The sequence below is a fragment of the Diabrotica virgifera genome, chromosome 1, assembly GCF_917563875.1.
Source record: "Diabrotica virgifera virgifera chromosome 1, PGI_DIABVI_V3a".
In the NCBI taxonomy this organism is placed as follows: Eukaryota; Metazoa; Arthropoda; class Insecta; order Coleoptera; family Chrysomelidae; genus Diabrotica; species Diabrotica virgifera.
In genome coordinates, this window is record NC_065443.1 from 17008132 (window position 1) to 17080220 (window position 72089).

The following is a 72089-nucleotide window of genomic DNA, read 5'->3' on the forward strand; positions in this document are numbered from 1 at the left end:
GGATGACCTACCACATCTGTTGGGAAAAAAAGGCTTTTGCGAAACCTTTGTAGGCCCAGAACCTTTATGTGACGTCACTAAAGATGCATAGGCGGATAAGGAAGAATACTGATAAAAAACTCTCAAACAATTTGAAGAACACTATAAACGAGAGATCAAAACAGGCATTGAAATGGTAACTGGATATTGCCGTTTAAGAAACCAATTATACAAACTAGGTAAGGTGAATGAACCATGGTGCAGAAAGTGTGAAATGGAAGAAGAGACTGCTATACACATCCTATGCCATGGCAATTTTCTAAGTGAGGCAGGAATCCACTGGTCAACTGAGATTTGAATCCGAAGAGATCCTAAAACTACCAATAAGTAAACTTTTGGCCTTCGTTGAGGCCACAGAACTCAGAGTTTAAGGAAAAAACAAGGTATTGCCCAAGTAAAACATATTGTGGAATAGCTTTAAGCCGGTGAAATATGATATTCTTCAAATAAAGATATTCAGGTCAAACGTTTAAGAAGCGGCCCTTTGAACACATCTGTGTTTTTACGCCCAGACCTCCCATCGATTAACAAGTTTCGTGCAAAACGATAGTAGTTTTAGTTCGGTAGCAGTGTAATGATTCGAGTGTTTTTGCTGTAATTATTTTGAATATTGGTTTAGTATTTCGTTTGGAGAGTGTAAAGTGTTGATTATTGTAATTTAATTAATGTGAATAGTGTTGTCGGGCCCGTAGGATATAATGTAAATATCGCGTACGATAACGCTGATATTGTAGAAATTGCCATTGCTAGTGTGAATGTAATTACTAAAAAAAAAGTGCCCGTAAAGAAGATTCGAATGCATTTAAATTCTGAAACACAGCAAATATGTTTGAATGTATACAAAAATCTACGTACGAAATTCGGCTTCGATGAAACACTATTGGCACAAGCCACCTCTGGTTTAACAGAAATTCCACTTTCTACTGTATATAAAATAGTTAAGAATGAACCCTATCATCCCAAGAAACGATGTGACTACAAATTTTCAAGACCTTTAAATCCTTCACTTGTAAAACTATTGAAAACCACAATATAGGACTGCTACAAAAGCAATAAAATGCCTACAATAGAAATAATAAGAAAGAAATTGGAGACAACCGGTCGAAATATGAACTGCTGTGAGAAAACTCTTCAAAATTGGATAAAAAAAATGGGCTTTGAGTTCAAAAAAATAAATAAACGTCAAGCGATTATAGAAATCCAAAGAATAGTCAACAGTAATATGTACCTAGAAGAAATTACTAAATATAGGTAAGAAAATAGGAGAATATATTATTTAGATGAAACTTGGTATGATACCCACGATACAGTAAAGAAAGGATGGACAGATGGTTCAAGCATGTGCATACCAGAAATGCCTGCAAATAAAGGCTCGCGGCTATATTGTACATTGCGGAGGAAGTGAGGGATGGGTTCCGAATGCTTTAAAATTATGTGGGAAGAAAATGGAAGATTGTAACGTTGACTACAACAAGAATATGGAAGCTGACATTTTTGAAGATTGGTTTGAAAACTCGCTGATCCCAAACTTGGAGAAAAACAGCGTAATAGTGCTTGACAACGCTTCCTATCATTCCCGACAGCTCACTAAAATACCAAATACATCTTAAAAGAAAGATGACCTGCAAAATTTTTTAATGGAAAATGATTTGTATTTCGAAGATTTTTACACAAAAAAACAACTTATTGAAGTTCTACACACGAAGCAATTTAGAAAATTATACGCTCTAGAGAGTATTGCCGAAAAGCATGGACACACTATATTGAGACTTCCCCCCTACTTTTGTGTTTTCAATCCTATTGAGTTAATTTGGGGACTATTAAAACCAAGTATAAGGCGTTCAAATACATTTTCTAAATTTGACAAAAAGGTAATTGAGATAATTAAAAAAGAAGTAGCCAATATTACCAAAGTAGACTCTCAGAAAAGAATCGCCAAAGTGATCAAAGTGGAAGAATATTATAAGAAGATTGGGCACTTCCACATTAATGGTGGAAATAAATTTATTATTGAATTGGGCGATGATAGTGACGAAGAAAATACGGAAGAAGGAGAAAATGAGTTAAGTGTATCAGTATTTTAATTGTTGTGTTGTGCAATTCATTTTCCAAGCATAAGTGTATGTACTAATGAAAAGACTCGGTTAAAAAAATATTTTTAGATTTTGTATTTTTAATAAATAAAAAAAGAGCGGGGACATGCTTGCATTTTGTGCTGAATTTTAAAAGTTTTGAACTGTATACCTAAAGTAATTTTAGATCTAACTGTGATTTTATAAAGTTCTTTTAGTATAAGTAATTCTAACAATAACAAGATTAATTATAAAAGTTATTCTACATCAGTTATTAATGCAAGCATGCGGTAAGAGGGAGGTCCCTGTGAGGTTAAATGTTATTAAAAAATTGATAAAATTAATTTTAACACATACAATATTATGTCCTGCTTTAACGGTATTTACCTAAGTATAAATAAATATTTTTAACTACATATTTAATTACCAGAAAACACCAGCTGCCGGCCTAATATTAAAGAAGAACAACCCAAAGCTACAAATCTTACCTATTACACTATATAGATTGCTTGAACAATATATTATGTAGTACGTGCCTTACAACCACAGAAGAGACAAACGAGACTTGCCTTATTTTAGAGGAAGAAGAATTAATAAAGTATGGGATTGACTATAGCCTTTTACAATTTACACAGTACACACCAAATCCAAAATATTGGCCTGTTTTCGCAGTTATGGGTATAGTTTTATATTTTTAAAATTTGTCAATTTGTGAAGCGAGCATTTCGGAAAATGACTTCATTTTGACATATAATGTAATAGCTATTAGTCCTGTCGCCAGGGGGGGTACAACGGCCTCCTTAATTCAGATGGACTTACCTAAGTTTTTTTTATGTATTTTGACCCGTAGAATACGAATTTTTTGGGTAACAGTTGATCCGGATGTCGATAAGGTTGTTATAAACAAAGAACTTGAGGAATTACATAGCAGCGATTTTTCGCAAAACAAAATATTTTTCTGTATTTTTTGGGTGATTCTCAGCAAAAAATGGTCTTACAAGTTTTTTCGTAGGACGCGTAGTTTTCGAGATAAACGCGGTTAAACTTTCAAAAAATCGAAAAAGTGCAATTTTTGAACCGGAATAACTTTTGATTAAAAAATAAAATAGCAATTCTGATTACTGCATTTGAAAGTTCAAGTCAAATTCTATCGGTTTTGATTGTTTGCATTGCTAAAAAATAAGTTTTTATTTGTTAAATAAAGGTATAAACACATAGCGTTTCCCGGGCCCAATGCATGCGTTTTAATGGACGTAATGTACGTAGACATTCTGTATGCGCGCCTACTCGTTCGATTTCAAATTAGAAATGCATTGAAAATATCATTCAATTACTATGTGTTGATAGCTTTGTTTAACAATAAAAAAATTAATTTCTAGCAATGAAAATAATCAAAACCGATAGAATTTTACTTGAACTTTCAAATGCGGTAAGCAGAATTGCTATTTTATTTTTCAATCAAAAGTTATTCGGGTTCAAAAATTGCAATTTTTCGATTTTTTGAAAGTTCAACCCGTTTATGCCGAAAACTATGCATCGTACCAAAAAACTTGTAAAATAATTTTTTGCTTAGAATGACCCAAAGAATACAAAAACATGTTTTGTTTTGCGAAAAATCGCTGTTATGTGATTCCTCAAGTTCTTTGTTTATAACAATCTTATCGACATCCGGATCGACTGTTACCCAAAAAATTCGTGTTTTACGGGTCAAAATACATAAAGAAAACTTGGGTAAGTCCATCTGAATTAAGGAGGCCGTTGTACCCCCCCTGGCGACAGGACTATATGCGACGACGACGGTGGGTTTCGTTTAAGGGGAACAGAACAAAATGTAAAATTTTGACGCATGCCAAAATTTTCAATGTGTTTTAAATGTATTCATTTTTTTCGAATCTTGAGAAAACTAATGAATATTTTTGAAAAATTTAAACGCAGAATGAAATTTTACATTATTACCGAGTTTTACAGTATTACCATAAATCTTCTATAATGTATATTTTAATAAGTTACAGGGGTGAAAATAAAAGAGAAAATTTAGTGTGATTTTTAATTGCAAATATTTCATTCAAAAGAAACTTTTTTCTTATTTTAAAGGACTTTCGGCCTTCGGTAATAAAGTAAATTTTTCAAAAATACTTATTAGTTTTCTCAGGATTCGAAAAAAAAAATGGATACATTTAAAATTTTGACATGCGTCAAAATTTTGCACTCCCATTGAATGTTCCCATTAATTGAATGCCAACCTTTTTAAAAACATAGTTATTATATAGCGCATTACTGAAAACACAAAGGATAAAGTTTTTCTTGAAATTCCTCCTCCTGTATGCCTTCTCTATTGAGGTTGGAGATCAATATGACAAATTTCTCTCTGTTCTGGGCCTGGGCTTGATGAATTAAGTCATTCCCTGTTGTGTCGGTCCAATCTCTGATGTTTCGGAGCCAGGATTTTTTCTTTCTTCCTATACCCCTTTTACCTTCGATTTTGCCTTCTAATATTACCTGGTGGAGCTGCTCAAATTCCCTATGGCGCATTTTGTGTCCTAGATATGACGTTTTTCTAATTTTGACTGTATTGACCAGATAAGGACGTGTATTCATTATTTTCAGTACTTCTTCATTTGTAGTTCTGCTGCCAGCTTATTATGTTCATCACACTATGATGCAGTGCCGCTTTAACCTAACTTCTGGCCCTGGGCGCTGGAGGTGTAGGGCCCCCCTTCATTGCTATTCGCTGTCAGTTTTTTAACAAGAAAACACATGCATTAACTATAAAGGTTTATTGTAAAATCCATAAAATATTTTTTTAACAAGCCAGAAGAATAGCAAACGTAAAAAATAATCCAAAAATTACATTTAAAAACATAAAAAAAACAGAAAGTTCCACAAAACAACACATGACAAACAAAAACCATATTGTAAAAAATACATAAAGACAAAAATTAGATCACTTTTTTTCTTGACTTGCATTCGCAAACTGCCATATAATATTATCACAATTCAGTTTCTCCAGTTCTTCAATCTCTATATAAGTACAATAGTGATAATGCGGCTAGGTTTTCTTGGCCCAAATTTGACCTTAAATATGTTTTTATTCTTTTTAAAGCCGAAAAAGACTGCTCGCCTGACGCATTAGAAATTGGTATCGTCAAATAAATTTGCAGTAAAGTTAAAATATTGGGAAAAGTTGTTTTTACATCCTGGAAGAATCAAATTTTTCATAAATTGTATGATGTTTATACAAATTTTGGCATAACGTTACAAAATGGGTAATTTCATTATGCAATTTTGGTTTCATCAAGATCGTCTTTATGTTTCTTGCATAAAGTATTAATTGACGTCTTGACTTTTCTTTACCTCTAGATTAAAAAAACATCTAAAAGCTGATGTTACATCCTTGTAGCATTCAATTCGCGATTCTGAAAACAGCGACTAATTTTCTAGACTCTAGATTTTCTGCGACAGCGATTTTTTTGTCGCTGTGACTACAAATCGCAAGTGGAGTGCTAGCCTTAGAGGCCACTGTATAATGCCAAATTGCAATTTTTGTAATCGCTTTTGAATGTTTGAAAGAGTGTGTACCTATTGTTTGGGTATTGGCATTTTCGAGAATAATTTATTCTTTATCTAAAAATTAGATTTATGTATATCTATTTTTGTCTTTCGTTTAACTATTTTAAAGGACTTATTTTGTTCCCATTTTAAAAGAACTTATTTTAAAGCCGAAAAGTGAGATAAATTATTATTTAAACCCCACAATTCAAAATGAAATTATTAGAAACTAAAAAACTCCGTTTGTGCGATTATTTTAGATACAATAATTCGAGACATGGCCATTGATTAATAGCCTACACAGTTTTTACCCATTACCTGGGTAGTTTTTAATCAATGACATGGCGAAATCTGACAGCATTCTGTAGTTTTTGGAAAATGGCCCCGCACAAACACTGACACGGTTCCCCTGTGGGGCTAGGCTACGGCACTGTGTATAGGCGTGGAGAGATGTAACAATAGAACAAAGGCGTTTGCAGTGTATTGGCGTATCTGCGTATGAGATTTTTTTCGGAGAATATGTAAATTATTTAGCGATTTTATTTTTTTATAATTAAAAGGAACGGGCCCCTCAGGGGCCCGGGCCCCTGGGCGCCCGCCCCAAGCGCCCAGTGGATAAACCGGCACTGCTATGATGAACATAATATATGTTCAATAATATTTTTAGTTGATATTCTATTTAATAATAAACATTTCTAAATGAGAATAAGTTATGGATTTCCTTTTTACTTAAAAGAATCTCTACATTTCATGATTTCAGTATTTATATAATAATATAAGAATCAACGCATCAAAACCTTCCCTATACAAAACCAACGACTTGACAACACAGCACCACAATCATTTGTTGTAGTAACGTGGGTATGCGTAAAATCCCTTTGCGCAACGTAGTAAACATCGAGCGGGCTTTGAAAATGAAGGGCTGCATATGCCTTCTGAACGATCATCAGTATTTCTAATGAAACTAGTGGGGTTAGTGGCCAATTTTTCCACTATAGTGAGTGCACGTGCCGTTTTCGTAACCAGTGACAGTGACTAAATTTTTTGGATGTTTACCCCTTCGGAGTTCGCCGAGCATTCAGAGGGTGAGTCGCTTTTTTGCACTGTTTTTCTATGTTAGCGCCTGTGTTTCAACCAAAACACAGAGTTTTTAACATTCTATCCTATATTAGCTCTTCAGAAATTTATTTTACTGTACATGAAAGCTTTGATTCATTCAAACTTGCGAATTTACAAAGGATTCATCTGAATCTTTGTAGGACCAGTTGACACATGACATTTGAAACTAGTTGCAGCATCCTGATAGGGGTTGAGGTTATCTAATACGTAAAATATGGGTTGTTTATCTTTAACAAGATCTATTTTAATGGACCGCCTTGGTTGGTCTGGTTTTTTTAATTTATAGACGGAATTGGACGTCTGTGCACCTGTCGAAATCAGTGAGGCATAGATTTCGAGGTAACTCGTTTTTAGAAGGGTTAAAAAGGTTGTGTGTGTGTATGTTTTGATGATCATAAATACATAATTAATAAGGGAAGTAGATTATAGTTCTACATAAATTAATAATCATAACAATAAATCTGGGGTATTTAAAAAAATAAAGCCTCATGATGCGTTTATTATACCGAGTTTTGGATATTTTTTTATTTAAAGTTTATTATTACTTTCTGTATAAAATATAATTTCAAGAGATTAAGGTGGTAAATAAGTGAGCAGGAGGATAAATCAATGTTCAAAATTCTTATTGTTATGTTAAAGCGTTGATTGAAATATTAATATGGGTCAATACATCTTGGGCCCCAATACATCAATCAACGGTTAAAGTTAAAAACATAAACAATGAATAACCGAAAAATATAAACAGTATAGTACCTATCAAGATATTTTAGAAAACCTTCATATGAAGCTTATTACAAAGTCATTTGTATTTGAATGGTGTGGTTAAGTATTCAGGCAGAAATTAATAAATTTTAATCTATTGCACTTTTAATTATTATACCTGCTATTCAGTATGTTCACTTCTCGAAATTTAACGATACTACTCAAATACAAATGACTTTTTAATAGGATTAAGAAAAGGTTTTCTAAAATATCTTGATAGGTAGGTACCTACTACACAGAATTGTTAGGTAGGTAAGGTAGGTACCTTATTACAAAACTTTAACAAAATTTTACATAGAAAATAAAACTATACAGTGATGAGCGCGTTAATAACCGGCAAAATAACGCAAAAGATGGACACCATATTAAGTTGTGAGATAGAAAGAGATTAAACTCGTAGAGGTGGAAAATTTAGCGATAGAAACCTAGATTACCAACATTATATTGATTGTTTCCCATCTTTAGACGTATCAAAGGAGTATGTCAACTAAAACTGTCACAGTGATAGTTGCCAAACTCGTCCGATACGTCTAAAGGTAATACCAATCAATATAATATAAATTTATAGGTTTCCATCGCTAAATTTCCCACCTCTACTAGTTTCATCTCTTTTTATCTCACCACTTAACATGGTTTCCGTCTTTTACGTTATTTTGCCGGTTATTAGCGCACTCATCGACTCATCAATGTAAATGGTGTGTATTCACAGTAGCAAAGTTGATGGCAATCTCCTGTATAACAGAAAATTTTGGCAAGAGGTAACAATCACACGAAGAAACTATTTTGCCTTTTCGTTGTCGAAGTTGTCGTATTCTATTATTATACATATATTAATATATATTGATTTCCCCTCATTAGATCTAGATGCCCCAAAAAAGACATATTTTGTTGTTTAAGAGTCTTTAACAATTCGCTATCTTTGTTGACCCTCCTTTGTATTTCCTCATTAGGTTTTCCTTACTGTCCAAGTAGTACCGGTGCTAATAGGCTACCAGGTGCCCGCCTGCAAAACTAACATAGGTACCCTTCAGTTTTTTAAAATTCGTATTTTATGTAACACCAGCAGAAAAAAAGCTCATTATGGCGCCTCCTAAACAACGGCTCCCTCTTGCAGTGCATCCCTTGCAGGCCCATTATCGCCGGCCCTGTGTCCAAGGTATCTTCAACACCTGTCTATAAATCTACATTTCCAATATTCAATTCTGTTCATGATTGACATTTTTAGTGTCCAGACGTCTGCACCATACAAAAGTACAGGCCAAATATAATACTTAACCATATTATTTGCCTTAGTTCTAAACTGAGATGATTATTGCAAAGAAACGTCTTCATTTTCATAAAAGTACTTAATTTTAGTCATTTCTATTTTGCTATTTTGCGTTTAATTACTTTAAGTACTTCTCCTTGATTATGGCTGCCCCTCAAGTGCCTTTTTAAATAACTGGTCCGAGTAAACATTGAACAATGTTGGGGGCAAAACGCAACCTTGTCTGACTCCTCGTATGGGGATTTCGTCGGTGTAGTTATCCCCAATTTTTACGATAGCAGTTTGATTTCAGTACATATTTTTAATGAACAAATATCTTTGTCATCTATTTCTATAATTTTTAGCATTTACAATAATTTTACTTGCTATACTTTATCGAATGCCTTTTCGAAGTTCACGAAGCATCCAAATACATCTTTTCTTTGATCATGGAATTTTTGTAATAGAATATTTTAGCGCAAAAAGTGCCTCCCTAGTTCCCATAGCTTTTCTAAAACCAAATTGAATATCTTCAAGACCTATTATTAGTCCAGGGCGGATCTGTTTTGAGATGGACGTTGAGAGGTGACTCAAATTTTTTTGCATAAATTGCTTGAAAATAGCTCAAATAATAATATTTAAGTTATCCTCCCACTCAAAATGGTCCGGAACATTGTTTAAATAATCAAAATGTCAAAATATGAAAGGAAAAATTCGATTTTTTTATTGGTTTTTTTATTATAACTTTAAAAGTATTCATTTCTGAGAAAAGTTGTACTGATATAAAAGTTGCGTAATTAAATTTCCTACAATATAGAATTGGTTGAAAATTTAAAAAATAGTCACCCTTGTTGCAAAATAGCAATAATTGCGAAAAAAAAACATACAAAAACAAGTATTCGCATTTTATGTTTTTCAACCATTTGTGCTACACTTAGGACCTTCATATTTTACCCAGAAAAACTTAATGATATAGTAAAACAGCACTGTAAATTTCATTAAGATCGGTTTAATAGATTTTGCAAAATAAATTTTGCAATCCAGCTTTCGCAAAAAAAATTCATTTTTTTTAAATGTTGCAGGACTGAAAATAAAGCAGATAGCAAGTTGATTTTTTTTTACTTATAGAAGTGTACTATACCTTTCCTTTGCAATTTGCAAAATTAAAATCGATTAATTACCACGGCGTCAGGAAATTTTTTAAATAAACATTAATTTTTGGAGCTAGGCGCAGGACAGCGGTGTAGAATTCACACAAGTTGATTTCCACCAAAATTTCTTCCAATCTTTATCTAATATATTATTTTCTTGCTCTATATTTTGTTGTATTTTAATATTTTAATTCCACAAAAATCAAACTAATTTTATTATTGTTTGTGAAATATTGATTAAACAATTGCATATGTTTAAAAATAATAAACTTTTATTCTCTAAGTTAAAATATATCAACAAAGAAAGTTTTTGCTAAAAAAGTGTTATTTCAAAGGATAGAGTATGTGTTTTTATTTTGCAATAAACAAATTTATTTATTTATATCGAAATATAATAAAAATTAAAATGTATCAATCATTATCAAAGGTCATTGGAATGCCCAATCAGAGCAAACTATCCGCTGTCCTGCGCGTAGCACCAATAATTAATGTTTATTTAAAAAAATTCCTGACGCCGTGGTAGTTAATCGATTTTAGTTTTGCAAATTGCAAATGAAAGGTACAGTACACTTCTATAAGCAAAAAAAATTTCAACTTTGCTGTCTGCTTTATTTTCAGTCCCGTAACATTTTGAAAAAATGAATTTTTTTTGCGAAAGCTGGATTGCAAAATTTAATTTGCAAAATCTATTTAACCAATCTTAATTAAATTTACAGTATTGTTTTACTGTATCATAAAGTTTCTGTCAATGAAATATGAAGGTCCTAAGTTTAGTATAAATGGTTGAAAAACGTAAAATGCGAATACTTGTTTTTGTATGGTTTTTTCGCAATTATTGCTATTTTGCAACAAGGGTGACTATTTTTTAAATTTTTAACAAATTCTATATTATTGGAAATTTAATTACGCAACTTTCATGTCAGTACAAGTTTTCTCGAAAATGAATACTTTTAAAGTTATAATCAAAAAACGAAGAAAAAAATCGAAATTTTCCTTCATTTTTTGACATTTTGATTATTTAAACAATGTTCCGGACCTTTTTGAGAGGGAGGATAACCCAAATATTATTATTTGAGTTATTTTCAAGCAATTTCTGTAAAAAAATTTGAGTCACCTCTAAACGTCCAAATGTACTAATATTTTTACAGATGCGCCCTGGTTTATTATATACTAAAACCAGAATGATCATATTTGAAATCTGATTATACATGTGAAACACCTTGTATAACGGCATTAAACTTCATTTAGATGGCTTTGATTATGCTTAAATAATAGTTTAAACAATCCCAAGAATAATGTAAGAGTTTTATATAAATTTTTATTGTTTACATAATATAAGTCTTTTCTTCGAATTTAGGTCAGATATAAAAACTAGTCTTTTGAATATAGAAAATTATATTACTGTTTTAGGCTTCATTTTCTTTATCAATATTACCTTAAGTTTGATTAGGTATATTATATATCTTTGTTTCATCTTTCCCAGTGTTAGGGCTTACAATATCGAGCCAAAATCTCAATACCGGTATTTGGTATTTAAAATTTCAAATACCGGGATCTCGGTATTAAAACCGGTATTATGAATAAAAAATATACACTCTATATTTATACTATCCTCAGTTGTTATATCGACTTGTTAATAAATAATATATGAAACCTATAAAGTTTTGTTTTGAAATGAGTAGATGTTTATAACATTACATAGAGAGTAGGAATAGATAGATACAAAAATGTGCAAAAAGAAAAACTATATATTTGATTCTAGGAAAAATTTTGCATATAATAGGATAGTACCTTTACTTATGAAATCTGCTATTTGTAAATTAATTTAACTTTAAAATATATTAATACAAAGATTAACTCACTATGACAAATATTTAATATGGATTACTCTGAATTTAGACCGCTATATATTTTCAATTATTATTAATAATTCAGAAAATAAGTGAGCCTAATTTATATACCACAATACACAAAAAAAAATGAAAAATAGAACTGAAAATGTAAAAACAATAATTCTGATTAATAAATCTTACGGCTTATTTATAAAATAAAGTAGTCTAATTTTAAATATTTTTAAGAATTTTTATATAACTCATTTCATGTATTTGTATATAAGAGATTTAATAATTTAAATGCAAAGCTGATATACCCCATTCCACGAATATACGTCTGTTTTGGATTATCGCGACGAATATTTTACTGTGCAAAATATGAAGAACGAAAGTAAATTGCAAATTATATTGTTGTTTATTGGAGTAACTATTAGAGCAAAATACTTTCATACTTCTTAGGTTGCACACTAAAATATTCGTTGTCGCGATAATCCAAAACAGACGTATATTCGTGGAATACACCATATATAACCCTTCGCCTTAAATTAACGACATTCACGCTTCTAGAAAGCGTTATACTTGACTTGTATGTGTAATAAACGTGTTTATTGGTTATTTATCTTCAAAAGTAATTACTTGTAATAGCAAAAAATATCTTAGAAGAAAGTTTATTGTGCATCAATTCACTTTTTATAAATTAAGCTAATACCAAAATACCGGTATTTTTATTATAAAAACCGGTATCGAATACCGGACAAAAATCGTCCGAGATCCCGGTATTCGGGATCCCGGAATTCCGGTATTGTAAGCCCTACCCAGTGTCAAGTTGATCGTATATATTCATATACACTTCTGCTTTAGCTTTTGTTACTTCCGCTTCCTGTTTTTAAGATCTGTGTCCGACCTATTTTCTTGACATTGTTTTAAGGTGTTCTCTCTTCTTCTTTATTTTTTCTTGAACGTCATTTGACCACAATCAGGTCTCTTTCAACTCAAACTTCTTTCCTGACGGTTTTCCCCTAGGGAAGTATTTCAATAACAGTATGCCTAATAATACTGGCAATATTCCTCCAAACTGTATAATGGGGACTTCTTTTTATGCTCCAGCCATTTTTTTTCTACTATTTTTGCCATGAATAAACATTCTTTCTCACCTTTTACCATCCACCGCTTGTTTTTTTTTGTCGTCCTCTTCGATATCTTCGATAGATTCGTTTTATACTTCTTTTTCTCTTCTTCTTCTTCTTCTTATATTAGGCCTCTTGGCCTGTTCTTAACCGATTTTGAGCTTGTATTCGTAGCTGTGATGTTGACTGCCAGCTATCTCGCCACCTTTTAAAGGGCCTTCCTATTGGTCTCTTGCCTATTGGCTTAGAATCCCTGGCTATACGGGCTATTCTCTCGCTGTCCATTCTCGTCACATGCTGATTCCACTCTCGTCGTCTCTGTCTTCCCCACCGTACTATATCTTGTATGTTACAGAGATCTCTTATTGTGTCGTTCGGTATTCTGTCTCTCAGTGTTTTTCCAGTTATTGACCTCAACGTTCTCATTTCTGATGTTCTATACTTCAATGAGAGAAAAGAAGGTATCAACATTTATAATTTTTCTCTACTATGAAAAGTTCTGGATTAAAACTGGTATAAACTATGCTATCATATATTTCCAAATTAAGTATAATTCCCTTTAATATTTCCTACATTTATTTATAGTGATATTACATTATTAGCAATATTTCAAGTGTTCCTTGAAATTTATTTACATCATTAGGGCGTATGATTAATTATTTATATGGGAAATAAGCCATATTTTATATTAAAATGAAAAAAATAATTTTATTAACGTTTCGACGCCCAAATCGGGTGCCGTTGTCAAAATACAAAATATTACTAAAATAAACAAAAGTGTTGTTGCTAAGCAAAAAAATTCTTCTAATAATTTATTTAATCTCACTCATTTATATTGGCAATTCAGACATATATTATACATTTTAAATATATACAAGGAAATAGCTTCAGAACAACATTAGGGCGTATGTAATTACATTATATGACAGTAATGTACTTGCATTCATTTCATGGGAATCAGTATACTACATTACATATTATGTTTTTAGTTTCCCACAAACATAAAGAAATTCCATATAATTCTATCGAACGTGTCAATGGGCAAATCTCAGGGTTTTATTTCTTAATCCTGTTGTACTCACTACTTACCTGCCATTCCTTTAAATCATTTAAATGGTTCAGGTAGGTATAACAGAATAAATCATGTCTTTTCGATCAGGTAGATCTATTGTTATTGTACATTATGATTCTAATAGCAAATAGTAGGAGGGTTTTTACATCTGCAACAGGTAACATTTTTAAGATTTTAAGTGCCCTCTACTCTCTTTCTGCATCAACAACCAAGTGGAAGAACATAAAATGTGCAGGTAAAGACGGAATACCAAACAAATTACTGAAATATTGTGGAGCAGCAATGACAGAACAATTAACAGCATAAATTAACAAAATTATTAAACACAAAAAAATACCGGAAGAATGCGACTAACAATCTACAGAAGCATCAAATTGTTAAATATGTACTACCCTATTTACAACTAAAATTTTACAAGAACCAATGAATCAGATCATAAGTTTAGCAGACGAAGAACAGGATTTTCGTACTGGAAGATTGTGTACAGATACAATATTCGTCATAAAGCAAATTACTGAGAAGGACTTCAAGAAAGCATTTGACAGAGTGAGACTCAAAGATGTAATCCATCTTCTTTATAATAGAGGAGTCCCTCTAGATATCATAAAAACTATTGAAAACATCTACAAAACAACAAAATGGAAGTCAGAATAGATGGACAACTTACAGAACCTATAGACATAGGCAGCGGAATAAGACAGGGAGACTCATTTACCTCTTGGCTCTTCGGTTTAATCATAGATGAAATCATCAAAAGCGTAAACGAAGGAAGAGGATACAGAATAGGAAACAAACAAGTAAAAATACTCTCAGAAGATAGTCTGCAAAGATTAGTCCACGGATTTAACATACAAGATAAAATAATTCAATACTTATGACAAATTCATCTTAAAAAACTAAAACAAGAAAGATAGTAAATTACCAATCAGATGTAAAATAGAAATTGATGGCATTCGTATTGAATAAGTAATGGAAATAAAATACCGTGGAATTACATTGTCCAGCTCTGGAGACCTCGACAAAAAACTGAGAAATTAAGTACAAAAAGCAAATAGACTGGCATATGTCTTAATAACACTATATGGTAAAACCGACATACTCGTATTAACACTGAGATGAAGTCAAGAGTTTATAAAGTTAGTGCATAACCAATAATGACATCATCATCATCATGGCATCCACACTCCTAGTGGAGTGATTGCCGCCCTCTTTGGGCTCTTCCGATTCGTTTGTCGCGGTGAATCAATCCGCATTAACATTTTGGTTGTGTGAATTAGCATCTTCTACGATTTTTCTCCATTCGTTCCTGTTTTTGGCTTATGGTTACCCATTCTCTGACTCCCATCTTCTTAAGGTCCTCGACTATCTGGTTCTCCCATCTAGTTTTGGGTCTTCCTCGTGGTCTGCCTGATACAGGTCTCCATTTGGAAATTTTCTTGATGACGGCTTCTGGATTTCTCCTTTCTATATGTCCCATCCATCTGAGTCTTTGTGCCTTGATAAATCTGACGATGTCTTCTCCTTTCAGAAGTCCTCTTACTTCGTGGCTCATGAGTTTTCTAAATTGATTATTACCTAAGTTTAGTGGGCCTGCTATTCTCCGAATTATTTTCCTCTCTAGGATCCTAAATATTTCTTCCTCTTTCTGGGTCAGACACATTACTTCAGCACCATAATATGAGATTACTGGTCTAATTGCTGCTTTGTAAATTTTCAGTTTAGTATTCTGAGTAAGCTTCTTATCTTTGAGGAAGTTATTGTATTTCCAGTAGGCTTTGTTTCCTGCCTAGATTCTTTCACTGATTACGATGCTTCTATCATTAGTTCCATTAACTGAGACTCCAAGATATTTAAAGTGTTCTACCTTTTCAAACTCATATTCACCAATATTTAAACTTGTCCCATTAACTGGATTTTTTCTTGAGCATATTAGGTATTTTGTTTTGTTTTGATTTATTTCTAAACCCCTTTTGGATGCTTCCTTTAAACTGTTCAGGTTTCTGCTAATTAATGCTATGTCGTCAGCATACGCCACAAGTTGCGACGTTGATGTTATAATTGTACCTTTTATTTCTGTAGCTCTTATTGTTGCTTCTATATGATATATGAATAACCAATAATGACATATGAATCAGAAACAAGACCCGATATAGCCACAACACAAGGACGACTGGAAACGGCAGAGATGAGAGTACTGAGAAGAATTACAGAAAACACGCTGAGAGATCGAAAGAGGAGTAAAAACATTAAAAGAAAATGTAACGTACAGTATATAAACGAATGGACACTAAATAGAAAAAAACGAATGGAATAACCACATAAGCAGAATGGAGTAGACACGGTGTGGTCAAAATACCAAGAGATAAAGCATCAATCGTTGAGAAGAAGTATCGGCCGACTGCGCAAGTCGGCAAGTCCTGCCAATGGCAGGAGTGACACTCTTCCATAGAGGTATCAATCCGCCAATGAACAAGCAGAATTCCTTATAAAGCGGAAGAACGAGAAGAAGAACAAATATATATATCAGCTTTTTTAATGTCTTTTTGATAAGAATATATTTATAAAAATATTGCTCGAGACAACAAAACTTTTTAGCACAAATATTACCATTTAAAATTATTGTATAATTGTTCATACTAAAGCGGTATTCAAATATTTCTTGATGAATGAGCCAGATTTACTTCTATTCTTAGAGGAGGTAATAATGTTCATTCTCGAGTGGTCTATTTTTAATCTGGTAATTATATATTTGTGTTAAGCTTCTAAAGAGGGTTAATCTCAAGAGGGATAATTTTGGAAATCTCCTTATTAAAAATTTACAGTGCTTTTAGTTCAATTACAACATCAGAGTTAATGTAAACATATTTTTATTGATAATTTCAGCCGCATCAACCGCTAATAGGTCTGGATCCCGCGTATGAAAAAAAAGTTGATTAATAGCAAGCTGAAAATTTGTTAATAGCTTAAGGGTGTCTAGTCGGATAAACTTTGATATATGGGAACACTGGAACAGGGGCAGTTTTAATTGTGGAACAGGTTAAAAATTTGGAACGGTCACACCACAAAAACGGCACATTTATTTTGTCCGACAAAACAGACTTAAACTCTCCGAACAGAAATTAAACTCTCATGCAAAAATCAGGCTGCTATTTATCACCTGTCATAATTTCTGTCATTTGACATATTCTACATGTTCCACTCATTAAAACGCCCATTTGGTGATAAATAGCAGTCTGATTTTTGCATGAGAGTTTAATCTCTGTTCGGAGAGTTTAAATCTGTTCTGTCGGACAAAATACATGTGCCGTTTTCGTGATCAGACCGTTCCAAATTTTTAACCTGTTCCACAATTAAAACTTCCCCTGTTCCAGTGTTCCCATATATCCATGTTTGTCCGACTAGACACCCTTAAGCTATTAACAAATTTTCAGCTTGCTATTAATCAACTTTTTTTTCATACGCGGGATCCAGACCTATAATGTTTTTAGGATATCAGAAAGATAGTTATTGGATTGTTTTTTGGGTAAATTTTAAACAGCATGAAGTGTTTTACATTGAGAATTATTGTATAACACCTTGGTTCCTTCCGTGGAATAATAAATTCGACTTAATGGGAATGGAATTTAGAGTCTTCCTGGCGCAAGATAGAATGGAATGATCACATTATCTTCTTCTTCTTCTTGATGTGCCTATCCGTGACGAGTGTTGGCGATCATCACGGCAATCTTCATGTTATCGGCAGTAGCGCCGAAAAGCTGCACAGATGTTGTGTAGACCAGGTTCTGACGTTGTTTAACCAGGATGTTCTTCTTGTTCCTGGACCTTGCTTTCCAAATATATCTCCTTTTCATTCATTTTGCATTGTGTGTCGGAAGTATTCTTAGTTCCGAAATTTGATGGTGGTCAATACCTCTCGGTTCTTCTTCTTTCTTTTAAGGACATCCTCATTTGTGACCCGGTCAGTCTACGGGATTTTAAGAATTCTCCGATATAGCCACATCCCAAATGCTTTCAATTTTCTGCATATTTTATATCCTCGTTCAAGGTCCACGATTCAACACCATAAAAAAGGACAGACAAGATGTAGTATCGCAGCATTCTTACTTTTATGCCAATTGAGAGTGTGGCGACACGCTTCAATTACTATTTTGCTAATTTTAATTATTAATTTTTAATAACTTTTTCAAAATGAAATACGTCCCATTTAAAATTCACATTCTTTTGGCTCATAATATCTATACGAAACCAGATATTAATGGCCAGTTCAGTTTATGTATGGGAAACAAAAATTCCACATTTAATAAATTACCTTATCAGACCTTATGTCAATAAATCACTTTTTAAATGCATTTGAAGACGGTTCTTAAAACCACATAATGACAGACTGATGTTTGTAGTTCAGTAGAGTCACAGCAGGCACCCTGTGCGGTCACACCCTCGCTAAAATAACAAACCCTCTTTCGAGACATTTTCACGTTCTTTTTACCGATTAAAATAAATATATTATTGACAGACAGTTTGTTGTTTTTACATTTGTTTTAACTTCATTTAATTGTTTCCGTGGACAATAAGGACCACACACGCAACTCAACCACACCATGGAACAGAGAGCTTGAAGGTGAATCTAGCTTTTCTAATGCGCGCTCTTATCTCTTGGTTATTGGTCCATTCCTTATTTATTATAATGCCGAGGTATTTGTAGTGCGTCACTCTCTCTACAGGGGTTGGTTGATGTAGAGTTGCCTTCTGTTTATATACTGAAGCAGAATGCCAACAGAATAGTCATAGGAAGACAATAAGTATGGAACTTACTGGAGGCATATTGAAAAACAGACGGAGTAATGTCAAAATGAAAAGAAGAACAAGTAAATACAACTCCATGTAGGTGGTGGACTTCATAATTTCCTGAGATATAAATCATACCGTTTGGAGTGACGATTGGATGGACTATTAAAAAATTAGACGGATATGCCAAAAGATGTGCTAGCATCAAAGGAAAGATGGTGATCATATTAAATGATATACTTATCAAAAAAGCCTGGCTAATTATGAAGGGTAAAATCGAAGAAAAAAGGGGTCCTGGTAGACGACAAAATTTGTCGCCAAGATATATAATATCCTGGCGACAGGTTAATTATCAGCCAGGATATTTAATATCCTGGCTGAAAACATTCGAGACTGGACTGAGGTTAAAGGCACATATATACGTTTTTAAGAAAAGTAGAAGATAGTGACGAATTTGTAATAGTTATAGTCAACCTTCTTTAGTGGAGCCGGCACTAGACGAAGAAGAATTTCTAAAATTGAAGATATGGAAAAAATACCAATAAGAAAATATAAAACTATCTCTAAAATAAACTATTTTAAATGGGAAATAAGCCACAATTTTACCAAAAAAATGAATTTAATAACGTTTCGACGCCCAAGTCGAGTGTCGTTGTCAAAATACAAAATAATACTAAATAAACAAAAATGTTGTTGCTTAGTAAAAAATTCTTCTAATAATTTATTAATTAATTTAACAACAAACACATTGAGATCTATTATATCTAAAACTAAACCTAACAATGAACAAGAAAGAACAAAGAATTGTATTTATAAAATACCTTGTGAATGCGAACAATTTTATTTAGGTGAAACATCAAGACCATTAGACGTTAGAATAAGTGAACATCAGTCTTATATTAAAAATAGAGAATTTGCTAGATCTCAAATATGTCAACACGCATGGGATAATGGACGTAGAGTTCAGCGGAGAGATTCAAGTATAGTCCTGAAAGAAACAGATAGTAAAAAGAGAAAAAGCAAAGAAACAGCTCTAATTATGCTAAATGAAAACAATTGTGTCGCAAATTCCTCGGTAGAATGCAGTAGGATGTGGTTACCCATACTAAAAGAGGAAGTCAATAGAAAGAAAATACCACGATTAGTAAGCATTAACATATATCGAGTTAGTACATATTTCATATTTTAGTATTATTTATATAATATCTATGTATTATTCATATTATTTATAATTTAAAATAGCATATATACAGTAAAGTCAGAATTTGGTATTAGTTTTGAGAGTAACTAAATGTAAGCCCAAATACTTCCGATATCGGGATAGTATCACGAGGTTTTTTCCTGGTTTTCGTGACGGATATTCTTGAGTTGGAGTTGATTTCATGTAATCGAATGAACTATCTTTTAATAAAGTCGTCCCAGGAACGCAACTCATCAATATTGGCAATATCATTTTAAAGTCTTCTACTTTAAAATGTACATATGCCTGAATTGCGGATATAAATGAGTCAGATTAAATAAATTATTAGAAGAATTTTTTACTAAGCAACAACATTTTTGTTTTTTAGTATTATTTTGTATTTTGACAACGACACCCGACTTGGGCGTCGAACGAAACGTTAAGAAATTCATTTTTTGGGTAAAATTGTGGCTTATTTCCCATTTAAAATAGTTCATTAAAAAAATGCCACAAGGAAATAGCTTCAGAACAGCACTTTCTCTAAAGTTATGGATATGCTTGGTAGATGGTCGTATACTTATTATTTATAAAAAAATACTACATTTCTATGAAATAATAATCAGCCACGGTGATGAATGGATCCTGCTTTGGAACACACAGCGTACTTGTTTGTTTATTCATTAAGATTTAACCTTATTTTTTAATCAGGGTAATTAATTAAATAGCTTTCAATTTTAAAATAAATTTCAAAATAATATTACAAGCGCAATTGAATATATTATCAGAAAATATTATTATCAATGTTGACACACAGGTTAGTAAATATCACAGAATGTTTTCCAAAGACAGATATTGAGGAAGTTTCTTATTATCAATATTATGCGTGAATATTTTTTTTTATTTAGAAAGTACAGCCGCATCCACCTTGATGGTGATTAGCGGCGGCTACAGAATACAATGTTAAATTCTATAAAATATTCCTGTGGATTTTAGAAATTTTGTAATATTGTCCGTTGAACAATTAGTGCCCAATAAATTACTTATACAGTCAGGTATGTTAAACATGGCGCGATAATTGGCAAAACGGGGGCATACAATTAACAAGTGATTAACAGTAATTTGTACATTACATATTTCACATACAGGTGGATCGCTTTTAGACAGTAAATATGAATGAGTAAGTCTCGTGTGTCCAATTCTCAATCGAGTTATCACCAGCTGTTCTCTTCTGTTACGAGTTGATGGTTCCCAGGCTGTAATGTCATTTTTAATTAGTATCAGTGAAGTTTGAGACGATTGCCCTTCGTTTTTCCACTTGCACAAAACACGATTCTTAAAGTAAGCTCTTATATCATTCGTGGTATTTCGACACTCATCTTTTTCTATACCGGCACATACGGCAATTTCACTGGCGCACTGGTCAGCTTTTTCGTTGCCTGCAATGCCAATGTGGGATGGTATCCATATAAATCTGATTCGTCTAGCGTTTTCTTGAGCCTGCATCAGTTCCAATTTAATGTGTTTCTCAATAGGACCTTTGGGATAGATCTGTTTAAGGATTTGAAGAGCGCTTAGTGAGTCACTTAAGATAACTGAATTAGAAATGTCATTAGAATTGATATGCATGATAGCTTTGAGCACTGCGTAGAGCTCAGCGGAGAAAATCGAGAAGTAGGATGGGAGACGAAATTGATAAGTATTGCTTGGGGTAACGAAGGCAGCACCTACTCCTCTTTCACACTTTGATGCGCCTGTAAAGATTTTGTAACAATACACATAATTCTCTTTGAGAACTAAATCTAGATGGCGCTGGATCTCTGCATGTCTATTAATATGTTTGTCGAATTGGGTTAGCGCAGTATTTATATTGGGAATATTAATTAACCAAGGTGAGGGGTTTTTAAAATTGATTGGAAGAATATCTCGGAAGAAAATACATATTCACTTTTAACTGCAGTGCCTTAAATTTTTTAAGGCACTAGTGCTTTAAAGTAGCATTTTTAACGCTCCTATGGAGTGCTAAAAATTGCATTTTTAACACGGTTGTAAAAAAAATATTTAAACTAAATTGTATCTGAGAAGCTCCCTTTATTTGTAGTATGCAATACCACGTACAGCACTGGTATTGTCCCTTCTTAATCTAAAGTCAACCACATGTTTCAGAATCCCATTTTGCCTCATGCAAAAAACAGTTGGCAAATTCCAGTGTGACACTGTTGACGTGCGTTTTTATAAAAATTCTCAGGGATTCCTCTTCTGCAAACCGAACTTATTTGTTTTGCTTTTCCTTTTTAATAAAACATTTCAGTGGATGTCAGGAAACATTTATTATTTGGTTACAAGTGGCGCGGGAGAGAGGGGTATGATATATTTAAAGAAGCTTTGAGTTTAACGCTTTTTTATATTCCAGAGTGTACAGAGAAAATTAAAAAAAAGAACTGAAAAAGAAATGAAATACCTACACTCTACACCAAAACATTTTGATGGCCTTAAAATTATTAAATCTTGTTCAAATCGGATCACGTAAGTAATAACTACTTTATGTATGTATTATGCATATAGGTATTTATTTTAACTATAATAATAGAGACACTTAAATGTAGGTAAGAGGGAGACAGTGCCGCAAAGGGAATGAAGTACAAATAAATAGGAAGACTGCAAAAGTATATCTAAATCATACACCTTCTTCTTGTACTTCCTTCTCCTATCGGAGGTTGGCTATCATCACAGCTATCCGTACCTTATTGGCGGCTGCTCTGAAAAGTTCTACTGAGCTGCAACTATACCACTCTCTTAAGTTTCTCAGCCAGGAAATTCTTCTTCTACCTTTTACCCTTTATTTTACCTTGCATTATGAGCCTTAATATTTCATATTTCCCACCTCTGGTAATGTGGCCTAAATATTCTAGCTTTCTTGTTTTGATGTTCTTTATCACCTCGCAATCCTTTTGCAGCCTTCTTAACACTTCTGCATTTGTAATTCGTTGGATCCATGGTATTTTCAAAATCCTTCTATAGCACCACATCTCAAAGGCTTCCAACTTCTTTATATTTACTACTTTTAGTGTCCAGCTTTCCACTCCATACAAAAAAGTCGAGAACACGTAGCATCTTAAGGCTCTTATCCTCAGCTCCAGAGGAAGGTCTCGATTAATAAACATCTTTTTCATTTTTATAAATGCTTGTCTTGCAATTTCAACGGGTGTCCTGATTTCTCTACCCTGGTCATTGTTTTCATTTACCCAGGTTCCCAGATATTTGTAGTTATTCACTCTTTCTACTTGTTTTCCCTCGATATCCAACCTTCCTACTGTATGTTGCTTAGAAATAATCATGAACTTGGTTTTCTTAACGTTCATTTGTAGTCCATAGTCCATACTGACTTGATGTAATCTATTTACTAATAGTTGCAGTGCATCTAGACTGTCTGCAAAAATAGCGGTGTCGTCTGCGAATCTTATGTTGTTCAAGATTTTTCCGTTTATTGATACCTATACCCTGTTCTTCCTCTGATATTGCTTCCTTAAAAATAGCTTCGCTGTACAGATTGAATAACAATGGAGACAACACGCAACCCTGCCTAACACCTCTCTTGATTTTTATGGCCTCTGTTTCGACATTTTCGATTTTAACCGTTGCTTTTTGATTCCAGTACAGATTGACAATAACCCGTATATCTCGACTGTCCACACTCTTCTCTTTTAAAAGTTTTATGAGTTTCTGATGTCGTACTCTATCAAAAGCCTTTTGATAATCTATAAAGCATAGTCGTCTTTGCGCGAGAACGTTAAAAGCGAACAGCCTCTCTCGTTCCTAGTCCTCCTCTGAAACCAAACTGGGTGTCATCTATATCTTCCTCTATTTTTTTGTCTAGTCTTCCATGTATTATTTTGAGGAATATCTTAAAGAAATTGTTTATTGTGGTTACATGTATATTTAAATGTTAAAGAAATCATACATATTATGACGTAAATAATACAGGCACATTTCTACTAGACAGAAACTCTTTAAATAGGCTCCAACAATATTAGTATACTCCACGATTGATTGATTGATGTACATTTTCCCATAAAGTTGTGTTTATGCTAACAAGTAGGTCGAACAGTGCATTCAACATGTTTTTATTATCATCTTACTAGAACTATAAACACTAGCTACCACACAAAAAAAAAGCTGTTAAATTTTTATGCATCAAATCGCAAATAGACGCCATGTTTGTTTTGATTACGCCTATTGTTAGGAAAAAGTCGTTGTATACTTTGGAAGTATTTGATATATAGTTATAAATTTGGGGAAATCTGAAATTAAAATGTCAATGTGTCAGAGTTGGGTCGGATACTGAAAAAAAGTATCCGGATACCGGATACGGATACTCAAAATGTATCCGGATACTTTTTAAAAAAGTACGAATACTTTCATCTAAAAATGTATTCGGATACAAGTATCCGGATATTTTTTTCGGATACCTCCTAGGATACTTTGAAGGATACTTTTTTTAAGAAGGACATAAATTATTAGTATTAGAACTATGTGATGTGCATGTATTTTTAATGTAATATATAATAATAAAAATACATTAAATGATGGAGAAAGAAATCAGAAAGTACTAAAAAAATTGTTTATTGCTTATGAATAATAAAACTAGAACATAAACTTATAAGGAAACATTAAATTAAAATAAAAACGTACTAATACAGAAAGTATTCCAATTGCTGACCAAGTCAGAAGTGAAGTGTCTTTGAATTTGCCTTTGTAAGTACCAATACCTCAAAGTGTTCATCGCTTAAAGCTTTTCTTTTAGGCATATCAATCATAGTTGCAAAAGAGAAAAGTCTTTCAACTGGTGCTGAGGAAGGTAAGCATGTGTTGTACTTTATTGACACCCTTTTTAAGATTGGGTATTCATTTAAGATGTTCAAATTGGTTCTTTTGTCCTCCAAATATCTTAGCAACTCCAACTGTACTTTTGAAGTTTTATTGTTGATGCTGGAACCCTGTTCATTCTGTGTATAATTAATAGTACAGCTGTTGTCCACTTGCTGGTCTCGAAAATTGATAAAATCAAAAAAGTCATCCAAATTTTGATCTCCACTTTCATCTGATTCATTGCAACTTTCCAATTTCATTTTTGTTTTGGCGACAGTTATAATGCATTTTTTTATATCTTCTATAGTTTTTTTGGGATTTCTTACGACATTGTACCACTTAAGCTTAAATTTAGGAAGAAAAACTGCAGCTATAATTGGATCTTCCCATTCCAAATTTAAAATGTTTGCAAAACGAGTAGATATTTAAGCTTTTAATGCACATTTTTGCTAGATGTTCTCCTCCATATTTTAATTTCGTTTGGGCAAGAAGTTTCTCATATTTATTAATTAATGCAATTAAACTGGGTCTAATTATACAGGGTACAAAAAGGGGTTCTTGAAAAGAGAGATATAGAAAATATAAAAAATAAATGTAATTAATTAAACAAGGTACTTATGAAGATTTATAACTGATTAGGTAAAAACAAAGCTCCATTAGCTATATAATGCAGTGTTGTGCCTACGTTAGGTGCATTATCGGCCGGCGATAAATATTTAAAAGTATCCGAATATCAAAAAAAGTATCCGGATGCCGGATGGATACTTTAAAATTTGATCACGGTACGGATACCGGATACAAAATTTAAAAAGTATCCGGATACAGCTTTCGGATACATAAAAAGTATCCGGATATTGTATCCGGATACACAAGTATCCGGATACTACCCAGCTCTGCAATGTGTATTAATTGTAGGGAAACTAACGTTTTCGTTAATGTTTATTCACTTCTTCAGGGTTGATGTTAGTTGTATTACCAATACGCTGAATTGTACAGAGCCGATAAAAAAATCTTTACATTGCTAAATAAATCACTAGATTCGAAGAAAAATTGCATGCGTTCTGTCTGAGCCTGTTTAGCGTTTGAGGGAAGAGGTGATGACGTACTTGCGTCGGCAGGTGCCTGTAGTTTACTGACAGCTTATTTTCTATAGTTGATTCTGTGCATTTGTACTGTACACACAGTTGGGTTTATACAAGTAGTCAATGTGAAACTTGGGGGACGAAATGGGACGAAAGGAACTCGCAAATGAACAGAAAGTTCGTGCTTCAACGTTATTTGAGAAAGAGGACTCTGTAAAAATGTTCCAGAAAGAAAACCTGGTTTTGGAGCTCTTAAAAAACATCATCTATATCTGACACCATCATCAGGCGTGTAGTAATGTTGAACCCTTCCATAACTGCCACAGAAACCAAAATTAAATATCCTTATTAAGGTATTCTTCTTCTTCCTCTTTATAAGCAATTCTGCTTGTTTATTGGCAGATCGATACCTCTATGGAAGGTTGTCACTTCATCTTTTGCGCGGTCGGCCGATACTTCTTTTACCGATTGGTTATATATATATATATATATATATATATATATATATATATATATATATATATATATATATATATATATATATATATATATATATATATCATCATCATCATTCTCTTTGCCTTATCCCTATGCGGGGTCGGCTTCCCTAATTGCATTTCTCCACACAATTCTGTCTTGGGTCATATCAATGTTAATCCCCTTTACCAACATGTCCTGCCTTATCGCCTCCCCCCAGGTCTTCTTTGGTCTTCCTCTCCTACTCCTTCCAGGAATCTGCACTTCAGCTATTCTTCGTATTGGGTGATTAACGTCTCGACGTTGAACATGACCGAACCATCTTAACCTATGCTCTCTCATTTTGGCATCAATTGGTGCCACACCTAGACTTCCCCTAATATACTCATTTCTAATTTTATCCTTCTTTGTCACTCCACTCATCCATCTAAGCATTCTCATTTCCGCCACATGCATTCGTTGTTCCTCTTTCTTTTTCACTGCCCAACATTCAGTTCCGTACATCATAGCCGGTCTTATGGCTGTTTTATAGAATTTTCCCTTCAGCTTCATTGGAATTTTTCTGTCACACAACACACCACTCGCTTCTTTCCACTTCATCCATCCAGCCCTAATTCTACTGCATGCATCTCCATCTATTTCTCCATTACTCTGTAATACCGATCCTAGGTACTTAAAACTATTGCTTTTCACAATCATTTCACCATCCAAAGATACCATTTTATTTGTAGTAGCTCCATCTTTAAATGAACATTCCAAATACTCTGTTTTTGTCCTACTAAGTTTTAAACCTTTTTCCTCCAGAGCTTGTCTCCACTGTTCCAGTTTTTGTTCTAAGTCTCTTTCACTATTTCCTACTAACACGACATCATCAGCATACATTAAGCACCATGGAATGTTACCCTGTAGTTTCGCTGTTATCTGGTCCAAAACTAATGAGAATAAATACGGACTAAGCACAGAGCCTTGGTGCAATCCTACTTTCACATGAAATTTATCAGTCTCTCCCACACCTGTCCTAACACTAGTCGTTACTCCCTCATACATATCCCTCACAATCTTTACATATTCACCAGGGACTCCTTTCTTATTGAGTGCCCACCACAGAATCTCTCGAGGAACTCTATCATATGCTTTCTCAAGATCAATGAATACCATATGAGCGTTTGTTTCTTTACTCCTGTATTTTTCCATCAACTGCCTTATAATGAAAATTGCATCTGTTGTTGATCTACCCTGCATAAAGCCACATTGATTCTCGGATATTTCGGTCTCTTCACGTATCCGTCTGTCAATTACTCTTTCCCATATTTTCATGGTGTGGCTAAGCAGTTTTATAGCCCTGTAGTTTGTACATTGTTGTATATCTCCCTTGTTTTTGTAAACAGGTACCAGTATACTGCTTCTCCATTCGTCTGGCATTTGTCCGACTTCCATAATTCTATTAAATAGACCTGCTAGCCACCTTGTTCCTGTCTCTCCCAATGCTCTCCATACTTCCCCAGGAGTATCATCTGGTCCTACCGCTTTTCCTTTCTTTATTTTTTGAAGCGCTTGAGCCACTTCCTCATTGGTTATTTTGGTGACCATTGCTGCTACTGTCTCCGTTGACTCTACAGGCTGTCTGTCAAATTCTTCATTTAATAAGCTGTCAAAGTACTTTCTCCATCTCTTTTTGACTTCCCTTTCGTGAACTAGTATTTTATTATTTTCATCACGGATACATCTAATCTGGTTAAAATCTTTTGCTTTCCTTGCTCTCTGTTTGGCTATTTTATATATCTTCGTTTCGCCTTCCCTGGTATCAAGTTGATCATATAGGTTTGAATACGCTTCTGCTTTGGCTTTTGCTACTGCTACTTTCGCTTCCTTTTTCGCCACCATATAGTTTTGAAGATCTGTGTCGGATCTGGTTTCTTGCCATTTTTTATATAATTTTCTCTTCTCTTTTATTTTTCCTTGTACTTCGTTTGACCACCACCAAGTCTCTTTATCCTCAAACTTTTTTCCTGACGTTTTCCCAAGTATTTCAATAGCAGTCTCTCTAATACTACTGGCCATTTTTCTCCAAATTGTATTAGGGCTTCCTTTCATGTTCCAACATATTTTTTCTACTATTCTTCTCCTGAATAGACCTTCTTTCTCATCTTTCAGCAGCCACCATTTGATTTTTTGTGGTCCTCTCCGATATTTTTGTTTAGTTTCGCTTTTTACTTCGATGTCCAGAACAAGCAGCTTATGTTGTTGGCTTACTGTCTCACTCACTATTACCTTGCAGTCCTTGCATTCACGTATGTGTTCTTTCCGTATCATGAAGTAGTCTATTTGGGATTGATGTTGTCCACTTTTGTAGGTAATAAGTTGAGTTTCTCTCTTTTTAAAGAATGTGTTAACAATCGCCATATCCAATGCTGTTGCTAATTCAAGCATGTCATCTCCAGCTTCATTTCTAGTTCCAAAGCCTAATCCCCCATGAATTGTTTCATATCCTGTCTTGGTTTGGCCCACATGTGCATTGAAATCACCTCCTATTATAACTTTCTCCTCTGCTGGAATATCACTCAGTACGTCTCCTAATTGATCATAGAAAGCTCTTCTTTCATTCTCACCCAGACCTGTTTGGGGAGCATACACACAAACAACATTCAATACCTCTTTATCAATTACAAATTTCACTGACATCATTCTATCACTCGTTCTTACAACTTCTACTACGTTATCTTTCATTTCACTATCAGCAATTATACCAACTCCATTTCTAGTGTTACTACTCCCTACATACCACAATTTGTATCCTTCACCTAGTTCTTTCGCCCTTTGTCCTTTCCACCTAGTTTCTTGAATACAAGCAATTTGAACTCTTCTTCGTTTGAGCGCATCCACTAACTCCAGACTCTTACCTGTAAGACTACCAAGATTCCAAGACCCTATCCTGATTTTTCTAACCTGCAATGGTGTTCCCCCTGAGATAGTCCTCACCCGGAGATCCGAACGGAGGCTCATTTTACTTCCGGAACATTTTACCTCAGGAGATGCCATCATTTCAGTATAAGTTTTTACTGCGTTTGGAGAAGGTCTTTTCATTATTATGGCCTGAAAAGATTTTTGGATATTTGATGCCTGAATGCCTTTTCTATCAGCACCATACCCTGCCCTGCACGTTTAGCCAATACACCACCAATGCAACCAAAGTGCAGTATTACCCCACACCCGCCTGCATTTTTCTGTATAGGCCAGGATCCCTACTGTAAGGACTGCCCTATAAGCCAATGTATTGTTGCCCGTATCCCGCCGCTAGGAGGCACGTACTTTGGTAATTTCGGGATACGAAAGAGGAACGAGAAGAAGAGGACGACCTAGAAGATCTTGGAAAAATGAAGTCGACGAAGCCATGTCTAAGAAATGATTGGAAGACGGAGACTGGGAAGATCGAAAAAAATGGAAATATATATATATATATATATATATATATATATATATATATATATATATATATATATATATATATATATATATATATATATAAAGGGTTGTCTACAGCTAATGCCGTTTCCCTTCCGTCAGCCAGGACTTCCATTTTTTTCGATCTTCCCAGTCTCCGTCTTCCAATCATTTCTTAGACATGGCTTCGTCGACTTCATTTTTCCAAGATCTTCTAGGTCGTCCTCTTCTTCTCGTTCCTCTTGGGCTCCATTCTGCAACCTTGTTTATCCAAGTGTTTTCTGCTCTGCGTACGTGGCCGTACCATTTCAGTCTTCTCTCGTCTATATATTGCAGGGCATCATTTTCCACTTGCATTCTTCTCCTTATCTCCTCATTTGTTATTCTGTCTCTTCTGGTGAGACAACAGCATCTTCTCCAGTATTCCATTTCGGTTGCCAGAATGCTTTTTTGGGTTTTTTTGTTTATGACCCAAATTTCTGCGGCATATGTCATGATGCTTCTTACTATTGTCTGGTATATCATTCTTTTTGTTTTTCCCTTGATGTTTTTATTCCAGATTACATTATGGAGTTGTCTGATGCAAGATCTTGTTTGTCCCAATCTACTTTTTATTTCTGCTTCTGTTGTTCCGCTTTTCGACATTATAAAGCCCAAATATTTAAAATTCTTCGTTCCTTTTATTTCAACTTGTTCTTCTACTTCTAAGTTTTTTACGTCTTCTTCCGATATTACTAAGTATTCCGTTTTCTTCATATTTATTTCCAGGCCCACCTTTTTGTATTCCTCTTTTAGTTTTCTTACCATGTAACTGATATCCTCTTCATCTTGAGCCATCACCACCTGATCGTCTGCAAAACACAATGTGTAGAGATAATCGTCCCTTATCGGTATTCCCATACCCCTACACTTTGTCTTCCAAGTTGTTAGTGCGTGTTCTAAAAATGGTGATTTATCTCTTGCTATTTTGACCACACGTGTCTCCCCCATTCTACTTATGTGGTTGTTCCATTCTCTTTTTTTATTTAGTGTCCATTCGTTTATACACTGTACGTTACATTGCCTTCTAATGTCTTCACTCCTCTTTCGATCTCTCAGCGTTATAAGGTATTAATTTGTAAAATTAAAATAATAATTATCCTGATTTATGCGTTTTATTCACTTTGTAAAGATTTTTTTTGCCAGCACTGTAGAGTTAAGGACTTCAGTAACGAAATAAGAGAAAAAGGATATGTAAGAAAGCATATCTCTTTTTTGTTGGCAAAGGAAAACCCACCACAACACGGTACTTGGAAATATAGACCAGGTCATTTAGCACAAAATAAATCGATTTTTAAATAGGTACCTACAGCACTTAGAGACTTGCAAATTTACTTTGCATTTATTTTCCAGTCTATGCATTTAGTGAAGTGTATTGTTAATTCCAAAATTTCACCCTTAATTCTGATCACCATCAATCCAACAAGACAAGAAAACTTAACTTAAGACTAAGTTTTCAATCTAATAGCACATAAAATAACAGCAAAAATATTACTCTACATCCCACCAGATTGAAAACAATGGGAACCTTCTCTGGTTATACCTCCGAGGCTTCTAAAATTTGCAATCCATAACGATTGCTGAGACTAAAGAAGATGAGGGAATTTTACAATTTATAATTCACGCCCCATCTGCTCAGCGCGGCAAAGTTCCAACGAGAATGGTTCTCTTCGTACTCCAATCAGAGTAAACATGTAAATCAAAAATGAATAACCATTTTCAATTTCATTGCAACACGAAACTACAGCCGCATCATATTCTAGTTCAATCAGAAAGTGCAGCAAGCACCTCTACCGGTTTCGAAACTTATTAGTCTCTCATCAGGAGGCACATATGCTGCCCTCTCTGACTCAACCAGGACAAACCCCCGCGTGCAGTCACGGACTGCAACGAACGGAATGGCAGAGATGCCCTAGCGGCAATTGCTAGCTAAAGACTAAGTTTTCAATCTAATAGTGCATAAAATAACACCAAAAATATTACTCTACATCCCACCAGATTGAAAACAATGGGAACCTTCTCTGGTTAAACCTCCGAGGCGTCTGATTGAACTAGAATATGATGCGGCTGTGGTTTCGTGTTGCAACGAAATTGAAAATGGTTATTCATTTTTGAAAACTTAACTTCTTCTTCTTCATGTACCATGTCCTTTAAGAACGTTGGTTACCATCATAGCTATCTTAATTTTATTCACTGTTACCCTAAAAAGCATGCTTGTATCAACACCATACCAATCTCGCAAGTTCTTTAACCATGAGGTTCTTCTTCGTCCTGGACTGCGTTTGCCTGCTATTTTTCCTTGCATAATATTTTGCAGCAACCTATATTTGGGACCTCTCATTACGTGTCCGAAATACGCCAGCTTTATCTGCTTGATGTTTTTTATAATCTCAGTAGTCTTGCTGAGACGTTCTAGTAATGTTATTAATTTCTAGTTTCGAATCTTCTCCACCAAGGAAACTTTTAAAATTCTTCTATAGCACCAAATTTCGAAAGCCTCAAGGAGATTTAACTCGATTTTATTCACAGTCCAGGACTCGACACCATAAAGTAAGACATCAGCGAAGTAGGCGGATCCTCAATGCCAATTTTATGTCTCTTTTATATAACACCTTGGACATCCTTCTAAAAGCGGCTCTGACCTGCTCTATCTTCGATCTAATTTCGGAAAACTTAACAGAATATGCAACAATTTCACAAGTTTTTGTGAAAAGAAACCTGTCTTTGTCTTCTTCTTCATGTGCCTTATCAGAATTATTCGACGTTGGCGATCACCATTGCGAAGGCTTCTCGATCTTCTGCAACATGAAAAAATTGCCTTGAATTTGATATATGAGCCCATTCACGAATGTTTGTTAACCAATAAAGTTGTTTTCTACCTACACTTCTATGGCTCTCTATTTTGCCTTTAAGGGTCAGTTGTAGTAGTCTACATCGATTTTTATATCGATTTCCTGATTTTGTAGGTTAGTATATTATAATAAAAACCACGCTACAGGTTTTATGTAAAAATAAAAACGAAAAAAATGTTTGTTAACCGAGACCTTCCTCTGGAGCTGAGAATACGAGCCTTAAGATACTGCATGTTCTCGACTTTGTTGTATGAAATGAAAAGCTGGACACTAAAAGTAGATAATGTGAAGAAGTTGGAAGCAATGAGATGTGGTGCTATAGAAGGATTTTGAAAATACCATGGATCCAACGAATTACAAATGCAGAAATGTTAAGAAGGCTACAAGAGGATTGCGAGGTGATACAAAACATTAAAACAAGAAATATTTAGGCCACATTACCAGATATGCGAAATATGAGATATTAAGGCTTATAATGCAAGGTAAAATTAAGGGTTATAAAAAGAAGAGAAGATTTCATGTCAAATGTTTAATAAAATTTATATTTTATGTATCGATTGACTTATCATAATATTATATCATTGTGTGATCATATTGGATGAATATAATAAGCGTTGTTCTGGTAAATGGTCCATTATTTTTAAAATATGTCCAAATTTGTTATTTTTCTTTTTATTGAAGTAAAATTTTTCTCTAGCTGTTTATGCTTTCAGTGAGATTTCCACTAAGCTTTCTAAACTTGACACTGAAAAATACGAGCTTAAAATATTACAAAGTAAGCAATCCTTTAAGTTGCTTTTTGTTCTCCATTAAAGTGACGGCTCTCAGTTTCAGTCTACCCTACAAAAACATTGAATCCTTTCTTTCTCAAAGGAAAATACGTTGTTAGGAACAAACTGGGTCTTTATTAAACCTGTGTAGGGTGATCAGCCCACTTGATTACTTTCCGCAATCTCATTAACACTGAAAATCTTCTCACATTTTTCTTTCAGCCCTCACTTTGGGGCTTGCACATGTTTTTCGGGATATTTTCACCCTCCATGACCATAATTAATTCCCACTGCGTAATCAATAACGCCATTTAGGATGACCGTAGGGACACACTGTGTGAAAAAGATACTAACGACATATTACCAAGTGGCAAGGCCAAACACAAGCGATGGTTTTGAAATACAATATAGGAAGAAAAAAATTACGGGAGAACCACTATGTTAGCAAAGTGGAGACAGATAATCATACTTCCAATTATTTTGTGAATTTATACTTCTTTAGGTGCGATTGAGAGTAAAATGTCATAATCTGCGCGCATGCGCACACAGACAGCATGGCGTTTAGTTGCTAAAATCTTTCTAGTTATGTATAAATATATCAGTGCAAGAAAAGGTGTGAAAAGAATATATTAGTGTTTTTAGTAAATATATTTATTATAATTTTTGTGTCTTTGGATTTGTCTTTCTCAGGAGTAAGATGAGTATTATTAAAATATTTTATTGTATATTTATTCACCTTGTCTGTGAATTGTCATGTTACGTCCGAGCCGATACAGACACAGTCCTCGTAGCGTATTTGGTATAGCATTTAGTCGAGGCATTGAAGGATTGAAGTGTCGATTTTTCGAATGTTTTGTATAAATGTACCTATTTACGAATGTTTCTTCTAAAATTTAGGAATTAATTAATTTTATAATACATTTAAGTACATAAGTAGTAATTTTCTTTACAATGTTTACTTACCTATTTGTTTTTGTTTATACCTAATATCGCCCGTGTCTAGCAAGTGGCTGCGTAAGCTAGCGGTATGTGTATCTAGTTCTAGTTACGGACGTGTTAGTACTTGGTTCGATTCCCCATAAGGAAATTTTTTTTGTTTATTATTAATGGTTATTGACATCTCACACCATTATTATATGGACTTAAAAATGATTAAAAATAATTAAAATAATTAATCGGGATGTTGCCCAACTATTTACCCAGTTGCAAATTTATAATAATTGCCTATTTCAAAATGCATTTTTCTTATGCACAAATGCAATTTCAGATTTATTATTCATTACATAAAAGTTCACAAAATTTCCTGACATTCTCACGAATCCAACGCACCAAACTGCATTAAAATCCGTCTTACTGCGCCAAAAATCGACAGTAAGGCCTTTTTTTGTGCTTCAATGCCTCGACTAATTCGGCCAGAGATCGAAAGGTCTTGAGTTCGAATCCAGTGCAATCCTATACTTTTTTTTATTTTTTTGAAAGCGGTAAGAACAAAATTAGTTTGGTGTTTAAAAAAAATTAAAACAAACTGTTTAATAGTTATTTATGATATAAGTGTTAAAAGTACACGTTTAACCTTTAACTACACGCGCTGGCGTATTTTATACGCCAAATATAAAAATTCTACTGCAAATATATTTAAAAATTTAATTTTTGACCTTATTTATCTCTCTAACCTATCACTGGAATGTGCTTTACAATTTGGTTTTAGTTTCGTTATAATCGGCGTTCCTGGGAAGATCGTAATTTACAGTTTATTATTTGTTACTTCCGGTGGTGGACAATGTACGCCACAATTATATTAATATAAGTAGTATATAAGTACATATTTCAATTGTTTTTTAGTCATTATGGCACAAAATAATTTTTCTATATAAAAAATACTTTTTCTCCTATAAAAAATCACATTTTAAAAAATTTTTTGTTAGTAATTTTATTTATCATGTAATCCAGTCATTCCATGATTCCAGTTATAAATACCAATTGGCTTACTACGAAGGAACTCCAAGTATTCACCGATGCTGAATAAGGTTTATAACAAACAGCTAAGTGTATTTAAAAAAAAAACAAATCCGCTGTTTTTAAGTGTATTCTCTTGTGGCGTATAAAGTACGCGTAGTTATGTTAGAACTTGATGCGCGGGTGGTTAAAGGTTAAGGCACGCATGTGAAAGTTTGCAGAATGAGCGAAGCGAGTTCTGCAATTCACATGAGTGCCTTAAAAATGTACTTTTAACACGCATATCATACAATATTTTTTCTACAAACGTAATTACAGGACAATATCTACAAAAACTTTTACTTGAACTTGACTGACATTCCATTTTTATATTTTTTTGACATTACATCAAAATTGCCTATACGGTCAATACGAACTGCAGTGCCATAAAAATTTTAAAGCACTAGTGCCTTAAAGTAGCATTTTTAACGCTCGTATGGAGTTCTAAAAATTGCATTTTTAACGCGGTTGTAGAAAAAGTATATTTATTTTTAAGAAATCATATAATAGAAGTATAACTTCTTACGTGCGTACAAAGTACACACATTCTTTTTTTTATTATTTGTATCAGGGAGCGGTTAACAATACTCAATCATCAGGCCCAACAATTGATCAAAACCAAATTATGTATGTTCTAATTTACATATCAGTACAAGAATTAATAAAATTCAATTGTATTGGGACAAACATCCTCTAGTGCGAACAACTCTCAATACTGTCCAAACTTTGTAAGTGTCCAAACTTGGGAGCCATATGTGGAAACAGGAAGTATACACTGGTTAAAAATTCGCGTTCTTAAGATATTGCGGGTATTTTTGGTTTTTCAAAATGTAGCTTAATTTACCGAATGCTACCCAGGCCAGTCTGATTTGATTTTCCTTGTTGAGCGTTAAGATTCATCCATCATTCTTTGTAATTTTTCACTTCTTTCTGTTTTTAATACAATATCATCAGCATATCGTAAGCGATTCAGATATGGCCCGTTTATATTTATACCCAAGCCATCCCAGTGTAGTTGTTTGAACACATATTCTAGCACTTGGTTGAATAGCTTGGGCGAGATGGTATCTCCTTGTCTTATTCCTCGGTTTATTTTAATAGGCTCCGTTTCTTTCATTAGCTTAATAGTTGTTGTTGCCTTATTATAATATAATATATATTATATATTTGTAATTACGTCGATATATCTGTAGTCTATTCTGCTGTTTTGTAGGGAATTCTTTACTGCCCAGTGTTCCACACTATCAAATGCTTTTTCGAAGTCAATAAATGCAATTTATTTCTAGAAATACCTTTTACAAATATGTAAAGTAGTACTCATACTTCCATAAATTTAATTCTTGGTATTTGTGTTGTGTTGCACTTTTACCTCATCCCACGTATACTAGCAGCATTTAATTGACACTTGTCTAGTTAGAACTGCAATTATTCAATTACGGAAAGATCACAAAATACACATTTTCCTCTAATCCTGTTAATTTGATTTAAGTAGGAATTATACGGTTCTCTTCAAAATTATACAATTAGGTTTTCAACGTATAATTACTTCACATGAGCCGATTAATCAACCTGTTTACTTATAAAACTAGGAAATGGAAGAGATGCGTACATAAATTGAATCTTTCACGAACTAGCTCACGAAGAATTGAAATTTTTTAACTGGTTTGGAATTCTGTAGGTGTGTAAGATAATTGTATAAATATCTCTTTATTAATATCTGAATGTGAGGTTATATCTCTCAGGGTATATGGTAAGTATCTATGATTTGGAAACTCCATTTACACCTCTTAAATAATTTACATTACATTGATTACATTAGCGAGCACGATTTGGACCTATGGAACATAAAAACTATAGGGGAGTCAATATAGAACGAAAACATACATTGTTTTGTAAAAATTCAAACAAGCTTATATTTTTCTACAACTTTTTTTGTTAGCTTATATACATCTTAAAGTAAAAAGTTTTACTCACAGATATTGCCGCTAATTAATTGATTGGTTGACTTACCTGTTAAGGAAGGACAATCATAATTGTCCTATCTTACATTTCGAACATTTGTACTAATGGTAGTGGCATTTTCTGGCCGCTGATCACAGTTTAAAGAAGAAGAATAAGAAAAAAGAAGATATTAGGCTTCTTGACACGTGACGTGCGCACATCACTGTTTTTTTTTTTATTTTGATCGCACAAAAACGGGTGGGTTCAAAAGAATCAAAGGGAGGGAGCGTACAAATGTTCGAAATGTAAGATAGGACAATTATGATTGTCCTTCCTTAACAGGTAAGTCAACCAATCAATTAATTGTCCTTCACATAACATTTCGAACATTTGTACTAATGGTAGGCTGTTGAAAGATTAAGCAATATTGTGCGATAATTAAACAAAACTACATTGCAATCCAAAAATCGATACCTTACATTTTTTTTTTAGGAACTTTACAAAAGAAAAGAGAGAATGTATTAGAACAATTAAGAGTAATGTTTGTAAATAATAAGAACATTAATGTTCTTATGCAATAATAATAACATAAATATATAATTACAAACGTATAACAAACAATAAACAAACGCAGAAGCATACATGGACTAAACAGACAACATAGTTTTTGCAAAGAGTCCGTAATCTTTTGCTAGAGGTTTATTATAAAAAATATTAAATACTTGAGAATTTTCTGTCAATCCCGCCGTCTCTCTAATAGTTTCTATATTTAATCCAGCTCTAGCTCCTGCTGACGTAGATGCTTGTCTTACACTACACCCTTTAAAAATATTGGTGTCTATGTTACATAATTTTAAAACATCTTTTAGCCATCTACTCAAAGTCTTCGTAAATGCTGCTTTCTATGTTTTTTTTATTGTTATAAACAACTTGTCCTCTGATTGAGGACGAATGATTTTAGAAATCTCTAAATAGTGACATAAAGTCGATGCTACACACAACTGTGGTTTTTCTTTAAAATAGAGAAATCTTAAAATAGGTTGATTTTTATTTTTCGAAGAAGTCTTTATCCTATCTGGTATCATAATCGCAATTTTATCTTGATCCATGAAAATATTTTGAATTTTTATTAGGGATAGGGTTTGCAACTTGTGAGCTGTAGTCAGAGCAATTAACATTACAAGTTTGTAAGTAAGTTCTTTCAAGGAAAGACCTGTGAGAGGAAATAATGTTTCTAAATAAAATAATACTGGTTGAGGGTCTCAAGTAAATTGATATTTGGTATATATACCTTTGTAAAAATTTTTAAACATGTTTTTATGATTTTATGGTATATGTATTATCAATGCCAATGCAGCTCTATGAATATTTATAGAGCTATATTATATGTATAATCCCGATCTACGATATATTTAATAAAATTAATAATATTTGATAATTCATAAGCAAAAGGGTCCATATTTTTTCTATACTATACCTCCACCATCTCTTGAAAACTGTATCATATAAATTTAGTGTTTTTGTTGTAATAGATGCAATCATAATTGTGATGGAATGCTCAGGATTACCTTTTCTTAAAAAAGCTTGCCTGACAAACATGCGATAGTCAGGGTAAGATGTTAGTGTCCCGGATATGGAAGACTAAAAGGGTGCAAAATTAAATTTTTACCAGGTCCTAAAATTATCTTTTTGCCTGATATCCAAGGTTGGTTACCAAGGCTGATTTGGCCATTCTGCTACTACCACAATTCCTACTGCTTTGTCACATATGATTTTTTCTAAAACTCTTGGAATAATAGCAAGAGGTGGAGTAGAAAAGCATCAACTTTCTCCGATTCGGGGTCAGGTTTCCAAGATACATACCTTGTACATTTTTTGTTAAGTTATGTGGCAAACAAATCGATTTCTGGAATATGAAGCTGTTTAAAAATTATATTAACACAATTATCACTTAAAGAATACTCTGTTCCTATTTTCAAAAATCTTGACTCTGAATCAGCAATAATATTTTCTTTTGTACTGATATAAGATGCAAATATTTTTAAATTTCTATTTTCACAGTATTGTCAAATTTCTCTGCAAATGTTGTTAAGATTAGATTAGAGTATTGCACACTCCCCATCTTGTTAATACAAGATACAGCTGTTGTGTTATCTATTCTTAGCAAAATATTACAATTCCTATATTCCTTGGAAAAGGATTTCAAGTCATTATATGCTGCCAATAGCTCAAGTACATTTATATGTAGTTCTCGCTGTCCATAACTCCAAAAACTATGAGTTTTATTATCATTACAGCATGCTCCCCATGCTAAAAGAGATGCATCACAAAATATTTCAAGTACATAATCAGATTCTTTTATATTTTGTTCACTAATTGGTATGTTATATAACCACCAATTGAAATTGTTTTACAAGTATTTAGGTATGGTCATTTTTGTGTTAAAACTATTCGTTTTGGAAGGAGCCAGCCACTTTTCTTTTTCTAAATTTTTTAAGTATAATTTTCCATATTTAACTGAAGGACAAACTGCTACCAACTGACCGATTAAAACTGCAAATGATCTTATCCTACATGTACTTTTATTTTTGATGGTCTGAATACTATTAATTATTTTTTTTTTTTTTTTTTTTTTTTGTCAGCAGGTGCAAAATATATCATTTTATTAGAATCAAACGTAAAACCAAGAAAAGTTATAATTTTTGTGGGTGAAAGTATACTTTTTTTTTTATTTATAGTAAATCCCAGTCGGAAAAAAGAACAAGTTTCAACAATATTTTCCTTAAATTCTAAATATGATTTTGAAAGCAGTAAAGTGTCATCTAAAAAAATGACAGAAGTAAAGCCTCTTGTTCTTAGATTGTTTAAGGCTAGTTTTAAGGTTTTCGTAAATATAAAAGGCGAGATATTCAAACCAAATGGTAAGAAGTTGAAATGATATAGAATATTTTTGTACTCCAATTTTAAATATTTTTTTTTTTAATTTTCATGTAGAGGAATAGCAAAATAGGCATCTTGTAAATCTACTTTTGCCATAAAACTACCCTTGAAAAATGAGCTTGAGAACTGACCTATAGTCTTCCAACTTAAAATGTGGGGCTTCTATAAAGCAATTTAACTGTTTTAAATTTAAATCAAATCTATGACTTCCGTCCTTTTTGGGCACTAGACAATATGAGGAAAGGAATTGCTCTCTTGTATGCTAAGAAGAAGAAATAGCTCCCTTATCTAGTAATTGCTTTATAGCTAAATCATACGACTCATTTGGGTCTATGAAAAACTTTTGGTGCTCTCTCTTGAGACGGTGTTGTTTTAAATAAAATATTAAAACCTTGGACCCAACTTAAAACTTTGTTGTCTGAAGTAATCTTTTTCCGGTTTTTAAAATAATTAGCCACATTTTCTGCTGATTTTTTATTTACCTTTAGTATGACCTCCTGGTTGTTCTGGTTGGGTTTTGATGCTGTTGTCTGCTCGTCTGTTTGTATCTTGATGTTGGTTGAGGATGATTTGGGTAATGGCTTTGTCGAAATCTTGGTCTGTTCGAGGCTGGATTGAAGTTTAAACTCTGTTGATTGAAGTTGTAAGATTCTGGAAGTACTCTTGTTGGATGCTCAGTGGAAAAAACAGCTTGGCGTTGTGGCGCGGTCTTCGGATAAAAAGTGGCTTTTTGTGGCTTCATTATAGAGCTGACTTGAAAAGCTGCTGATCTTGTATCTTTGCTTTCTTTCAACATTTCAATCAAATGCTCCCCAAATAAATATTTATCTATAGGTTGCTCGACTAATAATTTTTTAAATTTTAAATTTAATGAAGAACTGAGCAAAAATCTTCTGTGCAAGGACATCTTGTAAAACACTTCTATATTGAAGTTTATGTAATTGGCAATTGTTTCGATATTCGACCTCTTTATAAAGGGACATAATACTTGCAGCTAAAATTGTTTGCATAGTGTGCAAGTCTTTATCTTCCCTAATTTTATTTTTATCTTTTATGGCAGATAAAATCTCAGAATTCAACTGCGGTGGGCAAAGTCTTTCGCAGTTTGTAGCAGGTAAGAATTTTTCTGTAAGTTTACCCAAAAAACTTTTGTCTAAGCCTTTGGGAAGGGAATAGTTTAGCCTTTTTGCTACATCTGGCAACATTTCAGAAGCATTAAGGTTAGTTTTTAATGGGTCTTCCCCAATTAAGTTAATCATATTTAGAGAAATAGATTCTTTTTGTGTGGGTACCTCTCCAATGAAAAAATCTTCTGTCTGTTGTTGTGACTCCTCAATAAGTACTGCTGGTTGTAGATCTTCACTTGCCCTAAAATCTTCAATTATGCTTCAGTTATGCTCCAAATATGCTAATCTTCAGTTATGCTCAAATTGCATTGGATCTCATTTTCTGTATTATTTAGTGAAACTGATGGGCTATGCACCTCCACAATGGTTTCTGTAATATTATTTTTAATATTTTGACAAAACCAAATAAAAATTTAGTGTAAGTAAACTTGCTACGCTTGAAAAGTGAAATCAAGGTAAAATGTACAAACAAATATTTAAATAAATATTATGTATTCTATTTTAAATTTCTGTGCTACTATAAAACACCTCTGAGAAATAGGAGCATCTCAAATAAATCATAAAGATTTTCTGGGCTATTAAAAAATACCCACTTCCCTAGTATTATTGTTTGAAGACAAGCCAAACACAAATTTTGTGTAAGTAACTTGCTATTCTTATGATGTAAATTCGAAGTAAAATGTGTAAAATTAGTTAAATAAAAATATATTCCATACTATACTTCTGGGCCACTATAAAGTGCCTCTGAGAAATAGGAGCATCTCAAATAAATCATAAAGATTTTCTGGGCTATTAAAAAATACCCGCTCCCCTAGTATTATTGTTTGATGACAAGCCAAACACAAATTTTGTACAAGTAACTTGCTATTCTTGTGATGTAAATTCGAAGTAAAATGTGTAAAATTAGTTAAATAAAAATATATTACATTCTATACTTCTGGGCTACTATAAAGTGCCTCTGAGAAATAGAAGCAGGTCAAATAATCATAAAGATTTTCTGGGCAACTTAAAAGTACCCTCTGATTTATTGTTATATCCTTAATTATTTAGTCTGTATTACTTTGGGCTGCCTTAAGGCACCTTTAATGAGACAAACAGTATAATTTTTCTTTGCAAAATGTGACGTTTTTGCATGTAATTTATGTTAACACATTTTCTACGAAATAAACATTATCAGGAAAAACCGTGCAGTCCGGCAACATAGTGCCTGTTTTATATTCGAACAGGAAGATGGCGAAAAAACAGGTACTATGGCAACAGAAAAATATTTTGATAAGAACAAAATAAAAGCCTCCATGTTTGAATTTGATTAAGATTGTCACTTTGTAAATAATTAACAAATATAGCTCTATTTATTCACGCTAAATTTAATTTAACTACCATAAGCAAATCAAAATAAATATCATAATATAAATACCTGAGTCCTTTTCATCCATTTCCTCTCTCAACTTTACCAATTTCTGTTGCAACTCTTCATATTTCCGCCGCTTTCGGGATAAGCAACTACTCTTTGATATCACACCTTTTCGGTATGAAAATTCTCCGGTGTGGACAAGCACACCTTTTTGGCATTTTAAACGCTTTTTAACAATTTTTATAAAATTATTTCGAACACGCGTGTGATCAGCCGCGCACAGAAAAAAAACAGTGATGTGCGCACGTCACGTGTCAAGAAGCCTAATATCTTCTTTTTTCTTATTCTTCTTCTTTAAACTGTGATCAGCGGCCAGAAAATGCCACTACCATTAGTACAAATGTTCGAAATGTTATGTGAAGGACAATTCTTTATTAATTGTTTAAACAATAACAATTGTTTGTATAAATAATTTTTTCTACAACCGTGTTAAAAATGCAATTTTTAGCACTCCATACGAGCGATAAAAATGCTACTTTAAGGCACTAGTGCTTTAAAAATTTTATGGCACTGCAGTTCGTATTGACCGTATAGGCAGTTTTGATGTAATGTCAAAAAAATATAAAAATGGAATGTCAGTCAAGTTCAAGTAAAAGTTTTTGTAGATATTGTCCTGTAAACGTGTACTGTTAACACTTATATCATAAATTACTATTAAAAATATCGTTGAATTCATCATTTTACTTTGATAAAATATGTTTCTAATTTGTTTTTGATTGTGCTGAATCCGAATATGGCATTACGATTTGAAAATTCTTATACAGCAGCTCTTATACAGTACCATGTCTGCGTAGCTAGGTACCATATGGGAAACTTTTTTATTATCAATTTTGCGAAACATTATTCTTCATAAAATGCTCTGCATAGTCTAGAATCTAAAACTCAGCCATCAGATATCAAATTTTATTAATTTTATGCGAGGTATGTGTCAAAAATATGAATTTCGTCAAAGAGTAAAGTACCTTTATATTCCGGAATATCAAAAATTGTTATTATGAAAAGGTGTTTGGAATTAAAAACAATGTTTTAATATACAATTATATCCTTCTAATTGAAAAAAAAATTCAATTTTGTCTCAAATTACGGATAGCCATCATCATTTTATTACAATTATTATGATTATTTCATTCATAGGAGATTCTGACCAATAGAAAGCTACAGCAATTAAAATTAAACTGATAATTTTTGATAATATCCCGTTGTTAAGTATATTACGTCAGATGCCCGTCGTTGCTACGAAAAAATACATTCAGTGACATTAATAACAATTAATGTTTTAAAAATTATAAAAGTGATGACTTTCAACCGTCAAATATTTATAACAACTGTGTGTTTAATTGCACTAATTTGTACTTACATAAATAAATTACAACAAAATTTTGGTTTTAAACAGTTGCATTCATGAAATAATCGCAACAAATTGCACTCGATCTCTAAAATTAATATATAACTTTTGCCCTCGTGACACTTTGACATAATTTCACTCGCCTTCCGCTCGTGAAATTAAAACTGTCAAAGTGTCACTGGGGAAAAATTCAATAATTTTAGAGCTCTTGTGCAATTACTACTGATAACTATTTTATTATAAATTTTATGAAAAAATGTTATTCTTCATAAAATGCTCTACCTGATCTAAAATCTAAGATACAACCATCAGATATCAAACTTTTTCAATTTTATACGAGGTGTGTAAAAAATATGAATTTCGCTTAACAGTTAAGTGCCTTTATAGTTCACAATATTTCAATTAGAAGGATGTAATTGAACATTCAAACATAGTTTTTAATTTCAAACAACTTTTCTTAATAACAATTTTCAATATTGTGAAATATAAAGGTACTTTTCTCTTGAGTGAAATTAATATTTTTTGACATACTTCTTATAAAATTAACCAAATTTGATATCTGATGGTTCAATCATGATGGTTTAATCTGATTCTATATGATGCAGAGTATTTTATAAAGAATAACTTTTTTTTCGTAAAACTGATAATAAAAAAGTTATTGATAGGTTCCAAGTTACGCAGACATACTGTATAAGAGCTCAAAAAATATTTTTTGTGGAACATTCATTATTGTTGAAACTTATTAGGCTTATAAGCTTGAATAAGGCTTGAAGCTTATAAATGTATTTTAGGCAAGTTTTACAGAAAAAAGTTTTGATCACTTTGTATAAACATTTTTTTAGCTGATAATTTTCGGTTTTTGTATTACATTTCTTATCTTTCTTAATTTTCTCAAAAAGAAATTGTTTGTTTCATTTCTAAAGTAAAATAATTAAGTGAATTTTAAAGATTAAGATACCGTAAGTCAACATTTTTTTCCATTAAGAGCATTTTATACACTAAGTTCTTTCTTATAACAAAACGATTGAAAATATCTACCAGAACAACACAGTAAAAGTAAAAGTAGAAGACAAACTAACTGACCCAACTGATGCTGTCAATGGAATATGACAGGGGATTCCCTGAGTCCTTTAGTGTTTAACCAGATCATAGATTTAATAATAAAAAAAAAGGAACTACAAAAGGCTAACAAACGGGAGAAAAACAACTTAAAATAATCTTCTATGCAGACGATGCAATACTGATCTCTCAAAGTGAAGGTAATTTGCAACGTATGCTGCACCATTTCAACATTATAACTGCCAGAAAATTTAACATCCTAGTTTCCCCAAAAAAGACAGAAGCATGGTTATAGCAGCAACTCTACTTAGATTTAAATTAGAGCTGGATGGTCAGATAATAGAACAAGTGATGGAGTTTAAATATTTAGGCTAAGGAAAGATCGAAACAGAAGTGGAAGATCAAGTGACTAGAACAAATAGAGCCGCAGGTTGCCTGAATGAAACATCATCATTCTCTTCGTCTTATCCCTATGCGGGGTCGGCTTCCCTAATTGCATTTCTCCATACAATTCTATCTTGGGTCATATCAATATTAATCCCCTTTACCAACATGTCCTGCCTAATCGTCTCTCCCCACGTCTTCTTTGGCCTTCCTCTCCTACTCCTTCCAGGAATTTGCACTTAGCACTTCGTATTGGGTGATTAGTGTCTCGACGTTGAACATGACCAAACCATCTCAACCTATGCTCTCTCATTTTGGTATCAATTGGTGCCACACCTAGACTTCCCCTATTATACTAATTTTTAATTTTATCCTTTTTTGTCACTCCACTCATCCATCTAAGAATCCTCATTTCCGCCACATGCATTCGTTGTTCCTCTTTCTTTTTCACTGCCCAACATTTAGTTCCGTACATGATAGCCGGTCTTATGGCTGTTTTATAGAATTTTCCCTTTAACTTCCATTGGAATTTTCCTGTCACACAGCACACCACTCGCTTCCTTCCACTTCATCCATCCAGCCCTAATTCTACTGCACGCATCTCCATCTATATTTCTCTTTTACTCTGTAATACCGATCCCAGGTACTTAAAACTATTGCTTTTTACAATCAGTTCACCATCCAAAGAGCTGGATTTATCAAATCCACCCCTACGCAATGGCTCCCAGTACTGAGCTACATTCCACCACCCAAACTACGACGCATATACGCACTCACTAGTGAGTACAGAAAGATAGTAGGTAACGAGAACCTGCCAATCCATCAAGATATAGATGCCGCCAACGGTAACCGTCTACGCTCCAGACGACCACCAATAAAAACAGCAAAGGTTGCTGTGGAGGGTGAGTTCAATTTAACGACAACATGGACTCGAGAATGGATGGAACAACAAAATAGCAACTTACCCTGCATCACACAAAAACCACCAGGCTTTGACTTACCACGCAACACATGGTCTGTGCTGAACCGAATCAGAACCCAACACGGCAGATGTGGTTACATGATGCACAAATGGGGTAAACGACCATCCCTACTCTGTGACTGTGGACAACCACAAACCATCTATCACATCACAGAACAGTGTCCCACAAGATTATATCATGGCAGGTCAGAGGATTTCCTGATGGCGACTCCAGAGTCGATAGACTATGTAAATAAGTTAGATGTGCGTTTGTGAACCTATGTATTGTCTTATACAAAATATATGTAAATGTAAATGTGTCAGGTGCCATACGCTAAATAAATAAAATAAAAATAAACCATCCAAAGATACCATTTTATTTGTAGTAACTCCATCTTTAAATGAACATTGCAAATACTCTGCCTTTGTCCTACTAAGTTTTAAACCTTTTTCCTCTAGAGCTTGTCTCCACTGTTCCAGTTTTTGTTCTAAGTCTCTTTCACTATTTCCTACTAACACGACATCATCAGCATACATTAAGCACCATGAAATGTTACCCTGTAGTTTCGCTGTTATCTGGTCCAAAACTAATGAGAATAAATACGGACTAAGCACCGAGCCTTGGTGCAATCCTACTTTCACATGAAATTTATCAGTCTCTCCCACACCTGTCCTAACACTAGTCGTTACTTCCTCATACGTATCCCTCACAATCTTTACATATTCACGAGGGACTCCTTTCTTATTGAGTGCCCACCACAGAATCTCTCGAGGAACTCTACCATATGCTTTCTCAAGATCAATGAATACCATATGAGGGTTTGTTTCTTTACTCCTGTATTTTTCCATCAACTGCCTTATAATGAAAATTGCATCTGTTGTTGATCTGCCCTGCATAATGCCAAATTGATTCTCGGATATTTCGGTCTCTTCACGTATCCGTCTATCAATTACTCTTTCCCATATTTTCATGGTGTGGCTAAGCAGTTTTATGGCCCTGTAGTTTGTACATTGTTGTATATCTCCCTTGTTTTTGTAGACAGGTACTAGTATACTGCTTCTCCATTCGTCTGGCATTTGTCCAACTTCCATAATTTTATTATGCCTTAATGAAACAATACAGAGAAATAAAAGTATCAAAAAAGAAATAAAAGGCATAATTTACAAAACATTAATCAGATCAATAATGGTAACACGCTGCAAAAACATGACCTGACACAGAGAGAACAAAATTAATGTTAGAAACATCAGAGATGAAAACCCTTCGAACAATCTATGGTAAAGACACTATGAGACAGACTTAAAAGTACAGAAATACGAAGCATTGCAAGATGCAAGTTAAAGAACATTGATAATTGGGTAAGAAACCGATGAGTAGAATGGAAGACCATATAAGCCGAATGACAGTTAATAGAGAAGTAAGGATGATGAAAGACGGTTCCCCAATGGAAAGACGATCAGTAAAAAGACCACGAAAACAATGGAAAGACAACTTACTGGAGTCGTATCTGCACAAAAAGAAGAAAAAGAAATTCTTTCTTAAATTGGTGTATTCGTAAGCATTTCAGAGGTAGCTTAACTTTTATTAAGCGGCATCCTCATTGAGTCGACGTTGCCGATCGACTGTGTTTATCGACACTCTCGACTGAGTGTGTACGCGGCAATCGACTCTGTCGATCGACAAAAGATGTCGATCGACGTGTCGACTGGTTTTCCATGCTCTGTCGGTAAAATCAAAGGGTAGTCGAGTCGAATCCGAAGTGTGGACGTGCATTCGACCTTCGACATTTAAAAATACAGTAAAAATAATTCAGTGTACGGCGTAGTCTGCCTCATCTAAAGTCTCGTGTTTTGTACTTGTCGGCAAAATGGAATGGGAAAAAGAAAAAGTGATTGCATTTATTGAAGCTTTCAAATTAAAAACAAATCTATGGAACACTAGAAGCAAATATTATAAAGACCGAAACATGAGACACGATGCTTTGATGGAAATTGCCAGTGAATTTAATATAGAAAAGCAGGTGGTAGAACAAAAAATAAAAAATCTTTAAAGCCAGTTAGCAAGAGAAATAAAAAAAAACAAAGGATGTCAATAAATCTGGCAGTGGCACGGAGGATGTATACAAAAGTAAATGGTTTGCTTATGAAAGTTTAAGATTTTTACGTGACAAAAATAAGAACAGGTCTACAATTGGTGTCTTGCTTACAAATTTTTGGCCCGATTTTTTGCAACAAATATTCAAATTCACTTTCCGACATTCGAAAAAAATTTCTGAAACCTTCGTTACATCTGTATTCAATGTTCAATATATCGATATCATCCTTTTTCAAATCTTCCTTCAGATTACTAACGCTATACCAATTTCTACTTTGAAGACTTTTAATTTTCTACTTTTACGCGATGATTTACGTTTTTTAGTTGTGATATTAACAAATGCGGCACACACAATAATGGCGCCATCTTCGTCACACATTTTCGTTTCGACTGTCGACAAATATTTTGCCCGGCGCACATGGATTCGCTCCCAACCCCTATAAAACCACTTTTATTGTACACGAGTTGGCTCCGAAACTCATACCCGAAAGTTAAGTTATGACCGAAGGGTTAGGTCTTCCTACCTGAACCCGGGAGCGAATCCATGTGCAGCCATTTTGCCTACCTGGTGTGGACATCGAAGCTTTTTCGATTTGTCGGTCGACAGTGTCGATAGACAAAGTCGATCGACAATGTCAACTCAATGAGGACGCCGCTTTAAGATGATGATGACGGAGATGTCGAAACGCGTCCTGATTTTTTTCAAAATAAATTATTGTTTTTATGATTTTTGGCTTCACTTAGCTTAGAGATTAACAATACATAGTTATTATTTTTCTGCTTTAAAAAGAAATCAATGTAGTAACCTTTAAATTTTTATCTGTATCCGGTATTCTGTGGAATCCAAATCCTTTTGTGTAGGTAAACATTTATAAATCAGTACTAAGTAGCGATGTGAAATTACGTGTAATTTCAGAAATTGTAAGTTACACGTGTAAAATTACCCAAAAATTACAAACCAGATGTAATTTATGTAACTTATGTAATTTATGTTCATTGTATTAAAAAATCAATTGTTTGCATTCATATTGAATATAATAAACACAAAGTAACTACATACTTATGAAATAAAGAAAAGTGGATAAGAAATACATACAAATAATAAAGAAATGAAAACATAGGTTCTTTAGTTTTGTTTTAAGCGGCTTTTATAAATCACAACTTCCTTTTTCGCAGACAACTGGAGACCTTCTTGTTATAAAACGTCGAAGTTTCAATTGTTTGCTCTTCCAATGAGCCTTGTGTAATTTTTTTTATCTCCGGCAAATCCAGAACTGCATCCTGAAATTAAATAGGAAAGTGTAAACATAGAGAGTAAAAATAATGGGTTTATAATATAATATATACAGATCTAACTACCTTGTTTTCGGCATCTGAAGTATCCTTCTCGACTTCCGTTTTTTTTTGGGGTTGTTCTGTGCCTTTACCCTGAAATTGATAATTTTGGAATATAAACAATAAATATGTATGTGTTTACACTAATTTACCGATTTCATTAAGACGTTTTCTAAAATGTTCACTTTGCTTTGTCTCAAAATGCGTGCTGGTCTCTGTTCCCTAGTTTCCATTCTTTGATCAATTTCATCATCGGTCATTGCAAAGTCAGCAAAATTAAAATCATCGTCGGAATTTCCATTTCCTGTTGTATTTGAATGCCATGATGATATTGTCTGAAAACATAAGATTTATAATTTTTTATTCGAAAACGGTGGAATGCATTGGAAAATCGGAAAAGAAGCAAACTGCATATATCACATGCACATATCACATATCTAAAAAATGCCTAAATTTAAAATTACCTCGTCTAATTCTTCCTCTTCGGAAATATGGTTTTCAATTACTTCTATCTCCTTCTGTAAGTTTCTACCTTCTATCGAAACGTTGTTCTGTACAGTCTCTTCTATAGGATATTGACTTTGTATGTGATGTTGTCGTGAACGTTTCAGCAATTTTGAATTATATTGTATATAATTTAAATTTGCTGCCCTTTGAGTTGTTAGGCGATTTCTTCTCTTCGTATGAATGCTGCTCTGGGAGCTAAAGCTTCTCTCTGTTGCCGCAGAAGTGCACGGCATTGTCAATATCCTGACTGCAACTTTGGAGAGGCATGAATGTCCACAAAATCCTTTCCACCATGTAACCAAAGAGACATTATCGAGTATGTTCCATAAAAATGTTTCGCCAAAAAAGTCTGTTTTAGCTAAATAGTTTCCTAAATCCTCAGTAATCTTTGACACTCCTTCATCACCAATCTCTATCGTGGTCGTGGTTGACATAGTAGTAATGTATTTCATCGCTTCAATCCTTTCGGCTGATGATAAATTTGCACCAACAGACCGAGGGTTTAGTAAGTCTGCGGCAAAATGGATCGGTTGAAGGGCGTATTCCTTCCTTGATATAAATTTATCCATCGCTTCTGTTTTTTCGCAATCCGTTAGTTTCACGCATTCTAAATGAGTAGATATGTTACTACCGATTTTCGCGAAAGTTTCACAAACCAAATGAATTGACGAAGAATCTCCTTCAAGACGTGTTATTGCTTCAGTAATTGGCTTAAGCAATTCAACAAGAGCGCTAGAATTTATCCAGAATCCTTCATCAAGTAAATTTGCTTTTGCGCTGCGTATTCTATCTTGAATTGTTTTATCTGGAGATATTGCTAGACGTTGTAGGACGGACTTGCATTTAGTCAGATCTTGAAGACATTTTACATGTGAACCCCATCTTGTTTTTACAGGTAGGCTAAGAGACACTCCACACTTCATCTCATTTCTTATTTCTGTGAATTGAGCTCTCAGTACTTGACACTGGTTAATAGTTTTAACGATATGTATAATATGTGACAAATGTGTCTCTATTGAAGATAATTTCAAAATATCGCTGCACAATAAATGTAATGTGTGCGCTAAACAGCCGTATGATACAAGATGGGGATACATCTCTTCACATTGTCTCACAGCCTTCCTCATATTCTTTGCGTTATCAGTCACAATAGCGAAAAATTTTTTAGGTCCATACTCCTCCAGAACTTCAACCATTAATTTTGTTATATATTCTGCGGTATGCTTCTCTGCTTTTGTTAGTACTGATTTGACAAATAACGGTTCGGGTGTTGTAACAATGAAATTAATTACACTTTCATTTCGCAAGTTGGACCAACCATCGCATTGCAATGATAAATTGTCAGCTTGCTTAATTTTATCATTAACTTGAACTTCAACTCGCTCGTACTCTTCGGTCAGGAGACGATTTGATAACATATATCTCGATGGTAAGGTGTATGAAGGTCTAATTTTTTTAAAAAACAATTTCCAATCTTCATTCTCGGTAATTGAATGTGGTGCTGAACTGGTGTAAATAGCTCTAGCAAGCAAAATATTCAATTCGTTATTTTGTTCGTGTGTCATTCGATCACAAAATGATTGTATTCTGTTGATTTTTGTGCAAACAGGTGTTTCCACATGAATGTTATCAGAAGCAGATGTTGATGCTGTGGAAACCGTTGATGATGTACAAGCAGCATCAGTGTTATCGTTATCCAATTTTGCCGATGTGATCTTTTTCATGGATGTTTCAAATGGAAATTTAGAGTGATTCCCCTTTGACTTTGGAGTTAAAATATTGAATTTAAGTTTTATCATATGCGGCACATAAGTGCATTGTTGAAGATGAGATTTCATTCTTGTAGCATTTTTTGCATGTACACTCTTGCAAAATTTACACCTCACATTTATGGTCTTTTGATTAGAAGAACCCGCAGGTAACACTTCAAAATAAAGCCAGATATCTGTCTTACGTTTCACCATGTTTTATGACCTAAAAAAAATATTCAGGTAGACTTAAACATTAAGAAGGGAAAAAACATTATTTTTCAAAGTATTTGATGGGCACGAGGGCATAAAAAATTGTTAGGCATCCTTAAATAGAAGAAAGATTAAAATTGAATCTGTGTAACAATTTAATGAAATTCGAATAAGCAGAATACTGGATCGGACAACTACATTATTTTGCCCTCAACGTTATCAAAATTTTTTATTTAGTAAGTTATGTCAGTGTAATTCAATTACACATGCTACATGCACAAGTACCCCGTTGCTCCTATCATTCTTATAGTTATTGTACAGTAAACTAATCTAAAAAATCGAATAAAACTTGGTAAACCGAATTCAGAATTAAGTACTGTAGCCACATATAAAATGACGCGCGTTAGATTTAACGTACAGTCGATATGCGATAGGCCCGCCCCTGTGTTTCCCAATCTAAGGTTGCTATGGACATCACCGGCACGTGTTTTGCTGTTTGTAGAAATAATATATTTCTTACCTTATAGTTTCTGTGCTTCCTTATAAATAAATGTAAAGTAACCAACGCTGCGTGAATGAATAGAGAAAGAACAGTCGAAAACTAACTTATACATACACATTACACATACAATAACAGAAATGTAAACATAACCTGCCTGACTCAGACTAAGGAACGACTAACGAGCGACGAGCGTAATAGCACCCACTGGTTCGCGCGCGCCGGCACCGGCGCACCGCACTTACGACAATTGCGCGCGCATAAGTTGCCATAATATATGTAATTTTACCAGTAATTACATAAATTACGGTAATTTATGTAAATTTATCATAAGTTACGTTAAATTTCATAAATTACGTAAATTCCAAAAATTACATAAATTACATTAAGTTACGGGTATCATGTAATATTACCGTAAGTTACGTGTAATTTATGTAACGTAAGTTATGTAATTTTACAACTCACATCACTAGTACTAAGTACGGCCATTTGTCAATGGTTTACTATAAGTGTTTTGCCGATACCGGATTTACAATTATTAACGGGCGCCATTACTTTTATATAACTTCCGGTTGGACTTATAGGTAGACTGGTTTTTGTAAACAGATTTAACTTAAATTTGAACTAATTTTATGTAACTATGAGCATAAATTGTTTGCTATATTTTTTCATTAAAAGGATTTATAAATACAACAGATTATCGACAAGACAAGTATTACAGGTAGTTATGCAAGACTTTTTTTATTCATTATTGGGAGCAAATTTGTAAAGTGGGTAAATAGTTTGTAATTTTTGGTTACTTACTTATTTTCTTATCCGTGGCTTTAGAAAGCATGTTATGTTGTTTTATAACCCCCGGGGGGTTATAAAACAACATAATGCTTTATCGGGAGAGTATGAAAGAAAAAGTTGAGGTTCTTAAAACACAATTTTGGTGGAAAGGATGTGCTTGTTTGTTTTTCAAAAGTTTATCAAATTGTGGTGCTATTTTTGACTGATTAATAATAAAATCATTTTCTAATTGCAGTCTATTTTTTTTTTAATTTTAATGTCTACCATTGAAGAAAATCTCAGTTCACACAAGTATGAAGTGGCGAATTGCACTAATAATTTAAGAGCTTCCGTTGCCAGCGCGGGGGATTGGTGTTTTACTTTCATCCAAAGTACGTCGACACTTTGCGAATAAAATTCCATTTTAAGCATGCCATCAGCAGCTAAATCTAAAAGACATTTTTTCATTTTTTTGGTGATATTAGTCAATAGAATAGAATAGAAATATGCTTTATTGTCACTGAAAATACAAATTTTATGGACAAAGCTTAATTAAAGTCAGAAAAAATAAATAAATAATATCTAACAATAACAATAACAAATACAATTTTCTGAAATTTGATAAATCGTCAATATAAAAAAATATACATACATACAAAATATAAGTTAATAAAGTAAAGAAAAAAAAAAACAAAATCGATATATTGCAACAATTTATAGAAATTGCAAAGTGAATATACAACAAAGTAAACTATTTATAGACATAGGAACTAATAAGTTTAAGCTGGAGGAATAAGTTTAAGCTGCTGCATGTGACACCCAAATATAGATAAGTTTGGTTACTTGTAAATTACTGTAATTTCTTAGTTAGTCATTAAGAAACTCTTCTACTGAATAATATGGTCTTTTAGATAGATGAGCTTTTGTCATTTTACGGAACTTGGGGAAAGATGTTGCAGATTTGAGTTGTAAAGGAAGATGGTTGTATAGTTTTTTTGCGGAATATAATATAGATTTCTTTACTAACTCAGAGGACAAGATCGGTAAATAGACATCAAAATTTGAATTTCTGGTGGAGTAGTCATGACGAGGCCTTGCTGGAAAGACATGCAAGTGTTTACGAATTAAGCAAACAGTTTCTAAAATATATAAAAATGTAAGGGTTAAAATGCCGTGATCTTTGAAGTAACTTCTGCAATGTGTTGTTCTTCTGAGGCCAAACAGATGCCTTATTGCTCTTTTTTTGTAATTTAAAAATAACATCTAATCGGGCAGCTGTACTAGAACCCCCTAGACCATATCGAAGATGAGACTCGAACAAAGAAAAATATGTTAGTTTAGAAGATGCTAAATTGAGTTCTTTCGAAACAGATCTTATAGCATAGCAGGCTGAGGCGAGTTTCTTACTTAACACATCGATATGAAGGGACCATTTGAGGTTGCTGTCTAAAAAAATACCAAGAAATTTTACAGAATCAACGGTAGAGATCTGGCTGTTATTAACAAGCAGGGGTTGAAGAGCACTTTTATAGGATAATGCTACTGTCTTATCCACGTTAAAAGAGAGTAAATTAGAGTCAGACCAGGTTTTTGTCGTAAGCAAATCAGAAGTTATAGTTGCATGAAGAGATGCAATAGTTGAGTTGCTCCAAGTGATACTGGTATCATCAGCAAAAAGAAAAATTTTTCCATCAGTTTTTAAGTTAGTGATGTCATTTATAAAGATAAGGAACAGTAGAGGACCCAATACTGAACCTTGTGGTACTCCACATACAATGTTTTTGAGACTAGAGTCAGTATCATTTGCTCTAACTAGTTGTTTCCTATTATTCAAGTAAGATTGGAACCAATTCAAAGAAATACCTCGAATCCCATAGAAATTTAGTTTTTTTAATCAAAATGTCGTGATTTACACAATCAAAAGCTTTGGCATAGTCACACAAAACAGTGGCAGTATAAAGATTATTGTTTAGTGCTTGGTAAACCTCATGAAACACAGAAAACAAGGCATCAGTGGTACATTTATTAGTTAAAAAGCCGAACTGATTTTGGGATAAGATGTTGTTATCAATGAGAAAGGATATAAGACGCGTTTTTATAAGTCTCTCAATAATTTTTGAAAGTACCGGTAGTAAGGCAATAGGTCTATAGTTGCAAGCATTAGATTTTTCACCACCCTTATGAAGGGGAATAATAATGGCTATCTTTAGGCACTCTGGGAATTTGCCTCTTTCAAAGGAATCATTAATTAGTGAGACGAGGTTTTCCAACACATTTTCTGTGAGATTTGAGAAGATTTTTATGGATAGTCCATCAGTACTACAGGATGATTTGCTTTTGATACTATTGATAGTTTGGATCAGTTCAGATATATCGATTGGTCTTAAAAAGAATGAATTCGAGAACACTCCTGAATTGGGGAGATAGGAAATGGGATCTTTTTGTGGCAAAATAGTAGAAGTTATATTTTTACTCACATTCACGAAATATTCGTTTAGATTTTCCGGGTCTGGAAGGGCAAATGTTTGAACTGCGTGAGTTCTATTTCGAAGATCGTTTATTATGGACCAAGTTTCTTTTGCAACACTTTTAGAGCTTTCCATACGATTTTGATAGTAGGCTTTTTTAGCTGATTTGATGAGTTTTAGATAGGTTACCCAGTACTTGGTGATATATTGAGTGACAGAGACGTTGGTAGCAAATTTCTTGATATACAATAGTGAGCGCATATTTTTGGCTGATATGCGAATACCTTTTGTAGCCCAGGGTTTGTGATGTTTTGGCTTAATTGAAATTAAACGAAATGCCTTATTGAAGATAGAGACAAGCTTTTCTATAAAATCGTTGAAATTATAGTCCACGTCCGCAGAAGGAAAATGCCACTCATAAGTTAAGCATAAATTTTGAAATTTATGAAAATTCCGAGCGGAAAAAATCCTACCTAAACGTCGGGTTTTCGAGGAGGGTTTGCTGAAGATGTTAAACTTCGTAAATACTGTTTCATTATCTGATAATCCCGCATTAATAATTGTAGAGCAGACATCAAGTGGTGAGAAATCTGAGACAATATAGTCAATTATGGTAGATGAAGTTTTTGTAATCCTTGTAGGAGAATTAACGTGCATTGAGAGACCATATGATTCAAATATGTTGACCAAGGACATTTGGGTAGCACAAGCAGCATCATAATTAATGTTGAAGTCCCCGCATAGAATTTTTCTGCTTCTATGAGGCAAGTCATCTAACAAATTTAGCAGGTTCTGAAAAAATAGTTCCACAGGGGAGTCAGGGGATCTATAGATGCAAATAATGTAAAGATTAAGATTTTTATTATAAACTAGGGAAAACTCAAAGAAGGCTTCATTTAACACAAAGTCATATTTTGTAATCAGAGAAAAATCATTATTTCTAGAAAGAATTAGGGTGCCTCCATGAGCTGAACTTGGACGATCATACCTAGCAATTGTGGTATATTTTTCTACAAAAAAAGGCTCGTTGACTTCAAGCCAGTGCTCTGTAACCGCAACTATCGGGGGAAATCCTATTTCTTCCAGAAACAAAAATAATTCGTCAGTTTTATTTCTTATAGAACGAATATTAATCAGAACCATACTAAAGTTGTCATCACTAAAATTATTCGAGGTTTCTAGTTCCTCAGAACACGTCGTGTTATTTAAAAATTTCGTCTTGGAGAGCTAGTAGAATAATAATTTCGGTGACATTCCCTTGATTTTTGTAGATGTATGATTCTTTCTGAACTTAGAAAGGACCTATAAGCAACAAGATCAGCTTCCACCTCAGCTGGACCAATTCCATAGGCATCATTAAATTCTAGAAGAATTTTTCTTAGTTCCCCAGTCTTGGTAGGTAGTCCTTCGGAAGCCAAAAATAGTCAGATCTATTGATTTGTCCAAAAAATGGTTTGAAATCCATCTACGCCCATTGTCAGCTTCAGCGTGCAAGTCTGGAAAGTAAGTCAAAAGTTGCTCTTGTAGATTATGCAAGCTCTGAAAGATGCAAGGAATGTGAGCCAATACTGCAAAACTTTGGTCTGTTGCATTATCTTCATTAATTTTCTGAACACATGGAAAAGACAAACATTTTGTTTTGCAGAGAGGTTGACCACAAACGAAGTTTTGCGTGAGATGCTTTTACTTCATCTTTAGCTGTTAATATATTCTCTTCTCTTCCTTGAAGGTCCTTGTTCAAATTGTCAAGGTGGCTAAAAAAATCTGACAAAATGCTAATTTCAAGAGTAAATAGGGTCAGAACCACGATAAGTATATTATTTAGATTTTGCATCTTGTAAGAAAATTAACAATTCAGCTCACAATACATTTCTTGTACCAGCTATGTGATAAAGGAGATTTTAATGAAGCGAGCCCATATCTTCACAAACGATTCTGAATAGTCCTGTTTCCAAAGCTTTACCTTCGATAGATTTTAGAATTTGTATTACCTCCTTGAGCACGTCATTTAAAACAAAAGGTATTACCTTAGCAGCTTGAGCCCGTCGATGAAGAAAATAGTGTGTCCAGGATATGTTTGGCATTCTTTTTTATTTTTCAATGAGTCCGCTATTTTTGCAAGTCATAGCTTTAGCGCCATCGCTACAAATAGAGATACATTTTTTTCAATCAATATTGTAGTCGCAAGTGCTTTCTGAAAACATATCGTACAAACATTGGACATTAGTGTTTACAGAAAGTGCTTTGCAAAATAAGATTTCTTCCATGATACCATGGATACTGTCATCTGCTTCAAAGCCCACAAATACTACAAACTGTGCACAGTCGGAAACATGTGTAGATTCGTCAAACTGCAAAGCAAAATTTTGGCCGCTCTTTAATGGCAGCTATGTACGCATTTGATTCCGCTTGGCGGCGCTAGTGTAGTTGGAGGTCAACGTTTTGACAATTCGTGTAGTTTGTATATGGTGTTTTTGATTACGATTTAACAAATAATAAATTATGGCCGAAAAATACGGATCTTGGGCTGTTTGTGCGTTGAAAAACCAATTGAGGAGAAGGAATGCGAGAGTTACTGGAAAAAAGGAAGCCCTCATCGAATGATAAACTATATTTATCATCGTCTCAATGTTTTATTTCTATAGCTCAGAGGGTATAGATCTGAGTGTATTTATTTGGTATTGATTCACTCCCCCCACGAGTCTAGTATGCATATGATATCTGCCTTACTTTTTTATTAATTTAAAATTCCCAAATAAGTACGCTCAGCATTAATTTTTGTGTTTATCTCATTTAAAAATATGATATTTTCAAAATATGGCCGCCATGACAGTTGCGCATTTGGGGTAAATTTGATTCGTTGATTCTGCAATGTTGCCTTATTTAAAAAAAATTATAATTCCTTACAGAAATATCGAATGTGTTAATTTAATTAAGTATAATTATTTGGGTGTTCATTAAAGAATATTTGAATGGTACTAGGTCACTTTAATTTTCAGTTATTAACTTGATTATATTATTTTTGATTAGATTAGGTTTGATCAGGTTATGTTTTAGTCATTTTAAAGGTAATATGTCACTTATATTTTCATTTATTAACTTGTTTATATTATTTTCGATGACGCTAAGTTAAGTTTGGTCAGGTTATGTTTTAGTCACTAAAAATATTGAGAACTTGAGAATTATTTCAAATTTTTCTATATTATTATTTCAAATATAATTTTTTTTATATTTTCACTTCATAAAAAGCGATTGTAGATGTGGCAACAGTGTGAATGTATATAAAATTGCATATCTTCATCCGTGCGTTTATAATAAATTTTGATCTGAATTTTATAGGGAAGTACTCTATATTTTACAGTCAAATCTAGGGGCAATACGTAATCTGTTTCAACAAATTTTTTATTGCAGATACGTGCATTTATTGTCAGCACATATTTATCCCTTCTTATCGCTATAATCCACTTTTTTCTCATCAGAATATCTTTGGTAAACCTGTGTCCTGATGTTCTCGGTGAGCACAAATGCACAGCACAACATTGAGGGATTTTATGCTCTTAAGTTTAATTCACACAGCCAAACAAATATGCCATATTTACTTAGAAATATATTGATTTGAAGTGTTGACGTAAGTTGAGGTGACCTCCAACTACACGAGCGCCACCTACGTTGAGCTTTCCAGATTAGCTGCCATTGTTGGCCCCCGTGAATAAAAGTTAAATTTACCCAAATAGGAAAAAATTATTACCTAACGTATGTGGTTTTTAATTAATTTATTTCTTTGGCTTTCTATGACACCACGGGGGTCGCCAAAATATTTCAACCTGTAAAGGGGTCGCGAGATCAATAATATTAAAAAACACTGAGTATAGATGATTTGTTAGGTACTACCAGATAACTGATATTTAACACTGAAAATATAAAGTCATAATTAAATTAACTCGAACTAATTACATCAACGACATCAGTATTTGATAAACCCGATGCTCACTAATGACCTTACGAACCTCTTACAACCAGTTCATATTCGCAAAAAACTCTTATTAAAATTAGATTACTGGATTAAAAGTAGTGCTAAGGTGCATAACCCAATTCCTAAATAAACAATGGATCAAATGCGACCGTCAACATCCTCTGTAATTACCGATTCGAAACAACATGGCGGACGCTAATTGACCGTATCGAATTTAAAAAGTTGGAAGCTAGTTTATGCACTATTTTAGGAAACGATTTTTTACCGAATCTAAATTTAATAATGGACGGATTATCTTCTATAGACAGTCACTTTAATTAACGTTAATGGAGGTTCGAATGAATATTTAAACAGGGTTAATTAGTTTCCAATTCGTCCTATTTCTATTTATAAACACAACAAATCCTTAATGGCATCAATCGATTATTTAATCACACTTTATTCGATGACAGGTGACATACTTCATCTTCATTACGTACCGTGTCCTTTCAGAACTTTGGTTACATCATAGCTATCTTAATTTAATTCACTACCACCTTAAATAGCGTGCTTGTATCAATACCATACCAATCTCGTAAGTTCTTCAACCATGAAATCGTTCTTCGCCCTGCAATTTTCTACTTTGTCTGCTATTTTCCCTTGCATGATATTTAGTAGTCACCTTATTACACGGACTGGGACGTTTCGCCGTCGCCGTTTCGCCGTGGAGCCACTTCGCCGTCGGCCGTTTCGCCGACGAAGAAAATTTATTAGACTAAATTGAAAATTACCTGAATTGTTCCTTCCATTGTATCTTCTGCTCGTCTTTTAATGGTTGTTACTATTTGGGCAACCTCTGCATCCACAGCCGAGGCGTAATGAGAGTGCAGGTTAACCTTTTTTATTATTTCACCATTTTTAGTGTGAATTCTTGCCTTACACATGCCTCTTCTCTCACATCTCCAAAATCTAATTTCATCGTCATTTTTGCTAAGGGCATCAAAAACATAAATAAAACCATCTGATCTAAATTTTGGCTTTCCTCTAGTAGGTAGAATTTGTCGGTCCATAATTAAGTTTGTAATTATCGCAAACACTTTCAAGATACGACTGAACTCTTCTGATGAATTCTGCGCTTATATCGTAAATCAAAAGAGAGAAATAAGGAAAAGGGACATAATCTGTTAGTGGTGCCTGATGTACCTGCCAACCTTTAATAGTCACCTATTGTTTGTAATTTTAAGTTTAACCTATTATTTCTAGGAAATTAAGGACAATAAACAAGAGTATAATTAGAAACATCATTAAATAGATAAATATGACTATTATCAGATTCCCGGAAATAAACAATATTGAGAAAGGGGATTTCAATTTCAATTGTTTTTACTGTATCAAAAATAAAAAACATCATGATGCAAAAGTGATAGTACGTGTGAAATTTAATAAAAAATTTTCTTCTTGGTAAAAGGTATATTAGTTTAAAAAGCCCTAAAGGGCTACAAACATATGAACAAAACGTTTTCGCTGTGTAACAAGAGCATCATCAGTGTTACCTAAAATAAGTACAACCACATAAATTAGAGCAAATGTTAAAGTTAAAATGATGATCAAGCTAAAAGGACAGTTTGGTTATACTTACAAGAACATGGTGAGCCAACCAAATAATACAAAGGTCAAAGCCTTTCAAAAAACAGACAAAAGTCTTATATAAAAGATAACATCGCAAAATCCAAAGGATGGATAAAATTCCTAAGGATAAGGCCCTATGGCAACAATGACTCCCACACGTTGTAAGTGGGTCAAATGTTAACTAGGTCATTCTGTTATGAGAGGTGGCAGGCAACTAATAGATGATACTTCAAAAGCGAATCTGTCTGATGTCAGGACGACAATTGTCAATGATTGAAGTTTTATGAAATTTTGGTTACGCAGCTACTAAATTTAAAGTTATTTATGGTACAAGCAATGATAACAGCTAACATCAGTGTGTTAGAATTACAAGAACTTATTGCTAATAAATTATCTAAGATTTATAAAATTCTGGCCGAATTTGAAATTCCAAAATCATCAATTAGGTGTTTATAAATTGATGAAGTGAAGTGAAGATTAAAATGTAAATATCATTTTAATGATATTTACAACATCTATTTGTCACAACTTTTGCACAACTATATCTAGTCAGTATCTCTCCCATACTCCACATCATCTTTGTCAACCTGGTCTTCGTTTAGTGTCCAATCATAACCATTTCACTTTCTCAACTCATTCATCCAACAATACATACAATATTTCAATCAAATTTCTCACATCAAGTTATTCTATCAGCCCACCTTCTACTCACATCATCAGATTTGTTTGGTCGTTGGGTCTCTCGAGTTCCCAGTCTCTCAGCAATTATCATTAACTGTCATAATTGTGATATCAAAAATTTTTATCCACAACTTCATTTATCTATCAACCGTTCTTGCATTCTGTTTTACCCTCAGTTTTACCTTTTAATTTAATTAAACTAAACACATTTTTATAAAAATTTCTCCATTTACTCAATAATTTTACTCAACACCTAACGTCATCTGACCTCACTTTAGACATAGCTTAGATACTTTTATCCAATTTTATTAATTTTTCTTTGCCCTAGATGTTATATTACATAAAAGGACAGAATAAAGAAATTCGGACTAAGCTTTCAAACAATCTTTTCAGTCATCTAAATTGGTGTTGATGAATCCATCCATATCCTACTAACTTTAAAAAAGTTTTTCTGCATTTACAATATTCCTCAGCATTTGATATCTCAACCCCTATTCACTTGTCTCATCTTCATGCAGCCTTTTTATCAACCATCATTTGTGTTGGTTCACAAATACATATTAATTATCTAATTTTAACACAAACCGTAAAACACGCCACCTGTATTTTGGTTTGCCTATCTTCACTTTATCAATTTATAAACACCTAATTGATGATTTTGGAATTTCAAATTCGCCCATTATTTTATAAATCTTAGATAATTTATTCGCAATAAGTTCTTGTAATTTTATAATTCCAACACACTGATGTTAGCTGTTATCATTGCTTGTACCATAAATAACTTTAAATTTAGTAGCTGCGTTACCAAAATTTCATAAAACTTCAATCATTGACAATTGTCGTCCTGACATCAGACAGATTCGCTTTTGAAGTCTCATATATTAGTTGCCTGCCACCTCTAATAACAGAATGACCTAGTTACCACTTACAACGTGTGGGAGTCATATGTTGCCATAGGGCCTTATCCTTAGGAATTTTATCCATCCTTTGGATTTTGCGATGTTATATTTTATATAAGACTTTTGTCTGTTTCTTGAAAGGCTTTGACCTTTGTATTTTTTGGTTGGCTCACCATGTTCTTGTAAGTATAACCAAACTGTCCTTTTAGCTTGGTCATCATTTTAACTTTAACATTTACTTTAATTAATGTAGTTATACTTATTTTAGGTAACACTGATGATGCTCTTGTTACAGAGCGAAAACGTTTTGTTCATATGTTTGTAGCCCTTTAGGGCTTTTTAAACTAATATACCTTTCACCAAGAAGAAAATTTTTTATTAAATTTCACTTGTAATTAATGGTATACAGCCAACTACAGGAAGTTCTTCCTTGTGGATTTTGATAGTACATATTATACAGGGTGTCCCGAAAAGATTGGTCATAAATTATACCACTGATTCTGGGGTCAAAAATAGGTTGATTAAACCTCACTTACCTATATACAATAGTGCACACAAAAAAAGTTACAGCCCTTTGAAGTTACAAAATGAAAATCGATTTTTTTTTAATATATCGAAAACTCCTAGAGCTTTTTTATTGAAAATGGACATGAGGAATCTTTATCGTAGCAACATCTTTAAAAAAAATTATAGTGAAATTTGTGTACCCCATAAAAATTTTATGGGGGTTTTGTTCCTTTAAACCCCCCCAAACTTTTATGTACGTTCCAATTAAATTATTATTGTGGCACCATTAGTTAAACACAATATTTTTAAAACTTTTTTGCCTCTTAGTACTTTTTTGATAAGCCAGTGTTTATCGAGATATTTTGAATATTTGTCGAATCCACCACCTATTTGTATATGGTTAAGTATGATTATAGACACCTGTTAATAATCTGAAAATTTATTTATAACTTAAATTTTTTGGTATATTTTGAAAAAGAAGCCACATCTCGATAAAAGTTGACTTACCAAAAAAAGACTAAGAGACAAAAAAGTTTTAAAAACACTGTGTTTAACTAATGGTACCACAATGATAGTTTAATTGGAACGTACACAAACATTTGGGGGGTTTAAAGGAACAAAACCCCCATAAATTTTTTATGTAAATATAGTAAAAAAGTAGCCGCATCTCGATAAAAACTGGCTTATCGAAAAAATACTAAGAGGCAAAAAAGTTTTAAAAACGTTGTGTTCAACTAATGGTACCACAATAATGAATTAATTGGAACGTACACAAAAGTTTGGGGGGGTTCAAGGGAACAAAATCCCCATAAATTTTTTATGGGGTGAACAAATTTCACTATAATTTGGTTTTAAGGTGGGCCTGTCATAATATAGATACATGCCCGTTTTCAATAAAAAATCTTTGAGAGTTTTCGATATATTGAAAAAAATCGATTTTCATTTTGTAACTTCAAAGGGCTGTAACTTTTTTTATGAGTACATTTGTACTAAGGTAAGTTAGGTTCAACCGAACTATTTTTGACCCCAGAATGTGTGGTATAATTTATGACCATTCTTTTCGGGACACCCTGTATAATCGTTCGAAAACCATTCAAAACTGATACAGTACGTAAATCGTTCAGCTGGACATAGGGAACATACACAATGTATATATTTAGATACATAAATACATACATTGTATTATATTGAGATAATTGTGGCAACTGAGCTCTCTCGATGACAATATGATTGTTAGCATTAAGGGGCATTAACCTCAAAATTTACAAATCATTTCAACTGATGCAAATAAACGTCAAAAATATGACATTGTATTAGATAAATATTTTTGGCCCAAGGGAGTGGGAAAACTGCTTAGTTTTGAATTTAATTTTTAAACAAAAGATATTTTAAAAATTAAGTAAACTCATTAATCATAAACTTGCTTCAAAACTCATTATATTCGTTTTAACAGCTCTATTGCACCAAAAACTCGTACTCGAACAGAAGCTTCAACTAACACAGGTTAGTGCAGTTGCCACAATTCTCTCAATGTATATTCCCTATGTCCAGCTGAATGATTTACATACTGTATACTAGTAATGATCATCCCGAAATTATAAGTACGAATGCTAACAACGAAATGGCGACGGCGAAACGGCGACGGCGAAATGGCTCGACGGCGACGACGAAATGGCGACGGCGAAATGTCCTAGACCCCTTATTACATGTCGAAAGTACTCAAGTTTTCTCTTCTTAATGCTGTTTATAATTTCGGTGGTCTTGCTGAGAGGTTATAGAATTATGGAGGTTCGAAGTTTCCACCCAAGTAACTGTTAAACTTCTTCTATAGCACCACATTTCCAAAGCCTAGGTGTGCTAAAGCCTTACAATAAGGTAAGACCGAGAACACGTAACAGCGAAATAGGCGGATCCGCAATGACAATTTTAGGTTTCTGCTATTATCTTGAACATCCTTGTGAAAGCTGCTCTGGCCTGTTAATTCTGGATCTAATTTGACCGTGACTCTGCGTTAGAATTTAGCTGATATCCAAGGTAAACACTTTCAACTTTGTAGCAAGATGGCCATATCGTTGGAGATACTGGTATTGAAATACTAATCGGCATCCGATATGGACGTCGAAACGTTAATAAATTCATTTTTTTAGTAAAATTGTGGCTTATTTCCCATCAAAGCGAGTTAATTACAAAAAACAAGAGCTCTCTTCACACTTTTGTTTTTTGTGCAATGTAATTAAACAATTAAAAACTTCAATTTGTAAAAAGTTCTAATTGAAATAGCAAATTGCCGTTTCTGAATTAATTAAATGATTCTGATGAATAAATTTAATTATTATTTAGAAGTAGTTGCAAAACATTTCTATTCGCGAAGTTTTGTTAATTTCCACCTGAAACAGTTTGGAGTAATCCGTTTCCATGCTCTGCATTTACATAAAGGTGCATCGTGAATATTTTATTCCGCAAACGTAGAAATTTCAGTTTATAAGAGATAGCATTTGTCTTTTATGGAATGGCATTCAAAAAAGATAATGCCGAACAAAACTATTGGCGAAATTAAAAATGCGCTTCAAAAGATGAAGAACAGTAAATCCCCAGGAGAAGACAAAATAATGATTGAAAGCCTAAAACTAGGAGAAAATAAACTTTTACTGTTACTTGCTAAATTGTTCAATAAATGTCTGTGCGAAGCGATAATACCGACGCAGTGGAACAACGCAGAAATCATCTTAGGGTGAGGCCCCATTAGTGCATTGCGTTGCGACGTTGCAACGGAACAACGCAATGGGCGAGGCCCCATGACAATATGAACACTTTATATAATTTCAAAACTTTAAAAACCAGAATCTACATCTACAAGTTGTTTAACAAAACAATATTTTAGGTTAAGAATTAGAAGGAGTAAGAACAGAATGTCAAGAAATTCTTCCCAAATATTTTGTGCGCCTGTGCGAACACATAATTAAAAATCCGGAGGGTGTTCAGAGGGAAAGATTCGACCTCCGCGAACGCTCAATTTTGTAATGCGCAGGCGTTCTCCCTCTGGGTACATTCAGGATGTCAAACGCAAACAGAGCTTATGCTATGCCAACCTGCCTTGCGATGACACTACACACTACCATCGAAGAACACCCTTGTCCGTCGATCCGTTGAAAGATCGCAACTGATCGACGCACAGTGGTTCCAAATGCCGAAAACGTGGTCATGAACCTTTAGTGAGTGCGCAGACTGCAGACTTTTTAGTCGGCCGATAGTTAGTCGGCTTCTTAATCAGTACAGAGAGGTATGCAGATGCGCACACTACACCGATGCATAGCTCTCTGCACTGATTAAGAAGCCGACTAAAAAGTCTGCAGTCTGCGCACTCACTTAAAAGCGTATATTGTTTATACAATTCGGAGTTACTTTCGTTCTCAGGGATTTTTGGCATCGCTGATTACGAATCTGACATTATTTATTCTGAAAAACAAAATGGCGGATAGAAATTGAAAATATCAATCAAAATGCAAATTTTTTGTCAAATTTAGTAGTTTAAGGTAGCTGATTAGAAATCTAACATTACTTTTTTTAAAACGAAATGGCGGATCCAATATGGTCGAAAGAAATTCGAAAATTTTATTTTAAACGCATATTTGTTTAAAATTTTATATTACAAAGCACTCTTGAAATTGCTGATTACCAATACATTTTCTTTACGAAGTACAATATTCAGAACCTATTACTTATGTACAAACGCCCATACATACTCAACAATCGCCAGAATCATGTACTATGCGTCATTTCCCACTTTTGTATTCAAACAGCTGCCAACAACGCATAGGCAGCTAAACCAAAGTGATTCTGTATCTTCTTACTAGTATCTATTTTAAAACTAATAAATATTAGTTGCAGAATTATGCAGAATTTTGTACTTTTGAATGTATCTTTACAAAATTTGGATTATTTCAAGTATATTTTCACTATTTATGCATTAACAAATTTAAGGCATTTATTGTTATTACCTAAATCTTAAGTTAATTTACATCTTACATTAATACATGCTTAAAAAAGAAGAATCTGCTTTACAGCGATAAAATTGATAAACATTTTACAGCGTTTTCAATATACGCGTTTTTTTTCACTTTCTCTGTCGGCTAAAATAATCTCGGACGTGGTTCACTTATTCCTGAGCTTGGAGCCAGAACACATCCAGTCTGATCCTTTTACCTGCGTATTACGACTCTACGATAATATGAGAAAACAACAGTAAACATGAAAATCACGGGACTTTTTTTCACCTCATGACCACGTTTTCAGCATTTGGAGTACGACGCGACGCAGCGCAACACACTAATGGGGCCACGTCCCGTTGCGTTGTTCACTAAAGCCTTGGTTTCCTCGAAAGCGGCACCGACAAACTGCGAGCGTAACACTGCGATGAATGACGTCATAAAAAACTGTACCACGCAAAATAATAGCGGTGGTTTCCAAGGATGCGTTGGAAGCCACCGCTTGCTGAGTTTGCACATTCCATTGCCGCAGTGAAGAACCTTGAATTTTTTACCGTAATCTGACGTCATTCATCGCAGTGTTACGGTCGCAGTTTGTCGGTGCCGCTTTCGAGGAAACCCAGACTTTATGGGGCCTCGCTCTTACGCCATAAGAAGGGAGATATCAGCGACCTTAGAAACTACCGACCCATTAGCTTGTTGTCACAAGTATTTAAGCTATTTACAAGAGTTATTACCAACAGACTAGGAAGTAAGTTGGATTTCTATCACCCAAAAGAGCAAGCAGGTTTTAGAGCAGGACATGGCACGAGAATGATGTTTTGCAAGTAATTGAGAACTTAATAGAAAAGAGTGTTGAATATAACAAGCCATTAGTCTTGATATTTGTTGACTACGAAAAAGCTTTTGATACCGTAAGTCATCAAAAAATGCCGTTAAATGCCTTAACAGAGTGCCGTGTAGATCATCTTTATATAAACATGATCAAATACATCTATCAAAATGCGACAGCAAGCGTGAAACTGGCAGATAAAAAGACCAACGCATTCAAAATAAAACGAGGAGTGCGACAGTGAGACACAATTTCGCCAACATTATGTTAATGTTTTGGTATATTTCTTTTGTTGGCAACAATGAAAGTGGTATCGAAAATTACACAGAAATAGCTCTTATGTAAACAGATCAGGCTATAGACAAGAGATATGCCATGCAAGACGGACTTGCATAGCACGAGACTTGCTTGGCCTAGATGTAAAGCTGCTTTTACTTATCCTCTAGGCATGCTGTATGTCTTGATAATACATACAATAAATAATGCATTATTATACAGTGCTAGTCAAAAGTCCGCCCCCCCCTCGTATCTTTTGAACGGTTATACTTATAATAGTGAAATTTGGAGGGAGGAAATAAACGAACGTAAGGATTCTCAACTAGTCATGACAGGTGACGTAATAGTGACAGATGACTACAGCGCTACTGTGACAGATAATTTTAAATGGGTTCTTATGGTAAGTGATACCTCGTTTGAAAGGTATTGAAAATACCTATTCAGTCTTACTAATTTTGTTTGAGTTTAAGCTCTTTTTGATGAATAAATGAAATAAATATAAAAATGTAGTTTCGCATTTAATTAAAAAAATTTCAAACTGCCGCCTAAGGTTACTTGTCAAAAAGGTTGACATTGACGTAAAAACTACTAGAGAATTGAAAAACGTCAACATTTTTGCCAAAAAACCATAGGCGGACATTTGAATTTTTTTAAATTAAATGCGAAACTACAATGTTATATATTTATTTAATTTATTCACCAAAATCAAAATCAACTTTTTTTTTTCTTTTTTGGCTTGGACTATGGTCATTCAGCCAGTCTCAATCAAAACTAAATGTATTAAAGATATTGCCAATTAGTGAAACTTGGTTGTTATAATATTATTACAATTTTTTACTTCTTATTTACCTACTCATTACAGCTAATGTACATACTATGTTAATAAATATAAATATATTATACTACTTAATGTTTATCAAGAACACATAGTGTATATAGTGTATATATTTTACAAATAAAAATATTAATCTTAATATTAAAATAAATGCATTCTTTTTTGTATTTTATTTTATTTTTTTTTGTTTTGTTTTTTGTTTTGTTTTTTGTTTTGTTTTGTTTTTTTTTGTCACTACGATAGGATGTCAACCCGGTTCATACCCGCGGAGGTTTAAATCCTCTTAGTGATTTTTTCTGTAATTTTTTTATTTTATTTTTTTTAAGAGTTTTTTTTACTTATTAATTTTTTTTATTTATTTTTTTTTTGTTTCATGTTTTTATTTTTTTGATTTTTTTTTCTTTTTATTTTTTTTATATTTTTTTAAATATATTTTACAAATACTTATAACTAATTACAATAATATTTTACTATCCGACAAGAAAGATACCAAACAGTCAAAAATTTTCTTTTTATTCAGTGACAGAATAAAGAGAATATTTACAGGGAGTGGGATGTTCTGGTCTATAATTCTTTTAATTAGGTGATTGGTTAGGTGTTTATGCTTTTTGCATTCAAAAAATATGTGGTTCAAGTCACTTTTAACCTCACATTCTTGACAAATATTCGAATCTAATATGTTTATTTTAAATAAATGTGCAGGATAACATGCATGTCCAAATCTAATTCTACTGATGGTGGATATGTATTTGCGAGGGAGGGTGAAATTCTTATACCAAGGTTTTTCTGGAATAATCGGTTGTATCAAACTGTATTGTGTTGTTGAAATGTTACAGTACCTTTCCCAGTGTGTTTTCCAGCTCTTCATCTGTTCAGTTCTTAAACAAGCAAAAGCATCTAGAATGCAGGGCTGATATTTGGTTACTGTTCCATGGATGAGGGAATTTTTAGCTAATTGGTCTACATGCTCATTATGTGTAAGTCCTGAATGTGCTTTGATCCACATAAGTTTTATTTTTGGGGTGTGTTTATAATTTCAAATAAGATTTTTTTTATTAAAAAAATGTATGGATTAGAAGTACTACAAGGTAGGTGAGGTGTTTGAATAGCAGTAAGCACAGATAATAAATCAGATAAAATTACTGCGGAATTATAGGATGCCAACTTGAAATAAATTAAAGCCTCATATACCGCCGCAGCCTCGGCAGTAAAAATGGAGAAATTTGAGGGCAGTTTAAACATTTTTTCTATAAATTTATCTGGAATATAAAAGGCACAACCAGTACCATTTGAACTTTTGGATGCATCTGTATAAATACAAACAGATTTTGACCAATTTGTAAGGTAGTTGTTTAAAACAATACTGTTTAATAAAGAGTGCTCATGATAACTGGGTTGTATTATATCTACTTGATTTAGTAACTCAAAGAAATCTTCGAAATCTACCACTTTATTTGCAACTGCAAGTTCAGTATTATTATCCGCAGTGTTTCGAAATGCGTCACATAACGGTGGCGGGTTTTTGTGAGCCCAATATTTATTTGTTAAATCAAAATAATTTAAAGTACTAATTTCTTTATATAAACAAGTGTTGTAACATCGGATCTTAAGAAGAAATTTTTGACTGAGATATTCCCTTCTGAACTTAGTCGGCGGTTCCATTGTTTCAACATAGAGTGGTTCAATAGGGTAGATCTCATAACACCTATGCAACAGCGCAATACTGTGTTTAGAAAACATCTATGCGACCTAAAATATTTTTACTAGCCGATCCATACAGTACTGAGCCATAATCTATAATAGATCTGATATATGAACGATAAAATAAAAGACATGTTTCAACATCTGCACCCCACCAAGTTTTTGCAATTGATTTAAGAAAATTTAGTGCTTTACTGCATCTATCAAGCATAAAATCAACGTGCAGTTTCCAGGTCAATTTGGTATCCAGAATCATACCCAGATATTTTACTGATTTACAAACAGGAAAGTAATCATCATTTAATTGTATTTGTTTTCTTTGAGGTACATTGTGTCTAGTGAATATACAAATGTTAGACTTGTTGTTTGCTAACTCAAAACCATTTATTTTAAACCACTCACGGCAATGTTCATGGATATTTTCCAATGTGTTTAAGCCATTATTATATTTTTTAGATTCAGTATAAATACAAAAGTCATCAGCATATTGTATTATATTAAACGAAATATTGTCGATACTAATATTAT